The 72,089-nt window shown below is 40.3% G+C and overlaps 1 protein-coding gene, 2 long non-coding RNA genes and 3 pseudogenes across 3 annotated transcripts; 2 read left to right on the forward strand and 4 right to left on the reverse strand.

Moving 5' to 3' along the window:
- Positions 1–1,459: 1,459 nt before the first annotated feature.
- On the reverse strand, positions 1,460–12,685 carry LOC104434790 (annotated as a pseudogene).
- A 4,300-nt stretch (positions 12,686–16,985) lies between these two features.
- Positions 16,986–19,336, reverse strand: LOC104434789 (dynamin-related protein 4C). The gene is made up of 2 exons (XM_010047654.3): positions 18,513–19,336; positions 16,986–18,405 (listed from the first exon to the last, which is right to left on the reverse strand). The coding sequence occupies exons 1-2, from the start codon at positions 19,161–19,163 to the stop codon at positions 17,053–17,055; spliced, it is 2,004 nt and encodes a 667-aa protein (XP_010045956.2). The 5' UTR covers positions 19,164–19,336; the 3' UTR covers positions 16,986–17,052.
- Positions 19,337–26,422: 7,086 nt separating this feature from the next.
- Positions 26,423–28,542, reverse strand: LOC104434785 (annotated as a pseudogene).
- Positions 28,543–30,535: 1,993 nt separating this feature from the next.
- LOC120290941 lies at positions 30,536–32,963 on the reverse strand. The gene is made up of 2 exons (XR_005548748.1): positions 32,259–32,963; positions 30,536–31,042 (listed from the first exon to the last, which is right to left on the reverse strand). It is a non-coding gene; the product is annotated as an uncharacterized LOC120290941 (long non-coding RNA).
- Positions 32,964–39,588: 6,625 nt separating this feature from the next.
- Positions 39,589–43,218, forward strand: LOC120290370. Its single transcript, XR_005548302.1, has 2 exons — positions 39,589–41,928; positions 42,475–43,218. It is a non-coding gene; the product is annotated as an uncharacterized LOC120290370 (long non-coding RNA).
- Positions 43,219–54,827: 11,609 nt separating this feature from the next.
- On the forward strand, positions 54,828–58,358 carry LOC120290585 (annotated as a pseudogene).
- The last annotated feature ends 13,731 nt before the right edge of the window (positions 58,359–72,089 follow it).

Genomic DNA, 72,089 nt, shown 5'->3' on the forward strand with positions numbered 1-72,089 from the left:
TTCTTTTAAATACCATTAGTATTGCAAAACGCAGATCACTCACTTATGCTTTGCTGATGACCTATTCTTATTTTTCATGGAGATGTAGGCTCTGTTCTTTGCCTCATAGATGCCCTTGAAGAATTCATGCTCTCATAGGACAGCCATTTACCTTGACAATTGTCAAATCTTTCTCTCTAGGTTGAACAAGGATAAGAAGCTCTTTATTCTGGACCACACGCCTTTTTCCATAAATACCCTCCCCATCAAATACCTTAGAGTTCCCTTGTTACTAGAAGACTCACTCGCACAGACTACAAAAGTCTCACTGACAAGATCTTTGAGAAAATTGAAAGTTGGGGCATGAAGCATATAAGTTATGCGGGGCGTCTACAACTAACTAAATCAGTCCTTATCTCCATTTGCACTTATTGGATGCAAATGTTCTTACTTCCAACGCAAACCATATACAAGATTGAGAAGAGGATTCAACATTTCTTATGGGCTGGTTATACAGCAAATCAAGGATCGCACGAGGTTGCATAGCAAGTAGTTTATTCACCTAAAAGGGAAAGAGGATTATGATTGCTTGGTTTACACATTTGGAACAAAGTTTTATTAGGTCGCATGCTGTGGAACCTTATTACACATCTTCTTCCTTTTGGAGCATTTGGGTTCACACCACAAAATACATAGGTACCCCAATTATGCAGCTTGACATTAGGAGTAGTATGACTTGGAGTTAGCGGTGTCTCCTCAAATTATGACATGTTCTAACCTCAGTTATTTCTAGTTAGGGTACTATTGTTGTGATATATATGACAAACTTAGACATGGGGGTCCAGTTGTGGAGTGGTACAACCTAATTTGGAGTAGTGGCATTACCAAACACAATTTTTTTGGATGGCTAGTTTGCAGGGAAAGACTACCGACAATAGAGATCGTAGCACGACGGATGACCTCAGGTGTAACTTTTGTAGGGCCGGTCTAGAAAACAAAATTCATCTATTCTTTCGATGTGAATAGATGATTAGAGCAACATGGAATTAGGCAGTCTTTAAGAGGATGGAATGAGAAACTTCAATGGATGATTAGAGCAACAAAGGGTAAAGATTTAGCTGTGAGACTCTTCAAAATATCTTTCCTAGCAATCATATATTGCAGTTGGATGGAGTGCAACCATAGCCAGTTTCAAAACAAATCAATTGACATCTATATTATTTTAGTCAAGGTGCGTAAAAGTGTAAAAGGTAGAGCTTTTACTAAAATATTAAACATTCCATTGGCTACTATGTGGAGACTTCCTACCTCCATCCTTTTGAGTTACTAGCTCTATTGGTAATGCTGGGATGCCCCTAAGCTGTTGTACTTCATATGTTCTATAATACTTGCATTTTAAACCAAAAATAGAAAAAAGAAATAAGAATGCACTCATAAAAATAAAAAATAAAAAGAAAATCCACTATAACAACAACACTAATTAATTATTGTTGCCACCATTAATCGCAATCCGGTCCATGAACTTGGCCACCACCTCCGCAGATTCCCTCAACAACTTGATACTCTTGTTTAGCTTCTCGCGGTTCACGGCCACCTCCGGCAGTGATGCGGCCCCTGCCATTGGGCTCGATCAGCTCGCCCCCAATCTCCTTCTCCATCTCCTTGTTCACCAAGTTGTGCATGCTGAACTGCAGATGCAGCGCCATCCAGTCGACAAACCTCCTCAGCACAATCTTCTAGTACGCAGTCACACTCATCTTCAAATTAAACGCCTCTTGAACCAGCCGCTCATGATTCTGCGGATGGCGCACGTTGACCGTCCCGATTTCCTCGAGGACAATCTCGTTACCATAACTCTGATGGATCGCCACCATGAACTTGCGCTACTGGGCCATCAACTTGTTTCGCTGCAACAAATAATCAGGTTTGCAAGTGTAGGCAGTGAGTTTCTCCATTTCAAGCATCTTCATCATCTTATTTATCGTCTTCCCCTTCATCTTGTTGATCAAATTGGACGTTGCTCTTCTCATCGATAGCTGCAGTTAAGGGCAATTCCCTGTGTGTCGCATCAAGACCCGAATCACAACTCCTTTGATGTAGTCCCAAACACGAACCCTGAAACTCGGCTACTTGCTCAATATTCCCTCTACCTTTTGCTGCAAAATGGTGAGGAAAACGGTGCGAGGGAGGAAGCCCTGCAGTCCAATCCTTGTGACCTCTTCCAAGACCTTCATTTCCTCAAACAAGAAGTTGGTCCTCTGGTCGTCCTCAGTGCAGTTGTGGCGCTCATTGGCGAAGCGGTTGAGCATCTTTACTAGCATGGTCGTGCAGTGCATGTCCTTGTCATCCGGGTACTCATCAAACTCATCTCCCAGCAAGACTTTCCTCAGCTACTCCTTCGCCGACCCCATGATCTGCACAAAGGCCATCATGGGCTCCTCGACTAAGGATAGATTCTTGGGCATCCTCTTAAGCTTAGTGACGTTGGCATCCAGTTTTTCCTTGATCTTCTTGATGATCTCAAATAAGCACTTGGCCATGATGTTGGCTTGAATCTGCTTCATCTTTTGTGCCAAGACAAGCACACTAACGGTGGACTTGTCAATTTTGCACAGCTAAGGGTGCAGAATGAACAGCTTAACCTCTTCGAGCCTCGCATCATGGTAGGACTCGTGACCAATCCTGTTCCTCACACACATAACCAAGCCCTATATCAACATCATCGGCCATCACCTGGAGCTATATCAGCCTTTATGACGATGGCAAGAGTCTCTTGATGGTCTTGTCAACTATCTGCACCATAAAAACAAATTATCGCGTAGACTCATTATAAGGAAACAGATTCCCAAAAAATGATTCGATACTCAATCAAACACCAAAAAACAGATGCGGAAAGCATGCCTAGAAAACATATGTTACACCGATCATAAGGTACATTACAAAGTCGAACATACATTGTCTTTCACAGATTAAACACCGTTGTTGCAGTTTGTAGAGGAATTCTATACTGTTCTTCAAAGGTGCGTATTGTTTCTTTTTTTTTTCTTTTTTTTTTGGGAGAAACTGAGAGAGTGTAGTGTAGAGAAAAACGTATTTTTCTATTCTCAAAAACGCTACTTATTCGATAACCAACTAATCAGATATATTAACTGCCTAGATTTTCCCTTTTGTTTTTATTTTATTTTATTTTACAGTAACTGCACTCCTCCATGGACCCTACACTTACGGGCTGAGTTTTGGCCCAACATGGGCGAACAGGCTTAAATAAGCCCATCAAACATAAAAACCCATCATCTCCCACTCGCACATGGTGGGCCAAACATAATCCTCTTTATCTCTCTGCAACATTCATACCGGTGAATAATCCGTGCGACCAGCATACTTTGAGAGCTTATTGCCATATATCTATTAGGAATATATGTAGCTTATAATGGGTATCACACTTAGAGTAGATTTAGTATGCAGTACCCTAAATCGATCGATCACATTTATATCTTTATTGATCTCTTTTTAACAATGATATAGTGTATTCACAATCATAATTATCCCAAAAACAATCATAATTGGTCGACCAATGAATACAAAACTAGGATGTGATTTTTTAAAATTGATTTTCCTCTTTCATTGAAACTCTCAATTTCAATTCAACTTGCTTTTCTAAAAATGTCCCATTAAATTGAATTAATTCATTATCATTGGCAATATTCTAATATAGCATTAATAGAAATCTTAAGAATAAGTAAGAATCATGAGAGCACTTATTGAGGAACTCTTTTCTTCAAGAGTCTCACACGGTATAAAAGTTGAGATCAAAACTTTTGCCACTTTTATTGGTCGTCTTATGCATACATAGTATAAAATATGTATTACGGTATTAACTCATTTCCCATGGAACGTATGTCTACACCTTCAATACCATACAGATAATAGTTCAGACAAATCTAATGTCTAACTTGAATTCACGTATCTACTCTTTCACAGAATTCATCATAACTCACATCTGGTATCATAAACAAACAAAGTAAAATATGTGGGTTATTTTACTTTCGGACATAGTAAATATTATGTCCTTATTTTAATACTTAGTTAAGATGACGTATATATTTTAAGCTTGAGCTCTTGATTATCACCTAGATAACAAGCTTAAAAACCATCTCATCTCTATTTATTACATAATAAATAAAGACAATTACTTGTATGAATAGGCTAATCTTTTATCAGTCTGACATACTTTCTCAATTTTATAGAATGCACTAAGCATTAAGATGCATAAACGTCAAATAAAAATTCATAGGCATTAATAATGAAAACATAAATTCACTAAATGTCAACACTTTAGGGAAATTATAATATTCAGTACATTAGCTTCTACGTAGTCTTAGAGATTTCATATGGTCACAAAACACATCTCTAGGTATTGGCTTCGTTATAGGATCTACTATCATTTTATGCGTAGATTTGTACTGTAAGTTTACATCTTTTCGTGCAACCATATCTTTGACAAAATTATACTTGGTATCTAGATGTTTGGTCTTGTCATGATATTTTGGATCTTTGGTGTATGCTATTGCTGCTTGGCTATCACAGTTAATTAAAAATGAGTTTGCAGCATTCTCAATAACACCTAAATGATCTAAAAATCTCTTAAGCCAAACACATTATTGTATTGCTGCTAATAATGCCACGAACTCAGCTTCCATCGTGGACAAGACTATACACGTTTATTTCTTGCTGCTCCATGATATGGCACTATTATTCAGGAAAAAAACAAATCAAGAAGTAGATTTCATTTCATCTAATCTCCTTCCCAATCAACATTTGAATAGCCTTCAAGTTGCAAATCATTTCCTTGGCAACTTAGCGTATAATCAACAGTTCCCTTTAGATACCTCAGTATTCTTTTAACGGTTTTCCAATGTGCTTGACCTGAATTGGATTGATATCTACTCACCATTCCAACTGCAAAACATATGTCAGGTCTTGTACATATCATAGCGTACATTAAGTTTCCAACAACATTAGCATAAAAAACATGTTACATTTGTTCCTTCTCTTGTGGAGTCTTTGGACACATTCTATGGCTCAATCCTTCACCTTTTGCAATAAGAGTTTCTATGTATTTACAATCTTGCATACGAAATCGTTTAAGAACCTTATTTATGTATGTTTCTTACGAAAGAGATAATAATCTCTTCGAACGATTTCTTAAAATCTTACTCGAAGAATATATGCAGCCTCACCTATGTCTTTCATCTCAAATTTAGAAGATAACCAACTCTTGACAGTATTAACAAACTCCATATTGCTTCAAACAATCAGTATATCATCAACATATAATGATATGATCACAAATTGATCTTTGGATCTTTTGATATATATACAATAATCCTCATCAATCATTGTAATATCATATGCCATTATGGCATTATGAAAATATATATACCATTGTCTCAATGACTGCTTAAAACCATATATCGATCTCAAAAGTCAACATACTTTTTTTTCATGGCATTTCATAATGAAACTAACAGATTGTTTCATATATATTTATTCATCTAATTCTCCATAAAGAAAAACAGTCTTTACATCCATTTGATGTAATTCAAGATCCATACTAGTTACTATTGCTAGAATTATGCGAATCGAGGTAAATCTCACTATAGGAGAAAATGTTTCCATATAATCGACATTCATGTGGATTATACCCCTTCACCATAAGACGAGCTTTATGTCTTTTTATTGAACAATCAGCTTTACGCTTTATTTTGAGAACCCACTTGTTCCCAATGGTTTTGCGTCCTTTTGGAATATCAACCAATTCCCAAATATGGTTTGATTTCATTGACTCCATCTCTTCTTCCATTGTTTCCATTTTTCCTTACTAGGGTAATTTAGAGCCTTATTTACATTTCTCGGCTCACCTTCATCTTGTGGAACAATCATAAAAGTTTCTCATTCAATGTCAAAATGTCGAGATGAATACTTTTGCGACTTGTTCGCCGTATGGGAGATTGTACACTTTGCACATCATTCCTCATTATACTCCAACTTGGATTAGATAATGACGATAGCGTCTTATCATGTGGTTATAATTGAGAATGACTTGAATTAAATTCATCACTTCTCATGTTATTCCCACTTGGCCGAACTCTACTAAGTTCATTATCTTGATCCAATGTTTCAAACAGGGAGTAATCCTCACCTATTTCGCGATTCTTAGGAAATTCATTCTTTAAGAATGTGACATCTCATGATTCGAATTCAGTTATACTCCCACTTTCCTGCTCACTTATATTCGAGTGCTCAGAGTATCTTATAAAAATACTCTTCTTGCCTCTAGGATCCAATTTCTCATACTTGTGAAAGGGCCCATGAGTATAGGCAGCACAACCCCACGGTTTAAGAAAACTTAAATCCGATTTTCTACCTGTTCATAACTCATATGGAGTGAAAGTAACTAATTTGGAAGGCACACGGTTAAGTATATTGGCAGCAGTTAATAGAACATAATTCTAAAAGGTGATAGATAAGTTAGCATGCGTCATCATGGATCTAACCATTTTTCAGTAAGGTTCTGTTTATTCTTTCTACAACACCATTTTGTTGAGGAGTATAGGGAATATACAGCTGTTTTTCTATTCCATTTTCATCACATAAATTTTTGAATTTATTAGATAAATATTCTCAACATCGATCGGATTTCTTCCTTGAAGAACTTGCTCCCTTACCTTTCCACTTTTTGAACCAATCAGGATGTTTGTACTTGGAGCTCGAAACTCCGTGTGAGCTAACTAGCATAATAAATGTCAATTTTTGGCTTAGCCGCTAGGAGGCGGTCCTCTTCTAGCTCAAGATGGCACACTGCATCCTTAAAGGTTTTGATGTTCTCATTGTGGGTCAGGTGCACCTTCATATATTTCCAACTCCGAAGCAAAGAACGGATCACTATTTGCACTTGTTGCTTATCAATCAGGACATGGCCAGCATCCTTCAGCTCATTAATCATGTTTAACATCTTTCTCAAGTGTCCATGAAGCTTTTTGTAAGAGTCAAACCTTATAGTGAGCTGCCTTAGTTTGGTTACCGATATATGAACAAATCTTGCGGCTAACGCTTCCCACATTTCCTTGGCATTCTCAAAACGTCCGAATTCTCGCATGACATCATTCTCCATGCTACTCAGCAACGTTATGCGAGTAAGGGAGTTCTTTCTCTTCCATGCAGCAAATGCATCTTTATCTCTCTTATGTTGTGCAGTGTTCCCATATTCAGGTTCTTCCATAGTTAGGTTAATAGCTTTTAGTGCCTCTTACTCTTCCAACACGTATTGGATTTTCATATGCCATATTTTATAATTATTGCCGTTCAGCTTCTCACCTTTGTTCAATTCAGCGACTATACTCTTACTGGCTGAAGCCATCGATCTGAACGTATCAGACACATATGCATGAATTATTAATGCCTATCATTTATGCATCCATTTTGCATAGACTTATCATATTATTGAATAATTTCAAATAAGGTTTCAGAATAAAAAAAGTCACCGAGTTTCCAATCATCATCCAAAATCCTAACTTGAAATTATCATTAATATAATCTTCCATGCAAAATAAATTCTTTGAAGTTACAAAAACTTTTATAAACTACCCACAACAGTTAATAATAATAGAAACAAATAATATTAGACATCCACTAATGGTAGAATAAAAATATTTCCACATAATGTAACTAATACATCGGTTGCTACAAACGACATCAACTAGGTAGAACATATTTACATAAGATATTCACAAAACATACTAAATAAACATCGCTAGAAACAACTAACGCTAAGTCAACCTATGAACAGGGAAATTTTTTTTTTTTATTTCTCCAAATTATCATCTTTAAAATCTTTAGGCACATTCGGCAACCACGGAAAGAGACGAATATCCCTTAGAATTTCTCCTTCGTACATCCATCCCCCCGCCAGATTGAAGTCATTCATTGAGTTGCAGTCTTTGTGGCTTCAATCCGATGATGTTCATTTATAAAAGCTATTACAAGCTTCTTCTACTTAGAACCCCTGTTGACCTTGCAAAGGCGATTCAACACTTCTTGCCATTCTGGTGGAAAAATGTTCATGAAGAATCGCACCATCTTAGAATCTGGCATGGGATAACCTTTTCATATGACTTCTTGTATCTTCTTGTTGACCTCGAGAACATGATCAATTAAATCGTCACTCTTCCATCGATAATCAGTCAACTCAGCTATCAACCTTGAAAGCCTTTCTTTTTGTTCCACTGTATTTACGCTAGAAACAGCTAATGCCAAGTCAACCTAACTTGAAATTATCATTAATATAATTTTCTATGCAAAATAAGTTTTTTGAAGCTACAAAAACTTCTATGAACTACCCACAACAGTTAATAATAATATAAGCAAATAATATTGGACATTCATTAATGGTAGAATAAAAATATTTTCACATAATGTAACTACCACATTAGTTGCTACAAACGACATCAACTAGGTAGAAAATATTTACATAAGATATCCACAAAATATACTAAATAAACACCGCTAGAAACAACTAACACCAAGTCAACCTATGAGTAGGGAAAAATATTTTTTATTTTAAAATTTCTCTAAATTATCATCTTTAAAATCTTTAGGCACATTCGGCAACCACAGAAAAACATATGGATATCCCTTAGGATTTCTCCTTCATACATCCATCCCTCTCTGGATTGAAGTCATTCTTTTAGTTGCAGTCTGTGTGACTTCAATCCGATGATGTTCATCTATAAAAAGCTATTACAAGCTACTTATACTTAGAACCTCTGTTGACCTCCCATAGACGATTCAACACTCTTTGCCATTCTAGTGGAAGAGTGTTCATAAAGAATTGTATCATCTCAAAATCTGGCATGGGATAACCCTTCCATATGACTTCTTGTATCTTCTTGTTGACCTCGAGAACACGATCAATTAAATCGCCACTCTCCCATCAATAATCAGTCAACTCAGCTATCAAACCTTTCTTTTTGTTCTACCGTATTTGCGCGAATAGGTGTGCGAGCCTGACGAGGAGGCATTGTTCCTGTAACAGCTGTAGAGTTGACTGATTATCGATGGGAGAGTGGCGATTTAATTGATCATGTTCTCGTGGTCAACAAGAAGATACAAGAAATCATATGGAAGGGTTATCCCATGCCAAATTCTGAAATAATGCGATTCTTCATTAATACTCTTCCACCAGAATAGCAAGAAGTGTTGAATTGCATATGGGAGGTCAACGAAGGTTCTAAATATAAGAAGCTTTGTAATAGCTTTTATAGATGAACATTATCGGATTGAAGCCACAAAGACTGTAACACAATGAATGACTTCAATCCAGCAGGGGATGGATGTACGAAGAAGAAATCTTAAGGGACATCCGTATGTTTTTCCATGGTTGTCAAATGTGCCTAAAGATTTTAAAGATAATAATTTGGAGAAATTTAAAAAAAAAGAAAAAGATTCATTCCCTGTTCATAAGTTGACTTAGCATTAGCTGTTTCTAGCAGTGTTTATTTAGTGTGTTTTGTGGATATCTTAGGTAAATGTTTTTCTACCTAGTTGATGTCGTTTGTAGCAATTGATGTGGTAATTACATTATATGGAAATATTTTTATTCTACCATTAATGGATGTCCAATATTATTTTCTTATATTATTATTAACTGTTATGGGCAGTTCATAGAAGTTTTGTAGCTTCAAAGAACTTATTTTGTATAGAAAATTACATTAATGATAATTTAAAGTTATTAGTTGTTTCTAGCGCAAATATAGCGGAACAAAAAGAAAGGCTTGATAACTGAGTTGACTGATTATCGATGGAAGAGTGACGATTTAATTGATCACGTTCTCGAGGTCAACAAGAAGATACAAGAAGTCATATGGAAAGATTGTCCCATGCCAGATTCTAAGATGGTGCGATTCTTCATTAACACTCTTCCACCAGAATGACAAAGAGTATTGAATCGCCTATGGGAGGAATGACAAGGAGTGTTGAATCGCCTATAGGAGGTCAATAGAGGTTCTAAGTATAAGAAGCTTGTAATAACTTTTATAGATGAACATCATTGGATTGAAGCCACATAGATTGCAACTCAAGGAATGACTTCAATCCGGTGGAGGATGGATGTACGAAGGAGAAATCCTAAAGGATATCCGTCTATTTTTCCGTGGTTGCCGAATGTGCCTAAAGATTTTAAAGATGATAATTTGGAAAAATTTAAATAAAAAAAACGATTGGATCTTTTTTTGGGAGTCTGTTTCCCAACATTGGATCTTTTTGGGAGTCTGTTTCCCAACATCCAAAAAAAAAAAAAACAATCCGATACTCAATCGAACAATGAAAAGCAAATGCGGAAAGCGTGCCCAGAAAACATATGTTACACCGATCATAAGGTACATTACGGAGTTGAACATAGCTTGTCTTTCATAGATTAAACACCGTTGTCGCAGTTTGCAGAGGAATTCTAATACTGTTCTTCAAAGGTGCGTATTGTTTTTTTTTTTTTTTTTTGGAGAAACTAAGAGAGAGTAGCGTAGAGAAAAACGTGTTTTTATATTCTCAAAAATTCTACTTATCCAATAACCAACTGATCAGATATATTAATTGTCCAGATTTTCCCTTTTATTTTTATTTTATTTTACAGTAATTGCACTCGGGCCCTACACTTACAGGCCGGGTTTTGGCCCAACATGGGTGGACGGGCTTAAATAAGCCCATCAAACATAAAAACCCATCACTTGCTTGCTAGAGTTGTATAAATCATTCGAGTTTTTAATTGATATGGCTAGAGTATACTTACTTGTGACATCCTTATGGACTCGCAAGAGGAGAAGTCAACGGTCGGTGACACGACGTTAAGGATTATGCTCTCCTGAGGCCTTATGTACTCCATGATCATTGCGGAGATCTGCTCGTAGGTGGGCACTCTCGTGATTCCAGGCAAGTCGATCATGGTCAAGTCTGGGACGCCATCTTTTTTGAGGACCAGAGTCAGCAGGGCATTCGATATGCCCTTGCCGGAGCCAGATATCTCGTTGGTCGCGGAGACAATGGCGTTGGAGACAGGATCCTCATCGTCCACGTTCATGATATTGCCATTGAACCCTAGGTGGAGCTCAGGACTGTTGGCGGGACGCTGGCATTAGAGCTGCTTGATAAGGGGGACACGCGGTAGGCTGATGCCTGTGAGGGACTCGAGGATGCTCGACTTGCCGGAGGACTGGTTGCCGCCGACGACGTCAATGGTGGGGAGCAGGATGCGCTCCTTCATGACCTTGATGTTTCGGAGCTTGTCAACCGCATCGAGTAGGGAGTGGATCCGGTCATTGTAGGAGGCGGCGAGTGGCGGCCCGTGGGCAACCAACAGGGGTTCGGGTTCATGGCGGAGAAGAGCTCGGTCGTCACTTCTTGTTTGCAGTCTCTCGAAATTTTGTTTTTTTCTTGGAGTTTGATCGGTGAAATATCTTCCACGACAAGTTGCTTAAATTAATATTTTATGGAGGGGTTTGGTTTAGCACCAATGGGCAAATTCACTTGGAAAAAGTGTCACAAAATTGTTGAACCAATTTAGTATTAAATTTTTTTATTACGTCAATTTAATTTTTAAACATTTTGATCTTAATGTTAATTTAGTATTTCTAGTTAATTTTGGCTAGATATTATTGATTTGGACATCAGCTAGCATACATGACAAAACCGGCATTAATATGGACTTTTTAAAATAATTTTTGAAATTTATTTTATTTTATTACTTTTTTTCACTCTTTATTTTTTCCAATCTTATCATGTGCAATTCAATTCAAAGATGTTATCTAAACTAGATATTATCTAAATATGTATTTTAATTTAATTAGGAAGATTCCCTATGTAATTCTATCATGCAATCTCATCTAGGGAATCAATCCTAATCTACATGATATGCAGTGCAATCTTTTGTGAATTTTTGATATTTTAAAACATGGTAATTATCTAAATCGAAGATAAAATCTTACCTAATTCACAAGCACAATCCACAACGATTTTAGATTAAAGATTGAGATAATATAAAAAATAAAATATAAACCTTCAAGGATTAAGTTAAAAATTATCTTTGGGCACCACAATTATACAAAATTGACTTGAAATAATGAAAAAAAGTGATTCAATTTCTTTATGGTACAAATTAGTAATTAAAATCAACCCTTATCTATAAGGCCCTAATTGGAAAATGCCTAAATCTCAATTAATATCAAATTAGGTAACAATCAGTCCAGAAGATGTAAAATATTCAGAAGGAATTGGATAGGAATTGTTACCTAATTTGAACGGGCGTAATCCAAATATTTACCTATTCTTCCCCCGAATATCACAGTAGCTTGACATTGGCCTTGCTGGACCTCGGCGGAACCTGCAAAAGAGAGAGAACGAACAAAAGCCGCAAGGACACCGTCGGACTGGATGGAAAATCTGCAGGAGTCTCGCTGGCTCTGAACTATGGGGGACGGCGGTTCGGGCGACCCTGGGGTGTGCTGGCTCGCGGTATAGCAGCAGCAGCAGATCGTAGATCGTCGGAGGTGCAAGAGTTGCTGCTCGGGTGGTTGATGCTAGGAGAAACCACGGTCTCCTCATCGGACTGGGGTTGAGAATGGTGGGAACCGATCGCGCGGAGCAAGGTCCCGGCCATGGGCTTGTTGTCGTTGTCGGGTAGCCGTTGACATCAGCAGGAATCGTCGGAGTAACACCAGCGGCGGCGGCAAGGCACGGTGGAGGCACGGCCGGACTCTCTCTCTCTCTCTCTCTCTCTCTCTTATATTTCTCTATTTCTCTCTGTGTGTTTTTTTTCTACAGAATCATGCGGATTGCCTTTTGCTGCCATATGACCAAAATTTAAGCAATGTGATAACCTTATTGCTTCAGTTTAATCAAGAAATTAATATTTCTTAATTGAGTGCTCCAATTCATGCGACAATTTTTTTTTTATCATAATAGAAAAGTAGCAAGCCTAGCTTAATCCAAGATCATCCATCTGCCACTATTCCAATTTAACTGCCATTTATAAGCTTATCAAATTACGAATGCAAATGCTCTCAATATACTGCAAATTAATTTTTCTTTTGTTTGGGATCAAGGCCGATCCCTAATTTTATATGCAACTAATTGAATGGATCATCAAATTTTAGGTATCAAAACATTGTTCATGAGAGCTAGACAAATTTAAAAAGTACTTCTATGGTTTTTTATGTCATAACCCGTCATAATTGCAATCGTTTTGTCAGGAGTCAATGACATCTTCCTTTCAATGAATAAGTCATAACGAGTTGTAACTGTCGTGACCTTCCCGAAGGTGAATTACTTAAAGAAGGCTAATGGATTACTAAGTCCGAAGACTTGGCGCGGACCCTCCCAAGTCCTACCAATTGCGACTTGATACTAATGAATTAAACCTTTTAATCATGCAATTATACTCAATTTAGAGTCGTCACTAACCAATTAGGGTTAGTTAAAAACCAAGTAAAGTATAGGAGAATACTTTACTTTTGTGAACCAGAGATTCAATAGGTTTGAGGACATGGTTACACTAGAAAAATCTAACGCCCTTTTGGTACCTTGTCATTTTAATTTCAAAAATATTTTGTAGGCAGTCTTGATTAATTTTAACCTAAGCTACTAACATGCAAATGGCGATCATGTGGGTGCACAATCAATGAAATAACATTCAATCAACTGAAATGATAAATTGTAAGAAATTATAAACTACAACTTGATTAAGATCCACTCTCTAAAGAAAAACTTACAAAAATGCTAATCAAAATGCATGCCCTAAACATGATTTTTAAATGATATGACACCTAATTTTTCTTTTTCTTTTTCTTTTTTAAAAAAATGTTAATTATATGCAATCTTAACCTAAATTTGATATGCATGAGTTTTACTTTAATGACATATGAGATGCAATTCATGTGTCATAATTTAAATCATTACAATATGTGTGCAATCTAATTTACATAACCCTAAATATGCATGTGTTATATGATATGGGACGTATGACGTGGTAATTCTATATGCGTGTTCTTTTTATGATTTTTTTATTAAAGGAAAATTATCCTATGAATCTTAAAAAATTAAAGTGCATTGCTTTAAACATGAAATGTTTATGGACCTAAATACCTAAATCCTATGACATATGATGCATGATATGTGATGAACAAATAACGATAACGCACCAAAATATATATCCTATAGAAAATTTATCAATATAAATCAATGACATATTATCTCAATGATGCAAAGCAATTCATGAATTTGCCATGAAAAGTCGAAATAATAAAAAATCTAACCCGACGTCTCGCGGCTCAATATTTTTTTATTATTATGACTTAATATGACAAATTCCCTAATCAGATAATGATAAAAATAAATCAAAACAAATCAAGTTAGAATAAAAACTATGAAATAGAATATTTGAACTGAATTTAGCCTAAAGGAATTACCTAGTCAAGGGCACGGCTTTTTGTTGCTAAAAACAGCACCTGCACAAAGAGAAAATAGAGAACAGCCCCAAGGAAAAATCACGTCTCGACGTGGGAGTGTAATTTGGCCGAGTGTGAACGATGGGAGAGAAACAGTATCAGATTAGCCACGTCAAACTCACAGCAACATTGGTTCATCCAGTAACAAAAGTGATAAAAACCGGTCAACGAAACCACCGAGTTGACACAAAATTGGACGGTAACTCTGGCAACAGGAACCAGCAAAGGATCTCCGGAAAACAGTGGTGGCGAGCGGCTGAGGTGCAGGCACAGCGGAGGGCAGGTGTCGCGGTCGTCGGAGCTCTGGTGAGAGGTAACAAGCCCGAACCAGCAACGACAAAGCAGCAGCCGTCGCTGGTGCAGGAGCAGCAGAGGGCGGGCGGTTCGGTGAGCGACTGCTACGGGCGTTGCAGGTGAAGCGGGGCTCGGCAGAGGAAAACTCGGCAGCAGGGGGGCGTCGCTCGGGCGTGCAGAGGAATAGCAACGTCGCAGGCAGGGGAGGCGACTTCTGGCGTCGGGCGTAGCAGAGCAGCGGTGGCGGAGACGCGCAGCAGCGGAGCAGATCAGCAGTATGGACTCCGGTGGTGTCGGGCTACCGGTGACCCAATCCGGAGCGGTTGGAGCAGCTCGGGTGGTCGCTCGGGTGAGACTCGGATCGGCACAGCTGCAGCTTCGTCAGGCGAAACAGAGGCAGCGTTCGAGCAGCAGGGACCGGTGGAGCGGGGGCGTCGGGGCTTCTGGCGCTGCAAGTCGGCGTCAGCAAGACTTGGAGATCGCTGGGTTGCGGGCGGAGGTAGGCTCAAGTGCTGCGGCGCGGAGGTGATGAGCAGCAGCGGTGGGGGGAAGCTTTGGAGAAGACGAACAGTAGCTTCTTTTTTTCTTTTTTTCTTTTTTTACCTTTTCTCTCCGTCAATCTCTGTCAATCTCACCCGTCTCTCACGTCATCTCTCTCTACTTTCTGCACCTCTTTTGACTTCGAAGTCTGCAGAAGGAAAACCTAAAAGAATTTCTCTCTCTCACTTCCCTTCCCTTTTGGACTTTTTTGTGTTCTCTTTCTTCGGACGAAGAGAAGTTCCCATCACGTCTCCTCACTTTGTTTCTTTCATTTCACTTTTGCATTCTTTTTTCCTTCGGCGAAGAGGAAGAGCACCCCCCCCTTCTGGTTCCGAAACCTCGCCCTCTTTTATAGAGTAAAGACTCGAAGTTGTTGAAGATATCCCAATATTCATTCAACTTCTTCAACAAAAAAAGTGGCTCCAAAAATCATACGGTTGTTTGAGTTTTTTTTTTTTTAAATTCAAAATGAGAAGATTTGTTCAACAATCAAATGTTTTATTATTCAAAAGAAATATTCAAAATTTCTCACCAGAACCAAATGTTCTATTTTTAAAAACTAAATTTAAATTAGGTGTTAACAGTGCATCTAATTTTGTCATACCACAGCTTTGTTTCAGTTGTAACAGAGTAAATTCAATGTCAACTGTTGGACGAACCAATGTCCACACATAATTTATTGATTTCTATTTTGGTAGTCCACCTCCCTGAAAATATCATGGTTAATGACCGTTTGGGAAATTTGAAATACTCTTGTAGTTGTTCATTTGTTGTAGGTTAATGAATATACTAGTACGAGCTTTTCAACAAACAAGTATTAACAAATCGCAACACATCTCATTTTGGTGTATTATAGTTTATTTTCATCATGAAATAATACATTTGCTCTTAGAAATCAATGGACCATGTCCAAGAATTGGAGGGCTCCCACTTTTTCCACCCAATTAATTTTAACTTATCATGGTTTGTGAGAGTTGCAGAACTTCAAAAATAATCTCGTGATTTTTTAGGTCGCAACACTTTATAATGGCGTTCATTTCATCGTAAGTGAAAAAAAAATACTGCATAATGACTTTAAAATGAACTAATCGCAACAACTCATAACACGTAGAATTTTGTCGTGCTGCAATTTATATAAGTCGTTACATAACAAATTCGGCCTCAAGATTTTGATCAAGCGATGTCCAAAAATCAATCTATTCCTACTTTGGTACCCCCACTTTCTCTCGAATCATCATGGCTCACGACTTTTAGGCAAGTTTGAAATGCTCTCATGGTGCATGGTTGGTGACTGTGTCAGCGGTAGCATTTCAATGCATGAGTCCTAATAGATCGTATGGCATCTCATTTAGTCGTATCACAATTTATTTTAATTTTTCCACAACGACGGACGGAAGAGTTGGGTATCGAATTCTCCGGGGGCCCTCATCGAGGAATGTCGATCAACATCATTTTCCGACAGCGCCATGTAAATTGAATGTGAGTTGGATTGGTCCATCACTCACGTTTCTTCTGATGCCCACATCATGGATAGAACCATTGCAAGCCCATCAAAAACCCATTTGCAGACACACAAAAAACAGTAAAACCATCATATAGAAGCAGGTTCCTAGAACAGCAACATTAACGCACTTATAAAGGCAAAAAAAAAAAAAAAAAAACGAGTCCACCAGAACAACAACATTAACTAATCGCTGTATTCACCATCTGTAGCAATACGGTCCATGACATTGGCCACCACCTTCGCAGACTCCCTCAACATCTTGATGCTCCTGTTCAGCTTATCACGCTTCTTTGCCACCGACGGCGCTTCCTCCAGCATCCTCTCCAAGCCGCCGCTACCATTTGGCCCGATCAGCTGGCCCACAATCTCCTTCTCCATCTCGTTGTTCACCAGGTTCTGCACACTGAACAGCAGATGCAGCGCCATCAAGTCGACGAACCTCCGCAGCACAATTTTCCAGTACACGGTAATCCTCATCTTCAGATCGAAGGCCTCCTGAATCTGCTGCTTGCGATGCCTCAGGTTGCCCACGTCGACCTCCCCAATCCCCTGGAGGACAATGTTGCTAGGCTTCCACACGTCGTTGATCGCGTCCATGAATATGTTCTGCTGGGACATCAAGTTGTTCCACTCCAACATGTACTCAGGGTTGCATGTGTAGTCGGCGAGCTTCTCCATTTCAACAAATTCCATCATCCTATCCATCGTCTTCTCCTTCATCTTGTCGATCAGACTGGACGCTGCTCTTCTTGTCGAGGACTGAAGCTGAGGATAATTCTCGCAGTGTCGCATCAACACCCGAATTACCACTCCCTCAATATATTCCCAAACACGAGCCACAAAACTCGGTGGCTTGCTTGATATCCCCTTCACCTTCCGCTGCAAAAGGGTGAGAAAGGCGGTGCGAGGGAGGAAATTCGGGAGCCACATCCCTTTGGCCTCTTCCAAGACCTCCAATTCCTCCAAAAGGAAGTTGGCCCTCGGGTCATTCTCGGCGCAGTGTTGGAGCTCATGGGAGTATTCGTTCAGCATCTCCACTAGCCTGGCCGTGCAGTGCATCTTCTTCTCTTTTGGGTACTCATCGAACTCCCCTCTCAGCAAGATTTTCCTCAGCGAATCCTTCGTCGACCCAAGGATCCACATGAAGGCGGTCATGGCCTCCGCGACCGAGGACAGATTCTGGGGCAATGTCTTAAGCTCGGCGACATCCGCGTTCAGCTTGTCATTGATCTTCTTGACGATCTCTGGCAAACACTTGGCCATAATGGTGGCTTGAATCTGCGTCAGCTTTTGTGCCAAGACAGGCACACCAACGATGGACTTGTCAATCTTGCACAGCAGAGGGTGGGTGTCGAACAGCTTCGCCTCTGCCAGCCTCGCTTCTTCGTACGTCTCGTCACCAATCCGGTTCCTCACACACACATAGCCAAGCCCTATATTGACATCATCCGCCGTCACCTTCTCGAGCAGGCCCTCCGGAGCTTTATCGGCTTTTGTGATGACGGCCAGAGTCCTCTTGCCAGTCTTGTCCACCATCTGCGACATAAAAACGAATCATAGTATAGACTCATTTCCTTGCGTTAAAATAAACTATTCAGGCGTTCAATTGATATGGGAGCCAAGCGTGTCTAGAGTATACTTACTTGCGACATCCTTATAGACTCGCAAGTGGAGAAGTCAACCGTCGCGGACAAGACATTGAGGATGATGCTCTCCTCGGGTCTTATGTACTCCATTATCATCTCCGAGATCTGCTCGTAGATGTTCTCCGGCTGGCCGTGTACAGGCACTCTCGTGATTCCAGGCAAGTCCACCATGGTCAAGTCCGGGACGCCGTCTTTCTTGACGACCAGAGTCAGCGGGGAGTTCGATATGGCCTTCCCATGGCCCGCAATCTCGTTGGTGGCGTCATTAATGGCCACGGAGATGTTGTCCTCGTCCATGTGGACGACTTTGCCGTTGAACTCGAGGTAGAGCTCGGGGCGTTCGGCGCGAGGGTTGTCTTGGAGCCGCATGATGAGAGGGACGCGGGTGCAGATGCCCTGCCCCCGGGGCAGGTTGATGCCGGCGAGGGACTCGAGGACGCTCGACTTGCCTGAGGACTGGTCGCCGACAACGACAATGGTGGGAAGCTGGATGCCCTCCTTCATGACCATGAGGCTTCGCAGCTTGTCGATCGCATCAAGTAGGGGGCGGATCCGGTCATTGTAGGAGGCGGCGAGTGGCGCCTGGCGGGCGGTGAACAGGGGTTCGGCTTTGAGTACACTGTAGATGGAAGGCTGGTCGTCACCCATTGTTTGCAGTCTTTCAAAATCTTCCTTCTAACTTTGGATGAGCTTGATCGGTGAAATCAAAGATGGGAAGTGATGATCTCGTTCTATGGAGTAGTGAAGTTATGGATTCATTATACGGTGGCTGTGTTCTGTTCTAGCGTAAGTTGGACGGTTGAGAGGCTACTTCTTGGAGGGGCTTGGTGCTGTGGAGGGGACGAAAGCTGGCAACTTATAGTGTGGAGGCGATGCACCAATGGACAAAATTCTCTTCGTACCAAAGTCGCATTGTTGTAAACTTACTTTAGCATATTTAAATAATAAATCATATATTCATCTAACAGTTTAAATTTTTAAAATAGTTAACAGTAATCTCATTAAATTTTCACTTTATATCAAAATTGGAGGTCATGAGTTCAAATTTTATTAGGCTCCATTTGCCTTTCAAATTAAATTTCCACATTTGGTACTAGGTAAAAGATCAAACTAATCGTGAGGAGAGTGTTAAAATATTTAAATCCTTCATCAAATAGCTTAAACTTTTAAAACAAGTGGCAATAATCCCACCAAATTAACTTCAAAAAACTAAACAATCGCTTTTTGGGTTTAAAATTTCTATATTGTACTTATTGAAAATTTGTGTTGTGTGTAGATAGAAAATAAAAAGACCATATAATTACTATTCATGAGGATGCGTCAATATTTTATTAATCTCCATGTAATACGGTATTAGCATCAGTCTCTCATCGCCCGATCGCCTATCCTCATTGTTGATGACAAAATGATTTCATCTGTAATATTATGCAGTTTCATACTTTGAAGGTTGTGTTTGATTTCAAATCTTTTCTTTCAACTTGGAGGGTATCGAAAATAATATATTTTTTTTTTTTTTGACCGGTTGAAATCAGTTACCAATTATTAGGGAGAAAAAAAGAAGATCACCTCAAATTGATTATTGTATTCAGCTTCGGACAGGTTCCTCTCGTCTGCTGCTCGACCGTGGGAGACCGTACACTTCTTTTCTTTGTCTTCGGGAGACCGTACGATTGGACTTTTTCAAAAGCGGGGAATTTCAACTTTTTGGCTTTTGTCGGTGCACCTGTTTCCTCGTACGCTTTTATTCTTTTCTTACTCTTCTTATCTTTTTTTTTTTATTTATTCGACGCTTTGGCACTTTCCGTGGGGTATCCAATTCCAGCACGGCAATAGGGGTGGCCAGCGGGCCATATGCAAAGCACGGTTAGGCTAGACCTGACATTTTTTCTATAATTATATTATATTTTTAATAACACAAAAATTAATGGGAAAGAAAGGAAGAAACCTCAAATGATGGAGGAGGTGGAAAAAATTTACGCGAAAAAAAGGTGTGGAGAAAAAGTAAAAAAACTGATTATTGAGTTGTTTGAAAAGATTAAATAAAAAATTGAAAGAAAAGGACAACTGATTATTGAGTTGTTTGAAAATATTAAATAAAAAATTGAAAGAAAAGGACATTGACCAAGACATTTTTTGCCCCTCATAATGGAGTTGCGTTTCATAGGTTGGAGATAAGGCCCAAGTATCACCTTCCCCAATTTCCACACCAATGCTAATTCTCTCCCCACCTTTTCCAAGCCTTCCAAACATAAGCTTGCTTAATGTAAAAATAAGTCAACACGAAATAAACAGGTCAATTTAGATTGGATCATTTTTTATCTAATCCGATTTACTCATTTGATGAGCTTAAAATATTTGTATTGCACTTATTGAAAATTCATGTTGTGTGTGGATAGAAAATAAAAAACCATATAATTATTTTCATAAGGATGTGTCAATTTTTTCTTAATCTCCATGTAATAATGTATTAGCATTAGTTTCTCACCGGTCGATTGCATGTCCTCGTTGTTGATGACAAAACGATTTCATTTACAATATTATGCAACTCCGTGTTTTGAAGGTTGTGTTAAATTCTCTCAAATCTTTTCCTTCTACTTGGAGGGCATTGAAAATACTCTATTTATTTTCTTTTTGTTTGGTTGAAATTAGTTACCAATTATTATGGAAAAAAAAAAAGAAAAAAAGAAGAAGATCATATCAAATTGATTATTGCATTCAGCCTATTGGACAGGTTCCTCTCCTTTGCTGCTCGATCGTGGGAGACCGTACGTTTCTTTTCTTCGTCGTGGGGGACCACACGATTGGACTTCTTCAACAGCAGGGAATTTCGACTTCTTTGGCTCTTGTCAGTACGCCTTTTCCTCGGATGCTTTTATTCTTTTCTTACTCTTCTATTTTTTTTTTTTTTTTTTATTTGACGCTTTGGCACTTTCGGCTCTTGAAAAAAAAAAAATATATATATATATATATATATACACACACATAACGAAAGGCTTCTAACCCAATGTTGTAGAGTTTTTGAAAAGAAAAAAATTAAGAAAACAATAAATAATTAGAAGCAATGAGGATTTGGGTTGGTTCCATACTTGTTAGATTTCAAAAACGTGGCTTAAATGTGGTAATTAGTCATTTTGAGATTAAGGTCATAATGCATCGTAATTAAATCCATGTCCCGGTACGTACAAGCATAAGCCGCTGATCCCTATTTTAATCGCCCACTTGCTTTGGAATTCCCATGGTTTGGGATAACTAAGGAAATTTTTTAGAAACTCTTAAAAGTTATTTGAGGTCGTAATGCATCATAATCATATTTGTTTCATCGAATGCCAATAAAAAGTTTGTCATAACTTTTCGATAATCATGTCATGTCACAATTTATTTATGTCTCTTGGGGATCATATGTAAGGATTGGTTGACTTGATCCTACTTTGCTCCATCCACTCAATTTGAACCGAGTTTATGAGAGTTTGCTGAAATTTGAAATTTTTTGGTTTTTGCTGTTGTAACTGGAGTCATTGTCTCATCAATCAGTGAGATATATCCTAATAACGTTTTTAAAAATCAGTTGTTACAAGTCATAATACATCTAATTTTTCACGCCATAGTTTATTTTGGTTGTGGCACAATAAATTTGACACAAGTGACTGATATATCAATGGCCAATTCCTGTATTGGTCGACCACTTGCATATTTCTATGATGGTTACGAAAATTTGAGATGCTCACTATATTTAAGATCATAATACCTTATAATTCCATTCATCTTGTCATAAATCAGCGAAAGCTCTCTTGGTATTTTCTCAATGCACGAGCATAAGTCATAATACATCTCACTTTGTCAGACTGTGTTTATTTTTGTCGCGAACACGGATTGAATTCTAGAAATCAGTCAATGATGTCTAAGTATTGATTCATTGGTTCCCACCTTTTTTCCACTCAATTGATTTGATCTTATCATAATTGATGAGGATTGCACAAATTAGAAAATACTCTTGTGATTTTTTAGGTCGTAATACGTTGTAATTGCAATCATTTTATGATAAGTCAAACAAAATCTTTCATAGTGACTTTTCGATAAGCTAGTCATAGCAAGTCATATTACAGTTAATATTATTGTGCCACGGTTCAATTGGGTTATAGCACATTATATCTCAAAGAGATTGATAAATGATATCTAAGCATCGGTCACCAATTCCTATTTTGGTCATCCACTTCTTTATATTATAATCGATCATGACAATTCAGAAAATTTCAAGTGCTCACATGATATTTAAATTCGTAACAGGCCATTATTGAATTTGTCTTGTCATAACTTTAAACGAACAATTTCGTACAATTTTTTTACTGTACTATTCATAATGGTCACGACACATCTTATTAAGTTGTGCCACAATTTATTTTTGTTGTTGACATTTTCTCTGAACAAATCGACGGATCATGTCCAAGTATTGTCGCACTTCATACCAGTTCCACCCAATTGATATGCAATCATCATGGTTAATGAGAATTGGACAAATTTGAAAACTTTTGTGGTCATGACACATCACAATTGCAATCATCTTGTCATGAGTCAATGAAATTTTTCACACTGGCTTTCTAACGAACTAGTCGTAACAAGTTGTGATACAATTAAATTTTTTGCGTCGGCATTTGTTTCATTTTTAGCATAATAAATTCAACCTTGAGAGTACGATGAACCGATGTCTAAGCATCGGTCATCAATTCCTATTTTGGCAGTTTGCTTTTATTTAAATATTGCGGTTCATGACTGTTAGGAAATTTGAAACACGAGCACAATATTTAAGGTAATAACATGTCACAATCGTGTTCATCTTTTGTAGGTCAATGAATATTTTGTAATAGCTCCTCAATAAACAAGTCCTTCCAGGTTGTATCAAATCTTGTTGACATCTGAATTGTCATCTAAAAGATCTCTCGTGCACATTATAAAAATTAGGGATTGTACTCAATAAAGTTTTACCCCTCAACAAAGATATCAATGTCGCATAGTTTTGCGTTCGCACTGCATTTGGGCAACAATATTTTGATTAGCACCGCATTAGATAAATTCCGTTTAAATTGTCCCGCTTGTGAATTGCAGTCAAATTGGCCCAAAATTCAAATTGATCTCAAAATTTAGGCACTAAACTCATACGAATTATCAAGATCATTGTTCATTCCACTTTAAGACTCCTAGCACAAACACTCTGATACCACACTCACGAACCAATTTTATCATCCTCTCTACATCGATCATTCTTCGCTTTGATGCCACGGAACTCCCCTCTTCAGCTGACAAGGGTATGGAAGAATTTGGTCCGTGACACAAGTACAAGGTGCAAACCTGGCAAAGGACGAGAAAGCAGTTGGCCAAATAATTCCACATCCTCCCTTCGCGCTCGTCTCACTTCGCGGACTTTGATGTCAACTATTGAGCCAAGTGAAGCATCTCCTTCTTTTGTTCAATTTTATGCTGTTGGAATTTTGTTCGTTAAAACAAAATAAGTGCCTTTTACTTTGTCCCACATAGAGAAGGTGGGAGCAGGAGGATTAGTTTATTAATGAGGAATTTCCTTTTGTGGTTAAAGGAGTGATTAGGTGGGGCTAGACCCCACCATACCCGCGTGCGGGTGCGCGGATAATTGCGCGATTTTGGCAATTAATTTGCATTAATCCCTTGCTTTTTATTTATTTATTTTTTATTTATTTATTGGTTCAAAGGTTGCCTTTTAATTTGAGAATTTCGGAAATGAAATATAAATGAAAATTTCGAAATTCTATTTAAAATATATATATTCCGAATTTTATTTGTGCCTTTTCAAGACAACCTTTGGAAAATTACTTATTCGGTTTTGATTTATCCGAAGGATTGCAATTGTTCGTTTTCGACTTCTTCCGAAGAGTCGCGTTGGTTTATCAAAGACGTGTTTGTTCGCAATTTTCACGAAGAGTTGCAAGACCGTTTCATATAAATACTTGTCATTTTTCGGAAAGATAAGTGTGGTCATTTTCGAGTCTTCTTTCTGAAAAACTGCAGCCAATTTTCGATTATTTCTTAGAGAGACCCGGAGAAATATTAGAATTCTTTATCTAGTATTCTCATCCGAGACTTTGTTGTATCCTCGGAGGAAATTTGCCGGTGACCATTAGCAACGTAGTGGGGCAAATAAATCCTTAAAGAAAGTGATATCACGCCTCAAAGTCCGAGTTGTTTTTACTCGATCCGATTTCATTGTTCTATCTATTTCGCAGACATATTTTCACAACATATGCAACTTAGGGTAGTACTATGTTCATTTTTGTTATGTCGTTTGAAGTTGTGTCACTGGAAATGATGAAATACCTTTGGAGTGTGGATTGGTAGATACGAGCCGATAGGGATTGCGAATGGTCTTTTGTTTCTTGGACAAGAATGTAAATGGAAAGGTAATGAAAGGTAATATGAGAGTTCCAACACGTGTACCTAGTATTGGAAAGAGTGCGATGAAGATAAAATTGAATATGTGTTCTTGGAGTGGTGGCTGTCCTTTGTTCTAACTACAAATCAAGCATTTATAATTACGACTCCTAAAATTTAGCAATCCTTATTCACAAATGGTTAATCCCCAAAATTGTCATCTCCATAACTTGACTATTATATCTCTCCCACTCCTTCAGCGATCCCATCGCCTCTGCTTCCTTGATGGTTACTTTTTTAACGATCGGCTCCACTACTTGGCAATCATATCGTTTCTTCTTGACAGTTACATCGTGCGTATCTCCTTAATTGATTGAGTTGGTCTCTCATTGTTGACTACTTATTTTAATACAACCATCTTCCCTAATACCTCCATTGACTCAAACCAGATTTTCCTATTGAGCAACCCTTTTTTGTCGACTAACCGCTCCCAATACTTAGCAATTTTGTGCCTCCATCGTCCCTTTAGCTGGCCTCTACCGATTAAGTCTTCGTTGAATACATAGGCTTTTTTTTTTTTTTTTTTTTTTTGCTGTTAACAATAATAAAGAGCAAGCTCTTTGCCGTTCTTTCGCTTCACAGTGGTGTAATCATTAGAATTGGTCTGTCCCGCGCTGTCGTCAAAGTTGACCCACCACCTTTCACACAAATGGACGTAGTGCCCCATCTGTCACCTTCGGTGTTGCCGACCGATGACTATGTAGTGCCCTATATGTTAAAAAAAGTCCTCAACCTATTATATTTCTATCAATTTAGTCATGAATCTATCAATTATGCAAATTGAGTCACAAATATTTTTTCATTTTGTCAATTAAATTCATTCGACCAATTTTAATTGAAAATTGCTGACGTAGACGCCGGCCATCCCATGTGGGACGGATGGCATTGACTTGATCTTTTTTTAAATTTCTTATAAATTTTGGTTTTTCTTTTTTCTTTTTTACTTTTGTTTTTTTTTATTGAGGGTTAGTGAGGGCTGTCGGACTATGTTGGAATTCTAAGTCTTAAGCTCATCTCGTCTCTTTGATCATGAATATCTCTTTGGACTGCTCATCGATATCATCTCCTGAGGTTGGTCCTAAAATACAACCTAGAATGTAAATATTATGTGTACATGATATTTTTGTTTAGAGATTGAGGTTGGTCCTTAATTTTTAATTTTAATTTATTAATTTATTAATTTATTATTATTATTATTATTATTATTATTATTATTATTATTATTATTATTATTATTATTATTATTATTACTACGATGAAACGAGGTAGTTAAGATTTTAGGTGTCATTTTCTCTAAGGTCATTTTCCCTTCCCTGAAAAAAAAAACACCGAGTCATTAAAAGCTAATTGAAGTCCAGTTTGATCCTACACAAAATAACCTATACAAACAGGAACGCACTCATAAAAAGAAAAAGAAAAAGAAAATCCACTAGAACAACAACGCTAACAAATTAATTATTGTTGTCACCATTAGTAGCAATCCGGTCCATGAACTTGGCCACCACGTCTGCAGACTCCCTCAACAGCTTGATGCTCCTGTTCAGCTTCTCGCGCTTTGCCGCCACCTCCGGCACTTCCTCCAGCATCCTATTGATGCGGCCGCCGCCATTTGGCCCGATCAGCTCGCCCCCAATCTCCTTCTCCATCTCCTTTTCACCAAGTTGTGCATGATTAGCCGCAGATGCAGTGCCATCGAGTCGACAAACCTCCTCAGCACAATCTTCCAGTACGCGATCAACCTCATCCTCAGATCGAACGCCTCCTGAACCAGCTGCTTGTGTTCCGTCAGATGGGTCATGTTGACCTCCCCAATTCCCTCGAGGTAAATCTTGGTACCATACCTCCAATATTGGTTGATCCCCTGGTTGATCCCCTCAATAAACTTGCCTTGCTGGGTCATCAACTTGTTCCGCTGCAACAGGTACTCAGGGTTGCAAGTGTACTCAGTGAGCTTCTCCATTTCAACAATCTTCATCATCTCGTTCATCGTCTTCCCCTTCATCTTGTTGATAAGATTGGACACCGCTCTTCTCGTTGACGACTGCAGTTGAGGATAATTCTCTGTGTGTCGCATCAAGATCTGAATCATAACTCCCTCGATGTAGTCCCAAACACGAACCCCAAAACTCGTCTGCTTGCTTAATATGCCATTCAACTTCCGCTGCAAAAGGATGAGAAAAGCGGAGCGAGGGAGGAAGTCTGGGAGCCCGATCCCTTTGGCCTCTTCCAAGACCTGAATTTCCTCCAACAAGAAGTTAGTCCTCAGGTCGTTTTCGATGCAGTTTTGGAGCTCATCGGCCAAGTGGTTGAGCATCCCCACCAGCTTGGTCGTGCAGTGCATGTCCTTGTCATCTGGGTACTCATCGAACTCACCACTCAGCAGGACTTTCCTCAGCGACTCCTTCGCCGACCCCATGATCTGCATAAAGGCCATTATGGCCTCCTCAATCGAGGACAGATTCTTGGGCATCCTTGTAAGCTCGGCGACGCTGGCGTTCAGCTTGTCATTGATGTTCTTGATGATCTTGGGTAAAGACTTGACCATGATGTTGGCTTGAATCTGCATAAGCTTTTGTGCCAAGACAGGCACACCAACGATGGACTTGTCAATCTTGCACAGCTGAGGGTGTACAGCGAACAGCTTCGCCTCTTCCAGACTCGCTTCTTCGTAGGTCTCGTCACCAGCCCTGCTCCTCACGCACACATAACCAAGCCCTATATTGACATCATCGGCCATAAGCTTCTCAAGCAAGCCCTCCGGAACTTTATCAGCATCTGTAACGACGGCCAGAGTTCTCTCCCCGGTCTTGTCCACCATCTGCGACATAAAAACGAATTACCATATGGAGTCATTTCCTAGAGTTAATTTAATTATTTCAGTTATCAATTGATGTGGGAGCAAAGCGTGTCTAGAGCATACTTGCGACATCCTTGTGGACTCGCAAGTGGAGAAGTCCACGGTCGCGGACAAGACATTGAGGATGATGCTCTCCTCAGGCCTTATGTACTCCATGATCATGTCCGAAATCTGCTCATAGATGTTCTTGGGCTGGCTGGGCACGGGCCCTCTTGTGATTTCAGGCAAGTCGACCACGGTCAAGTCCGGGATGCCGTCGTTCTTGATGACCAGATTCAGCAGGGAGTTCGATATGCCCTTCCCATGGCCAGCGATCTCGTCGGTGGCAGCATTAATGGCCTCAGAGAAGTGCCCCTCGTCGGTGTGGACAACTTTGCCGTTGAAGTCGAGGTAGAGCTCAGGGCGATCCGCGTCAGGGCTGTCTTGGAGTCGCATGATGACTGGGACGCGCGTGCAAATGCCCTGCCCCCGCGGCAAGTTGATGCCAGCAAGGGACTCGAGGACGCTTGACTTGCCGGAGTACTGGTCGCCAATGACGACGATGGTGGGGAGCTGGATGCCCTCCTTCATGACCATGAGGTTTCGGAGCCTGTCGATTGCATCGAGCTGGGGCCGTATCTGGTCATTGTAGAAGGCGGTGAGCGGCGGCGCGTGGGCGACGGACAGGGGTTCGGGTTGGGGTCCACAGCGAACATGAGCCAAGTCGTCAGCCATTCTTTGCACTCACTCTCGATATTTTTGTTTTCTTTTTTGGATGAGTTTGATCGGTGAAATAAAAGATGGTTAGTTATGGTTTCATTTTGTATTAGTCAGAGGTGAATAACTTCTACGAGAAGTTGCATATATTAATATTTTATGGAGGGTTTTGGTTTAGCGTTTTGGCTGGGTCCGCCTGTGGGCCCAGCTGACATTAACATGAAAATAAAAATAAAAAGTCAAAAGGTAAAAAAGCGAAAAGAAGAAAAAGCAAGTGGTTGCTTCGTTCGTGGAGTAGAGAACAAGAGGAGAGAGAAAAATAGAGAGTGAACCGAGAGAAAGGGTCTCTCCGAGAGGAAGCCAGGAAGAAAAAAAGAGGCAAAGTTTTGTGGTCTGATTCGAAGGCTAAACATTGTTGGATGGCATAAATTTGAGTATATTGTTCGTGAGACTGAAGGTTATGAATTTATCGGTTTCGGTTTTCTCTAGTATGTGACTAGAGAAAAATATTTTGTGTATCATACTATTCTTAGTGATTAATGGAAGTTTTTCGATAGTTTGTAATTTTTCCCGCATTGGCTTTTTATGTAAAATCTTGGTGTTGTTGTGGCTTTATCTCCTTATCATTTCAGCATTATATTTACTCATTGCAAGTTAATATTGGCTACTTGTTACTGAGGTTAAGTCAATTTTTTTAGAGGAGAAATTAATCTTAAATTGGGTTTAATTCTTAGTGAATTGTTACCTTAGTTCTTCCTAATAAAGTGATATCAGAACTAGCATTGAGATTTTAGTGATTAATGGAGGAAACTAGTAGTACAATGTTTAAGTTAAATGCCTCAAATTACTTTATTTGAAAGCCTTAGATGGAAGACATGTTATATTGCGAAATTTATTTGATCCCTTTGAAAGTGATGAGGCTAAACGAGATAAGAAAGACAAAGAATGGCAGCGAATGAATCAGAAAATGATTAGGTTTATTCAATAGTGGATTGACGATAGTATGTTTCATCATGTTGCCTAAGAGACGAAAGTGGACACTTGTGGAAGAAATTATAAGATCTCTATTAGAAGAGTACTCCACAAAATAAAGCTTTTCTAGTTAAAAAAAAAAATTTGTGAATTTGAGATATAAGGAGGGGAGTAGTATGTCAGAACACTTGAGTGAATTTCAAGATGTTGTAAATTAATTGACAAATTTTGAGATTGACCTTGATGATGAATTGCAATCATGTTTATTACTTGGTACTCCACTTTGGTTGTGATATTAAACAATTCAGCTTCTTATGGTGTGCTTCATATTAGCATGGTTAAAAGAAGCTTGTTCAATGAAGAAATAAGGAGAAAAGGCTTGAATCATGCTTCTAAATCGAAGGCTCTTGTCATAGAAAATAGGATGAGAAGTCAATCAATAAAGTTTCAGTATAATGATAATATGGGCAAGTCAAGAGGAATGTTGAAATCAAGCGTAATGAGAAGTTTGAAGTGTTACAGTTGATGGCAAGATAGGACATTATGCCAAAAAGTGTTGGTCACTAAAGTGAGATAAATTCCATGATAAAAAATGGAAATTGAAATAAAGAAAAAGAAATAGGTTATAGTAGTGGTTGCATCCGATGGTAATATTGTGTTTATATGTGAAGATGGTTATGTAAACCTTACATGCCAAGACTCTAGCCGGGTTGTTGATTTTGCTATTTCATTTCATGTGATCTCATGGCATGACTACTTTGCATCTTATCGCAACAATGATTTTGGTAATGTTAGGATGGGAGATAGTAGCGTTTCTAGATGTTTATTTGGAGACCGATGTGGGATGTTATTTGCTTCTAAAAAATATGAGACATGTTTTGGATATTCAACTTTACTTGATCTCCACAGGTGTCTTAGATGATGATGATTGTCACGCCCCGACTCTCGAGCACGTGCCCATCCCTTGGTGGTCAATAAAATTTGTGATGTCCAGGACGCATCACCAACCCATTCATTTTAATGCACATGCGAAAGCGTATAAACTAATCCCCTGACAATAACATACATGTGATAGAAAAACATGACAACAAATTCACAATCAAACCACTTTCATAAACACCCCCGTTTATATATAGACTAGTCTAAAGACTAAAGTCTACAGAAGACCGGTCCTCAAAACGAAGCTATCCTATGACCAGCTAGCTGGACCCATTTGCCGATCCTTCGGTCTCCACAAGCTCCGAGGGCGTCGGGTCCTCCACAACACCATTAGGAGGGTCAACTACGTTCTCGCCTAAAGTGGCGTTGAGCGCAACGACAGGGATATCAAATCCCTGAATGGGGTCTACCCTATACCCATTGAGTTCATGAAGATACCACGCCCTGAATCGATGAGGTATCTTCTTAGGTAAGCCCTCATCGACCTAAACGGTGGTCACCACTAGCTCATAGGCCCAATGACTTCTAAGGACTGGGACGTCCATACCTTGCTCAGTAATAGCTTGCGGCTGTCCAAAACATTCCAGGGGAACCGCCATCTAAGGACCTGAAAAGGTTGAGCTCACAATGGGGTGAGACAATGTCTTAGCAAGTTCACCCTCTAAACTTTAACTAGAAAGGAAATATGCCTAAAGGCAGTCTATGCACACACAAGACAGATGACTTACCTTGCCTCAGTTCCTTCTTATAAGTTAATAAGATTCATATATTCAACCAATCAATTCAATTCAAGTCAACGATCCATTGATCCACTCAGTCAATCAATTCAATTTGACACAATTGATATGATCTGTATTATCTATCAATTCAATATTATCTATCAATCAGTATTATCTATCAATTAGTACCATCTACAAGTTCAACACCATCTATCAATTCAATTGATACGATAATTGCTCATACAAGCTGAAATAGATGGTCTTAGTTCTCACAAGCTGATATATAGATGGTCATAGCTCTCACAAGCTGATATAGATAGATAGTAACTCACACGGGCTGATATAGATAGATAGTAGCTCGTATAAGCTGATATAGAAATATAGTAGCTCGCACAAGTTGATATATAGATTGTGCTCCCATAAGCTGATAAACGATCATAGCTCACACAAGCTGACATATCAAGCTTATAGGTTGATATAGTATAATACTTTTACAAGCTGACGTGCAAAATGGCTCTTACAAGCTGACGATAAATGCTCTCACAAGTTGACGTGCAATAATGCAATATCTTTCTTTTAGAAAATCCCACTATTTACATAGTCCACAAAGACATTTTCGACGTTAAAAAATGACGTCCAATATTTTCTAATTAAAATACCGAAATTCCACAATTTTGGAATAAATAACCAAAATTACCAATTTCATTCAATTTGCACAATTTAGCTCTCAATTAAATAAACCAAGTACGAAATTCCGGTCATTGGCTATTCCGGTATAATTTCCGAAAAATAATAAATAATTAAGTAAATACTAAAAATAATTAAATAAATGCAATTAAATGCAATTAAATGCTAAAAATAGAAACTTAGGTCGGAAAAGCCTAATTAAATATCGAAACGGGCCTGGAAAATTTTCGAACCAATCTAAATAAATAGTATGACTTATTTAGTCCATAATTAGGCTATTCTAACCACCTAACATGCACAAACGAATATTTAAATTGCTAATCCGTTTTAATTAACCACCTAAACCACACTTAGCCTAAACTAATCAATACCTAAGTATCATTAACTCCCTAAGTAGAGTTTAGTGAGTAAACTCACTAGATTAGCGAGCCGGTGAGTCCACAGCGATGGCAACATGACGATGGTCGAAACTTGGGCTTACAACGACGCCAAAGGGAGCCCGGGAGGGCCCAAAAACCTTGCTAGGCTCACGGCCCAGCTGCTGTCTTCGATCCTGGACTGGGCTGAACGGCTGCCTACGACGTGACTTAGAGGTGGCTGAACGGTGGGGAATGGGCTGGCTTCGATACAGCTGATTGGTGGTGGACGCGGGATGGGCTGGACGTGCATGGGCTGCACGATCTAGCGGAGAAGGTGGGCGAGAAATAGAGGGACAGTGGGCTGACTTCGTGGGCCGCTGCAGGGGAAATGGGGAGAGGTCGAGCGGCATTGATTCGGTGGAGGGAACAGCCGATGGTGGAGCGACAACATGGGAGTGGATCGTGGGTTGCTTCGGTGGAGATGGGGGTTGTTGATGGACTGCTGGAGTCAACACCAGGAGGAGAGTTTTGCTGGGTTGACTGGTGGGGGCAGACGGACGAGTGGCAGCAGGCTGGGGAAATGGAGGGGTTCGGTGGAGACACATGAAGAGAAGGGAGCAATAGATTTGGAGAAGAGGGGCTGAGCTTTAACGGAACATAAATGGAAGAGAAGCAAAAACAGAAGGGGTTGAGGAAGTTGCGTACGAAGGGGAAGAGAGGGAACGGATGAGGGAGAGAGAGGGAGAGATAAGGATGAGCCCCAAAAGTCAAAAGGATAAAAAGAAATGGAAGAAGATGGCAGAGGATGGTCGGATGGAGGGAAAACGTGCGAGAGAGAGGCCGGAGGAGAGGGAAGGGAAAAGTAAAATAAAATATCCCACACTCATCAATTCTTGGTCCCACAAGCTTTCATACAAATCCCTTTGGTCCCCTAAGCCTTTTTGCACATAAAATTTCACAAATAACCAAGTCTTGGACAGCAAAAATGGCAACTCTCACTCTCATCCGAATTTACTTTCATTTTCCGATATATCCGAAATTCAATTTCTTAACAAATCTCTCCAATTTGATATCCAATTTTATTGAGGAAGAAACCCACACAATTTTCACAATTTCCCTTCACCATTTAGCTCACTTTGGAGGCCAAACATCCCCTTGAAAATGTCTAACTAAATTTCATTTCTTTTTCGAATTGTCCGAAATGATTTTCCATAAAAATCTCAGGCTTGCCGAAAATTCTTCGAATGATAAGTTGACGTTCTTAAAATAAATCATGATATGATAGAACTTTCAATTTCTGAAATTTGGTTCAAATTTGCGGTTAATTTCAATTTGACGCGATTTTAGCGTGACCTAATCTATCGGGTAGCTTTTAGAATTTTTTAGTGCAATTAACTCGTGGTCGATTATTTTCAAAACACGTTGTACATCTTCGACATATTGGCGACTCTCGGTTGTCGTGAAAATCAAGAGATTTCAAATACGGGCACATGATACCAAAACGACAAAAAAATCGGTTTGGTGCCGATCGACAATAATTTTACAATTAGATGGTATCACCCACTCACTAATCACATACCTCTGTCGAATCGACCTATCTCCGATCTCTAATCGGTTTTTAATTGTGCCGTAATGATCCTTGCAGATTAGCACGGTCGAGCAGTCGATTTCTGGTCGAATTCTCAAGTCCATTGCGTTTATATTCCTTAACGGCTTTACCTAATAGGCTAGTTATCTCGTGAGTGGCCAACTCAGAGAAAAGAATTATAGGCGCGTTGATGAAAAGCCCAACTTATTCAATCGAAAACAAAGCCTGAAAATCAGGATGTCACAATGATGGTTACTAAAATTCCTTCTACGACAACAAATGGAAATTAACTAAATATTCCATGATAGTGGCTAAGGACGAGAAGACATGCACTCTCTACACCATGCAATCTAAGTTGATCAAGGAAGAGATAAACACAATAGAGGATTCTTCAATTGATCTACAGCATACGAGACTTGGTCATCTTAGCAAGAAGAGAATTGACACTCCTGCTAGAAAGAATTTTCTATCATTGATGAAGAGAAATTTGAAGGATTGTACTCACTATCTAACAGTTAAGCAATATAGATTCTCATTTCATAGTTCATTTCTACATAAAAAATCAAATAAACTTGATTTGGTTCACACTGATGTTTGATGCATGAATTCTATAACCCTTGGTGGTGCATTACGCTTTATAACATTATTTATGACTACTTTAAAAAAGTGTAGGCTATTGTTTTGAAATCTAAAGACTAAGTTCTTGCTACTTTCAGATAATTTCATGTTAACATGGAAAGAGAAACCGAGAAGAAATTGAAATGTGTTTGAATTGACAATGATGGTGATATAGTTGAACATTATTGCAGGGATTATGGTATCAAGTTTGATAAAACTGTTCCGAAAACATCACAACAGAATGGAGTGGTGAAGAGAATGAATCGGACAATTAATGATCGGATTCAGTATATGCTCTCTCAATTGAGGTTGACTAAGTCATTCTAGAGTGAAATGATGAGAACAATAGTGGACTCGATAAATATTTCTCCATCGGTTCTTCTTAAGGGGGATGTTCCATAATAAGTTTAGAGTGGGAAAGATGTTTCATTTAAAAGTGTTCAGTTATTGGGCATTCATGCACATTCCAAGAGATGAAAGGTCGAAACTTGATGATAAGTCCAAGCAGTATATCTTTTTGGGTTATGGATATGAAGAATTTGGCTATAGGTTATGGGATCCAATTACAAAGAAAGTCATTAGAAGCCGAGATATGGTGTTCTTTGAGCATCTAACCATTGAAGACATTGACAAATCAGGGAGGCCAAGGAATGTAGCTCAACATTTTGTTAGTTTTAACCCAAATTCTCCTACCATATTAGGGGCAAATCATGGGAGGAGGAAAGTGCATGACAATCATGAAGATGGTGAATCTTCACATAGTGTTAATTCTTTGACTGAGAGAAGTGAAATAGTTGAGTTAGAACAATCAGTTGAGTAAGAGTAGCCCATTGAGCTAGTTGAGCAAGAATAACTGGTCCTACCTTAACAAATTTGAAAGAGAGCATAGGCCTTCACAAAGATATTAACTGTATGAGAATGTGTTACTCTTTTCTTTTGGATGTAGGAGAGCTAGAAACTTATAAAGAGGATATGAGATGTAATTAAAAGAATGAGTGGCATAAAATCATGCAAGAGGAGTTTGAATCCTTATAGGAGTTTGAATCCTTACATGAGAACCGCACATTTGAATTAAGTTGCCTAAAGTAAAGAGAACACTCACAAATAGGTAAGTGTACAAGTTGAAGATAGAAGAAAGTAGTTTGCAACCACGACACAAGATAAAGCTTGTAGTGAAGGGCTTTTATCAAAATAATGGTATTAACTTTGAAGAGATTTTTTCACCAGTTGTAAAAATGCTTTCTATTCTAGTTATTCTTGGTTGGTTACCGATTTGAATTTAGAAATTGAATGACCTAATGAAAAGACAACTTTTCTTCATGGAGACTTCGAAGAATAAATATATATAGAGCAACTAGATATTAAAATTGAAGGCAAGGATCATCTTGTATGCAAGTTGAGAGAAAGCTTATATGATCTCAAATAAGCATCAAGACATTGGTACATTAAGTTTGAATTATTCATGGAAGATCAATGATATGGTAAGACCAACTCCAATTCTTGTTTCTTTATGAAAAGATTTTCATATCATGATTTTCTTATTCTTTTACTCTATGTGGATGACATGTTGATTGTTGGGTATGATGCTAAGAAACTCAAGAGCTTAAGAAATGAGTTAAGTAAAGCTTTTGCAATGAAGGATCTCGGATCGGCTAAGCAAATTCTTGGCATTAGAATTACTTGTGATAGGAAGAAAAAGAAGCATTGATTATCTCAAGAGAAGTACATTGACAAGGTATTGGAAAGATTCATCACGAGCATATGTAAACTAGTAAATACTCCACTTATAGGCCATTTGAAGTTGAGCAATGAAAAGTGTCCCACAAGTGAGAAAAATAAGAAAGAGATGATGAACATTCCTTATGCATCAGTTGTGAGTAGTTTGATGTGTGCTATGGTTTGTACAATACGTGATATTGCCATGTAGTTGGTGTTATGAGTAGGTTTCTCTAAAATCCAAGTAATGAGTATTAGATTGCTATTGAGGTATCTTAGAGGCAATTCTAGATTTTGCTTGTATTATAGAAATGCGAAGCCTGAGTTGAGTGGCTACTCGAATACGGACTATGCTGGTGATGTTGATTTTCGAAAATCCACATCGAATTACATGATGACTTTTGTAGGCGGAACTATTTCGTGGCAATCAAGTTTGCAAAAATGTGCTACTTTGTATATGACCAAAGCTCAGTATATTGCTATCAACGAAGGAGTAGATGAACTTTTACGAATGCAAAAATTCTTACTGAAGTTGGGCTTGAAGCAAGAGAAATTTGTTATGTATTGTCATAGCATGAGTACTATCTATCTTAGCAAAAATTTGACATTGCATTCAATATCAAAGCATGTTGATGTGAAATGTCATTAGATCCAAGAGAAATTAGAAAAGAAACTTTTCTTATTTGAGAAAGTCCATACCAAAAACAATGGATTTGGTATGATGACCAAAATCTTGCCCATGGTAAAACTTGACCCCTGTAGAAACAAAGTGAGCACGGTGAAACTTCTTGCATGAGGCAGAAAGGGAGAATTATTGATTTTGTCCTCCTTTTTGGGCCCAGTTGACATTAACATAAAAACAAAAAGCTTGAGAGGTCAAAAAGCACAATGAAGAAAAAGCAAGTGCCTACTTTGTTTGTGGAGTAAAGCCCAAGAAGAAAGAGAGAGAAAAATAGAGAGTGCATTGAGAGACAAGTATGTCACCGAGAGGAAGCCAAGAAGAAAAAGAATGGGGGCAAAGCTTTGTGGCCTCGATTCAAAGGCCAAACGTTGGTGGAATTTGCTCAAATTTAAATATGTTGTTTGTAAGACTGATGACTATGAGTTGATCGGTTTCTTTCATTGAGAACCTCCTCTGAATTCTCAAATCACAATTAGGGTTTTCTTACTCCATTTATGATGATCCATCTTTGTATTGTTGAGAAAATATGGTTGCATTATTGATGGTGGAACTTCCCACATGAGGTGGAGGGGAAGATTTGTTGGCTGGGTCCGCCTCTTATGGCCCAATTGAAATTAACATAAAAATAAGAAAAAAATTCAAAAGGTCAAAAAGCAAAAAGAAGAAAAAGAAAGGAGTAGAGCTTGAGAGAAAAATAGAGTGCACCAAGAGAAAAGGATCTTACCAAGAGGAAGCCAAGAAGAAAAAGAAAGAGGGCAAAACTTTGTGGTACAGATTTGAAGGCCAAACGTTAACGGAATTGGCTCAAATTCGAATATGTTGTTCATAAGACTGAGGGCTACAAATTGATCCATTTCATTCGTTGAGGACCTCCTCTAAATTCTTCAATTACAGTTAGGATTTTCTTATATCGTTTATGTTAATCCACCTTTGTGGTGAAGAAATATTGTTGTATTGTTGATGTGAATCTCTAATGTGCGATTAGAGAATAATACTTTATATATCGTACTTTTTTTTTATTAGTGGAAGTTTTTTGGCTTGTTTGTGATTTTTCTCGCATCGTGTTTCCACGTAAAATCTTGGTGTTGTTTGTGGTTTTGTCTCCTTATCATTTCAGCATTATATTTACTTACTACTAGGTTGTATTGGCTGGTTGTTATTGGGGTTAAGTCGATTTTGGTTGGTTTAGTTTTTGAGAGAAATTGATCCTAGATTGGATTTAATTTTTGGTGAATTATTATCTCGGTTCTTCCCAACATAGCGAATGGCCAAAGGTTTTTAATGAACTTACTTTATAAGCACCAAAGGGAAAATTTTCTTTTTGTCCAAAAGATATTTGTACAAAATACAAATCATTATTTGTTTTTTTTTCTCATTTAGGAGATGGAGGGCATGCTCATTTATAGTTTAATAAAAATATAGAATAGCTTTTTACTTTCCTTTTTGTATATATTATTTGAATTTTATAAATTTATGAAAAAATTGCATGCGAATTCACATGCTAAAAATTATATATTGTGAAAATTTCGGATCTTATGAGGTGAAAAAAAAAATTAAAAGTGCATCTATTGCGAGATTTAGTTAAACAAAAAGAAAAAAAAAACTAAAAAGTAGTAGTGCATCTATCACTATACAAACACGCTTCAATATCCTTAATAGAATAATGTCATGGTTCAATATATCTATGGTGGCACACACATGAATTGTATTTGAGAAGTCCATCTTGAATATTTAATAATATGTCACAATTGATGCATATATCATTGGTTTAAATTATTTAATAAATGTGGATTTAATTGAATATCTAAATAGACTATGGTTTGGACTCTTTTGATGATATTATAAATTAACTTAATGTAACAAATACTATGAAAAATTATTGTAAACAATGATATTACCTATTTGTTTTAAATTTAAATTTAGTGTTAATATCAAGAAAAATCCCAAATTGGTGCATTTGTGACAAATTTAGCCTAAATTAATTTTTGACCATAAAAAACCTCAAACTAGTGACCTATGATAAATATATTCTCCGTTAGTTCCGCTAAATTTTATTGTAAAATTGTTAAGTTAGATGACACGTGGTAGTTAATGAGTAAACTCGTTTGAGACTTCATTGGTGTACCGGTTTGTGGCTTTTCATGGTACTAATCCAATTTAATGGAAAGTAAATTTATCATAAATGTATTAGTTTAATGATTTTGATGATCAAAAAATTAGTTTAGGGCAAATTTGATATTAACACTAAATATAAATATAAATATAATAATTATTGTTCATTTTCTTGGCACGATGCAATGTGACATGAAAATCATCATCACAAGCGACCAAGTCATTTCAATTGCCCAACTTCTTTGGATGAAAAATAGAGTAGATGGAGAAAATTTACGTGAAAAAATATGAGATGAAGAAACAATTTTTCTTGAAATTGTTTAGAGGAATGTGAATTGATATCTTTTTTTTTTTTTTGGCAAAAAAAGGATGTTCATTACCAAACCGAAGATAATAGATTACAAAAGGATTTGGAATCCGAACATAAGATCAACCAAAGGGAATTACGGGATTTATAATCCAGTTCGTCGGGAGAGAGCCGGCTCGGTGGGCCTTTGTGACCCAATTGGCCACTTTATTATAATATCTTGGTTCAAAACGGATACTAACTCCTCTGATCTAGCCCAATAGGTTAATACAATCTTGAATGATGGACCTAGAGGCCCATGGCATTTCATTGATAAGCTATTAGTTGATACGAGCGTTGGCAGATCAATGGGAAGTATAGAGGCACTTCATGTTTTCGTGTGTTTGACTTCTATTGGAGCCTCTTCAGTACTTTCCGAACTACCAGGGCTTCAGCGATGAAGGCGGAAGGAGCAAAAACCGGTTTTGCAAACCCATCCGTGAGCACGCCATCTACGTTTCTGCAGAGTATCATGGTCAATCCCTCCATACTCGAGCAGTTCCAAGTGCAATCGACACTCACTTTGTAGCAGATCTGGGTTGGAGAGGGACCTTCGGCTTTTGTAGATCCGTTCTCTTCATCTTGCGTAAGTCTACCGTTTCCATATTTTGCAACTAGCTAAGTCATGTAGATTGCTTCTTCAATCATTAAGCTAGGGTTTGGTCTCTATGCTTGGAAGATCAGGTTGTTTCATGCCTTATAGATTGCCAAACCAGTTCATCAAAGACGGCTTTGGACTGCAGGGTCAGGAACAACGAATCTCTTTATGATAAACAGATCCATTTTGCAAGTTCGTTATTACGGGTAGTTCCTACAAAGGATCGGACTAATGACGTATACAATACTTGAATTCTCGATGTAGATGCTACATAGTTGGTTCTCATCCTTCCTCGACTGCGTTGCACTTTGGGCTCTGCTTTATAGATCTACTAAATGACTTGTTTTCAGATTGAGAAAAGTGTTCCTTACATAGGATAATACACGGTGAGGTGAGAGCGACTTGCCAGCTTATCCTCTTATGGTTTTAGACCGGCCTAACTTCACTTGTCAGCTTCAGTCCCTGTTAAATCGGTTCTATCCGTTGATTTCTGGTTCCACCCTAGGACTATTCCTTCAGTCCGAAAAGCCAAGCCACTGATGCTACTGCTGCTAGATCAGCTGATGGAGTGCAAGGTTACCGGGTCATTCTGTCGGTTTTAAGCCTTCGACAACCGGCAAAGAAGGACCGTTCTGAGCAGCAGTAAGGTTCATAGCAAGCAAGAAAGATGGGGTAGAGGGGCGAAATGGCGGGAAAGCCAAGTTCTTTTTCTAGAGTAAAAGAGCTTTTAGAGCTCATAGGTTTCTACCTGTGACTAACTTAGTGTGCTTTTGGTAGCAGCAGCCATACCAACAATCTATCTTTTGTAAGTAAGCACTCCCATTACGGTGCGAGATCTGCCAAGCTAAGCTCAATCACAACCCACCAGCTCAAACAAAGGCTGGATCGGTTCACTGAACGCGAACCAAATCTAGCAAGTACTCTAGCAATTAGGTACACGAAAGCCCAACTTTAGGGTCAACGAAAGCACAACACTAGGTTGTTCGGCACAACGATCAAAATAACCTCTTATGATAGACTCAACTCAAGTCATGAAAAGGAAAGTGGAAGCTACAGTTGAAAGGGCTTCATCCCAAAAAAGTTCTAGGAACAGAGTTGGAGACTCTCTTCTGAAAGCTTACCTTGACGAAAGCCAAAGGTCCCTCTAGAAGCCATGATCCATGGGACGCGCAAGTCCACTAACAGAAAGAGAACTAGACGACTCAAACTCACCAGCTCACTAACGCAATCTCTGAACAGGAATTTCGTCATAAGTCTTAATTGCTCTGTTGAACGAAGGGAAAAGTTCAAGTATGATTTTACAGCTATATAAGATGGAAAAGTGAGAGGAAGTTAAAACCAACCATCTCTCGGAAGCCGGTAGGATAGAGTATGAAATGGTCGTTCTCGTAGACAGGGCTTTCCAAAAAGCCGTAGATTATGAATAGGCCCCTTTCTCTCAATCGAGTGATTTCACACAACCAGCAGTACCGCATTTCTCTTGTTTTCTAGGTCTAGGAAAGCCAACCGATCCCCTTCAGTTGACCAATGACTATCAAATCCAGATAGAAATAGGCAGAAAAGGTTCACGAATCCCCGCTTTTATGCCGGCTTGAATCAACTTCAGCAATTCATATTGGAGAGTGGTCAAGGAAAGTTCTAGTATTGGCCCGCTCTTTCATCTGAGATTACTAGCTCCAACAGGACCAGGAGAAAGAGAAAGGAAGCCTTCCCATACCATAGATGAGATACCAACTTTTGCAATTCAATCCCTTCTCATTGAAAGAAAAGGGAAAAGTGCACTAGTAGACGACAGGTAGCTAAACCAAAAGAAAAGAAGGCAGAGCTAAGGCCTGTTAGAAGGAAAAAGTTCAAGTATCAAACTGCCTATATATGAGCGGACCCTGCTTATGGACTTTCAGTGCCAAATAACTGCGTTCTAGACACCTCTGTCCTCTTCTTCCAGACTCTGTCTTAGTAGTTCTTGTTTGAATTATTGCTATTTCTTTTTTTTTGCACAAATTAGGGTCTCTTTGCCGAGGAGACTCCTTCGGTGCGTGGATCACAGAGCGAATCTACGTTATACGAGGTGAGAATCTCCATTATCACTACCGCTTTCCCTGTCTAATCTCTTGTTGAAGTCCCACGTGTGAGGTTGTTAGGAGCCAAGGAAATTACTCGAATTTCGTGTTCTAGCTATAGTTCATCAGGAACGCTGCTCCCTTCACTAGATCTACTAACTCTTTTCGCTGATAAGGAGGTTGCTTGCTTAGGCGAATCAATTGTTTCGCAATCTTAGGGTGTACAGATACTGCTCGTTCACTTATTCACAGCATTTTACCGATATTTCTGCCTATACTGATTAGCAGCTCCTTGCCGCCCCCTACGAGTGAAAAGGAGTGAAACGGAACTTAACTCACTTCTTCTATTAAGCATTGTAGCTTGTCAATAGAGCTAGTTAGGTGCTAAGCTACTAGTTCGATTTCCTGAGATAGATGAATTACCGAATAGAGGGCTAAATAACTACTATATTGAGGAAGAAAAAAGTAAAGCAAAAGTAAAGGCGAATGGGGTTCCTGACCAATGAGTAGGAGTGCTCGATAATTTATTCTGGGTGTCCGTCGGCTTCTCTCAGGTGGTTCCCGTTATCCTTTGGATGCAATGTAAGTTCGACAAAAATGGGGTGAATTCGGGAGTCTTGCGAGCATCTGTTACTTTTTTGGTCCAGGGCTGACAATTCCTGAGGGAACAAAACCAGGGTGATAAATGCATATTTCTGAATGGAAGTTAGGGCCTAGCCCCACTTAGCCTTAGCTGCGACGGCAAGCAAGCCGTTGATTCTCTTATAATGAATAAGGAAGGAATAGGGGCCGCATCGATTGAGGAGGAGCAGCCGAGGAAGTCTGGACAGCTGTTTAAAGAAACGGATCCGTCTTACTTCCATTCTTCGGAGCTGTCCCTAACCTAGCAACGGTCATAGCTGATCCAGTGAAATGAGTCCATTTTTTTTTGTTAATGAGCCGATCTTACCAGAGCAAGTTATGAAGTGCTTTGCTTGGGGATGGAATGTGACTGAAGATTGATTGATGAAGGCCTCTCCTATTCAAGAATGAAAGAATAAGGAATTGCTGCAGGTGGAGCAGCGAAGCTTCGTAGACAAGGCGGCTCGCTCAGTGCTTACGAATGAAAAAGTGTTTGTTTGTCGATTAGGTACGGGCTACCTAATTCACTGGAGGGCCTCTGAAAGGGCTTTCTAGTTGATCACTAACCTTGGCATTCCCCTTTCTTGCTCATTTCTGTTATTGACGTATTTTGCAGCGCTGGACCATGGACTCTTGGCCTAATTAGGCCCTTCTTCAAGAGATCACCCACTTATTTCTGATTCAATCTTCTTAGATGTTCGGGCATCTAAACTCTTGATTTAGTGGGGATGCTTTTTTTCATCGAAACCCTTGCGATAAGGTAGCCGAAATGCTTCCCACGTATGATGTTCCCAAAAAGCCAAAAAAGGGTTAAGGGAACAGACCGTCTTTTCAAAACTCTCGCGGACTTCTTTTATTTTCGCCTTAAGATGAGGTTCTACCGTCAAGTAGAAGTGGGCAACTGCTCGGTAATTCTCAGCCTTGGGATTTCGGCCTTGATGCTGGATATCATAACATCGATGGCCTCCTTTTCTTGTCTGAGTTGCCTGATCCTCGAGCTTCTTGACCTCTCATTTGTTTGAGTTTGCCCAAAAATAATTCATGCCGAGCACGAGTGTGAGACTTGGTGAACAAATCTGCAATCTGAAGGTCGGACGAAAGAAAGGGCTGTCTTTTAATCCAAGCACTTCTCGCGAGTGAAGTGCCCTAAATGAGTAAGGCCACTTCGTTTATTATTGGTACGCTCATTAAATACAGGGTTGGTTGCAATTTGAATAGGGCCGTTATTGTCACAATGAAGAGGCCTTGCAGCGGTGAGATGACTCCCCAGATCAGATAGAAGCCTACGTAACCAAACCACTTCACTAGTGGCTGCAGACATAGCCCTGTATTCTGCCTCTGCACTGGATTTGGATACAGTGTCCTGCTTTTTGCTCTTCCAGGAAAAAAGAGAGTCTCAAAGGAAGACAAAAAGTCCAGTGGTGGAGCGGCGATCAATGGGGCAGCCTGCCTTTATAGGAGTAGGGGCTTAAAAACGACGTATATAGTTTTATCTGGCACGACCACTTATAGCACGAAGAAGCTGCCTCCATTTGCCCTTCACTTAGTTGCTTTGGCGCGTAACTCATTTCATTCGAATAGTTTGGAAAAATGATTAAAAAAAGATCTCACTCCTGAGCAAGCATTCGCAATTCGATTCAGTCATGCGAATATAGCGCTTAGCAGCAATTGAATTAAAACGACGATTGAACTCGAAAAGGACATTTGAAACCGAAATACTTTATATCTCATATACCGAGAAAGTCTTTCATTTATCAAAATGGCTCAGTAAATGACAAGAATGGGACCAGGGTGAAAGGAGCTTTAAAGGGGATGCAAAGCTGGGCTGAGTCCAAGGCAAGAAATGCAAAGCTAGACGAACCGAGACAAAGTCAAGCGTACTCAAAGTAAGCATAAGCAAGCACGGTCAACGGGGGTATATGGGAGGAAGCCAGTCTGAAGTAACCCTAATTGCTCCTTCGGATCACTAAAGGCTGTTAAGGACTCACACATACCGCAGTGTATTGTTGTCAACTCACATAGTCGCACCTACCAGCAACAAGACGACTACTCCCTGCACGCCACTAAAGGGCGCTATTTAACGCTTTAGTTCGCCCAATACAAGAATGACAGCCCTTAGACGCTTAAGGCTACAGCCGTGGACTTGTTGGATTATAATGTCTCAGTTGCTGTTTTCTATTTTGGTTTTTTTTTTACTCTGTTTTCTGTTCTATTTTCTGCTCTGTTTTACTCTGTTTTTATTTATTTATTAAAAAACAGCCAAGTTCATTTAGTTATGCATTTAGTGTTTTTGTTATTTTCTAGGAAGTTAATAGTACGTTTGTGTGCAGTTATGTGTTGCACGTACGTGAGCAGTTTTTTTGTTTTGTATTTAGTGGCTGTACTTGACAGTTTCTATACAAACCGACGTACGCAAGTTTGTGCTCTGTTTTCTGTGCTTCTCTTCCTCACTCAAAAATATAGCTTCTGGTTTTCTGTTTCTAGATTATTTTTTTTGATCAGTAATAACAGTGGTATCGGAGCGTGAATGATCTTGAGGGACTGTGAAGTGAAGCAAGTATCGAAGTGTAAAGAAGTTAAAGAGTGATGGAGACAGGGTCGAGTGGTTTCTTTGCGATGGCTTCTCCAGTATTTACTGGAGAGAATTATCAAGCATGGGCTGTTAAGATGACAGCATTTTTGGAGGGTCATGATCTGTGGGAAGCTATGGAGGATGATTATGAGGTTGCTCAACTTCCAGACAATCCGACCTTGAATCAGATAAAGTACCATAAAGAGAGAATCACAAGGAAGGCCAAGGCAAAGTCATGCCTGTACGCTGTTGTTTCACCCACTATCTTCACAAGGATCATGAGATGTGATTCTGCAAAGGCAATATGGGATTTCTTGAAGGATGAATACGAGGGAGATGAGAAGATAAGAGGCATGAAGGTGCTGAATCTCTTGAGGGAGTTTGAGAGACAGCAGATGAAAGATTCGAGTCGTGAAGGAGTACTGATAGGTTGGTTGGGATAGCTGAAAAATCAGAGTTTTAGGGACTAACTTGAAGGATGAAAGGCTTGTTCGTAAGATCCCGGTGTCTTTTCCGGAGAAGTTCGAAGCCACCATAGCGTCTCGGAAAATACAAGAGACTTACCCGATATAAAGCTTGCGAGGAATTGTTAAATGCTCACAGCACGGGAGCACGTAAGACCGATGAGAAGAGAAGAGTTTGTAGAGGGTGCACTGCAAGCTAGAGTGAAGTCAAATGATGGAGGCAAAGGGAAGAAATGGATTCAGTCTAGAGAAAATGCCGGTGACTCCAAGTTTGTAGCAAAAGAAGGAAACTCTGGTGAGTCTAGCAAATGGAAGATGAACAAAAAGCCTTGTCAATACTATGGTGGAACTAATCATCAGTTTTTAGATGTTGGAGAAAGCCGATGCTAGTTGCGAGAAGATGTCACAAGTTGGGTCACATGGAAGCCATCTCGCAAAGAAAAAAATTACTAGCAAGCAGTGAAAAGCCCTGTAGCAGTGAATGAAACTGAGGAAGAGCACTTATTTGTAGCTTCTTTTTCTAAATCTTCTATTGGGAATGATGCATGGTCGGTGGATAGTGGCCGTACCAATCATATGACTGGCAATTCGAAGCTGTTTAGGAGTCTAGACAGGTCGGTCGGGTCCGAGTCGAATTGGCAACGGACAAGATATCGAAGTGCAAGGGAAGGGTATAGTGGCTATTGAAGGAAATCAGAGGTGAAGTCGGTGATGTTCTTTTTGTGCCAAATATTGACCATAATCTGTTAAGTGTTGGTCAATTAGTTGAGAAGGGCTATAAAGTGAAGTTCGAAGGGAATGAATGTCTTATTGATAATGCGAGATAGCAAAGAAGTGCTAAGAATTCCAATGGAGGACAAGAGTTTCATGTTCAAGCCACAAGAGATGCAACAAATGGCTTTAAAGTGCAAAGAAGAAAATGCGAGAGATATGGCATAAAAGACTTGGGCATGTTCACAGAAGAGCATGTCGTTTATGCAGAGAAATAGCTTGGCAGATGACTTGCCAAGTTTGGAGGAGGAATTTCCACAGTGCAAAACTTGTCTTCTTGGCAAGCAAGCCAGATTTCCTTGTAAAGGAGGAGGCTGGAGAGCATGTGAGAAGTTGCAATTGGTCCACACAGATCTATGCGGACCTATGTCTGAGTCTTCTCTCAATGGTAGCAGGTATTTCATTACCTTCACCGATGATATGACTAGGATGAGTTGGATTTATTTTCGCGAGCCAAGTCTGAAGTTGTTGATGTGTTTGTGAAGTTTAAAGCCTTAGTTGAGAATCGAGTGGGAAGAAAATTAAAATGCTCGGTGTCGATAATGGTTCTCGAGTATACCGCTCACAAGTTTAAGTTGAATTGTGAGCAAGCAGGAATTGTGCAGCAGTTCACTGCTCCCTATTCACCTCAACAGAATGGGGTCAGTGAGAGGAAAAATAGAAGTATTATGGAGATGACCAGATGTATGATGCAGGAGAAGATGTTGCCTAAGAAGTTCTGGGCTGAAGCAGCTAATACTGCAGTGTTCTTATTGAACAGATTGCCCACAAAGGCCTTAGAGAGGTCAACACCTTTTGAAGTTTGGTATGGTGTTAAACCTTATGTGAAAAAATTGAAGGTTTTTGGGTGTTTGTGTTATACTCATGTTCCTCAAGTCAAGAGGGACAAGTTAGATAAAAGAGCTGAGCTTGGAATCTTCATTGGGTACAGTCTCCAATCAAAGGCTTACATGATTTTTCACCCTATGATAGGGAAGGTGACTGTAAGTAGAGATGTTGTTTTTCTAGAGGAAGATGAGTGGAATTGGATGGAAGGAAAGAGTGCAGAACAAAGAACGGTTCGAAAAACAACCTGCAACAGATGTAGAGGTTGATGAAGTTATAGATGGATTGGAAGACAAGTATGGATGATTTACCAGTGAAAGGCACAAGATCACTTGCTGAAATCTATGAAAGAAGCAATGTGGCAATGCTTGAACCATCTAACTTTGTGGAAGCTAAGGAGGATCAAAGGTGGATTGCAGCAATGCAGGAGGAGATAGCAATGATCCAGAAAAACCACACATGGGAGCTTGTTGATAGACCATCTGATAAGAATGTAATTGGGGTTAAGTGGGTGTTTAGAACAAAACTTAATCCTGATGGTTCTGTTAATAAACACAAAGCTAGACTGGTGGTGAAAGGCTATGCACAAATATGGGGAGTAGACTATTCTGAAACATTTGCTCCTGTTGCATGACTTGATACAATAAGGCTACTGTTAGCTATTGCAGCAGAGAAGGGGTGGCCTATATTTTAGTTAGATGTCAAGTCTGCATTTCTGAATGGAGAGCTTGATGAGGAAATTTTTGTTGAACAACCTGAAGGCTTTAGTATCAAAGGGCAAGAAGAGAGTGTATACGGAGTTGAAGAAAGCTCTATATGGATGAAGCAGGCTCCAAGAGCTTGGTATGGGAAGATAGATCGATATTTGCAAGATTTTGGCTTTGTGAAAGCTTAAGTGAGTTCACTCTTTATGTCAAGAAGGTGAATCACAGTGTTGTAATTCTGTCACTTTATGTAGATGATCTATTAGTGACGGGGAATGATATGGAATTGATAGAGAAGTTGAAGCAAGATTTATTTGCGTTTTTGAGATGTCGACTTGGGAAAGATGGCTTATTTTTTGGGTTTGGAAGTCAAACAGGCTTCATATGAGATCTTCATCTGTCAGAAAAAATACATGAAGGAAATTCTAAAGAAGTTTCAGATGGAAGATTGTCGAAGTGTAAGCACTCCTATGGTTGCTAAAGAGAAGCTGCAGAAGAATGATGGAACAGATGCAGTAGATGCTTCTATGTATAGAAGTCGATTGGGTGTCTCATGTATCTTACAGAACTGGACCGGATATTCTATTTGCTATGAGTGTTTTATCCAGGTTTATGAGTAGTCCTAGTCAGTTACATTTGATTGCAGCAAAAAAGGTATTAAGATATCTCAAAGGAACATTGTTCTTTGGTGTGAAGTTTAAGAAAGGTCAGAAGTTTAATTTGCAAGGTTTTTCTGATAGTGACTGGCTGGTTCAGTAGATGACATGAAGAGTACGTCTGGATATTGTTTCAGTTTTAGTTCTACTTGTTTCTCTTGGTGTTCCAAAAAGCAAGAAATTGTAGCTCAGTCCACAGCAGAGGCTGAGTTTATAGCAGCTACTGCAGCTGCAAATCAAGCTTTGTGGCTGAAGAAGATAATGAAGGATTTGTGGTTGAATTCCAGTAATTGCATTGAAGTTAATGTGGATAATCAGGCTGCTTTAGCAATATCTCAAAATCCAGTTTTCCATGGCAAAACCAAGCATTTTAAAGTCAAATTTTTCTTTTTGCGTGAGGTGCAACAAAGTGGCGAATTAAATTGGTCTATTGCAGATCTGAAGATCAACTTGCAGATATGTTCACAAAACCACTTCAAGATGGAAGATTTGAAGTATTAAGAAAGAAAATTGGAGTGTGCAGCAGCAACTGATCCAAGGAGGAGTTTGTTGGATTATAATGTCTCAGTTGCTATTTTTGTTTTGTTTTTTTTACTCCGTTTTCTGCTGTTTTCTGTTATGTTTTCTGCTCTGTTTTACTCTGTTTTTTTTAATTATTAAAAAACAGCCAAGTTCATTTAGTTATGCATTTAGTGTTTTTGTTATTTTCTAGGAAGTTAATAGCACGTTTGTGTGCAGTTATGTGTTGCACGTACGTGAGCAGTTTTTTTGTTTTGTATTTAGTGGCTGTACTTGACAGTTTCTATAAAAAACTGACGTACGCAAGTTTGTGCTCTGTTTTCTCTGTGCTTCTCTTCCTCACTCAAAAATATAGCTTCTGGTTTTCTGTTTCTAGATTATTGTTTTTGATCAGTAATAACAGGACTAGGCCCCCGGGAGACCCCTCTATTTGACTAACATACCCCCTTTTGTTTGATCTCCCCCCATACCGGGGGCTTCTTAAAATGGATCCCTGAACTCCACTCCTCACCTCTTCAGAAGCACTGATTTAGTTCCCTACTATATCTGCTTCGTTCGTTCATCGTTCCTTCCCGCCCGGACATGCGTTGAAATAGAAGCTTTCGTTGACTCCGTTCGACAGTAGGTGGGCTTAAGCCGCTCGATCGATGATGGGTCTTGCCCGCACCTTCTCTCGTCGAAATCTGTGATTGAATAGATAGGAAGACCTTGATTCCCCGTCCCTCCCAGTCCCTCTTTTGTCCATTCGCCCCTAAGAAACGAAGTAACTCGACCATCGGGAGAGGAACTCACCGACCGAAAAACAAAACAAGGATGAAGAAAGGAAGGAGCGCCGCTTGCACCGAATCAGTAGTCATAGGCCAGCCAAGGTCGGGTGAGGCATGGAGAGTCGGTCTAAGATAAGAGGAGGTGCTCTACCATAAATATACTACCTCAAAAGGGGACTTTCCGGTGGAGCGGTTCTTTTAGTTCTTTTATGCAAACTAAGCTTGTGGTAGGACCATGTCCCAAAGTCTTGGATGTTCACCTACTAAGCTTCTCAAAAGGTTTCCAATTGGATTACATCTCCTCGCTTTGTCCATCGGTTTGGGGGTGGTAGGCACTAGAGAAGTGTAGTGTTGTTCCCATGATCCTTCATAAGATCTTAAAAAAGTGACCCACAAAACGGGTGTCTCTATCGGAAGTGATAGTTTTAAACACCCCATGCAATCTAACTACTTCTCGAAAGAACAAAGTGGCAACATTAGAGGAATCGGTAATGCACTTACATGGGATGAAGTGGGCCATCTTGGAGAACCGGTCAACTACCACAAATATGAAATCATAGCCACCTCGAGTCTTAGGCAAACCAAGAACAAAGTCCATTGAGATGTCCTCCCATGGAGCATTGGGTATCGGAAGAGGTTGGTAGAGGCCGGTGTTTTGTCTTTGACCCTTAGCCCTTTGGCACACCACACAGCTTTTCACATACTTTCGCATATCCCTTTGTAATGAAGGCTAATAGTATCTTTGACAAACTAGAGCCTCAGTCTTGTCTTGCCCAAAATGGCCACAAAGTCCACCATTATGAAGTTCGGCTAGAATTTGTAGGCGTAGAGATCCCTCGGGCACACATAGTGAGTTACCTCGAAAAAGATAACCATTGAAGAGTGTATAAAGGCTGTTTGGAGTATCTGGGAGTTCCTCTATCACTTTTGATAAGTAGGAATCCGAACCATAGTGCTTAGGTAGTACTTAAAAGCCGGTAACTTCATAAGATAGTGTGGAAAACAAGGTATGTTTGCGGCTAAAAGCATTGGCTACCTTGTTAGCTGCCTCGGACTTGTGTTGAAGGACAAAAGTGAATTCTTGCAAGTAGGAAACCCATTTGGCATGTCGAGCATTCCACTTCCTTTGTTGGTTGAGGTACCGGAGAGCTTCATGATCCGGGCCTTAGAAGGGCATCGAGATCAAGGAGATCGTGAGATCAAAGTGGACGTTCCCGATTTCCATGACCGATTGCATCCTGAGGACTTTCTTGATTGGCTAAGTAGCGTAGAGAAGTTCTTTGATTGGAAAGAACTATCCGAGGTGTGCGAAGATGAAATTCCTGAGCACTGGCCATGCCAACATTTTGTGGGATCAAGTCCAAGCAAGGCGTGAGCGGAAAGGCAAAGGGAAGTACATGGGACAAGATGCGATCGAGGTTTCGGGAGAAATTTCTACCCGCCGATTAGACCCAAAGCTTGTTCCAAAGGTTCCACTTCACTTTAAATTAAAGGATAGTGGGGAGAGAAGCGTACAAGAAAGCCCCTACTCCTAACATGCGGAGTTCTACCAATTGTTTATTTCGCAATGGCTTGAACGAATCCGACGAAGAATCCCTTGCTTGATAGGGCTTGAGGTTAGAAATCCAAGATGAAATCTCGATGCATCGGATGTGGAAAGTGGCCTATCAACTAGCTCTAAAGTCCGCGGAAAAGCTAAATAGAAGGACCGCAAGGAGGCACGGAAGGTGATAACCGAAGTTGATAGGGGATCGACCTCTACCATTGGGCGAGGAAAGAGACCCCTTTTCCCTTCCCTCAAAATAGTTGAAACCCTCTTCTAATCGAAAGTCAAGGCTCTGGGCAACGAGTAGGATGGAGCCCTGACTTGAGCATTGTACAAGTGCTTAAGGCCCCTTCGGGCCATGGCCACAACTATTATAGTTGGCAAGGCTTGTAAGCAAGCTACGAGCGCCTATCGGCGAGAACTAGGCTTGGCTTAGTTAGTAGGGGCCAGCAGGCCGGGCGGACGGGGACCGTCGAAGAAGTGCCTCGACGCGCTGTAGCCACTACTTTTCCTCCTTTTATGCAATTATGAACTCCACGAAACTTTCTCGATTCCAACGCAACTTATCCTTTTGGAGCTGATGTAACAAACTACGGGAGCCTCCCGATGAAGCCAACATAAATCCTATCCAAATAAAAAAAAGAAAAGATTCCTACTAAACGACTCTTAGTCGATACCCAGTATCTCCCTTAGATAGGGGGAGTTTGGGCCATGCATTCGAAGATCTTGGGAAACTCCATTCAAAAAATGGAGTTCCCTTTGGTCCCCTATTGCAACATCCCCGCCTTGGAGGTCAATTTGATCCCGCTTGGTGGTTAAAAAATCCATAAATGCTTCTTCCGAATTGTAAGCCGCATTCTTCTCTAAGGCAGGATGTTGAGCAAGGATACCCTTCAAGATTGAATAGCTTTCATGTTTTCCTTTGCAGATCTGTAGATCGCGATTCTCAAAGTCGAGTAATCGATTATATTCCCCTTGAGAGGAACAATTCTCGAGTAGCACTTTGATTTCGGACCAATAGACCCCTTTGTCCTTATCAAGGAGGAAAATGCTTCCTTGATTTTCCAAGAAAGAAATTCGGTTGTGCATGGACGCCTCGAACCCCTATTGTGGGTAACCGGCCAAGGCTCTTGTAGCACCCGCTCCTCGAAGGAAGTCTTCCCGTCCACGAGGAAGAGTTGGATGATCCCGAATCTCCCGAGGAGGCCATCATCATGGTACCGTATTGTGTCTCGGCAGTCTTGACGGTCCCCACACCGAAAATAACAACTAACAGTTGATTCACGAAAAGACCCACTTTCAAGAGAAAGTAAAGTCTCAGATAAAAAGAAAATATAATTAAGAAAAATAGAATTAATAAATATATAATACAGAAAAGGGGAAAGCCCTACTTTTCTTTCAAATGAAAAGAATAACAATGAAAGAGTAATATCACTAACAAAAGAAATGCTCCAAAAAGTACGAGATGAATACCAGTGGTTATTATAGCGATCTCTTCGGATCCCAGACACCGTCTAAAAAGAACGGTGGATAGGATATTTAGAAAGGTTACTACAGCTGCTAATAACATCTTTCTAGCCTGCATATTCGTGGAACTCCATCTCATTTAGAAAGCTTATCTCTATCTTTCGTAAACTGAACGGGAAGTGGTTTAGGAAAGGACTTTCGAATCGAATGTGCTCACCCGGCGAGAAAGTACCGACCCCGCCAACCAACTATCAAAAAGAAAGAAAGGAACGAAAGGAGAATAGAACTTCGTATTTTGGTAATTCTCTAGGAGTCATGTTTAACCCCTCCATCAAGGTTTTTGGCTCGCAATAAAGCTAGGGTCCCGATCGAGCAACTAGTAGTCTTATCTATCCACCTCTCCGGACACAATATCTTGAGTACCAATAATGGTGACCACATCTGCCGGCATGTGATGTTTGGACATAGAATCGAGTCCTTGTGAATGGGCGAGCCAGGTGCTCTTATTTTACGACGGTAGGGACGATTGCTTCCATTACCGACCATAAAGATACCAAATTCTCCTTTAGGTGCTTCAACTGCAAAGTATAGGTAGAAGGATCTCGGTATGGAAAAACCTTATGTATAAAGTTCGAAATGGTGAATTGAGGTAGAGTAGACCGATGATCCCGTAGTCATTTGACCGGCTATTGAAAGAAAAAGCTTGCATCTGCTCCTCCTATCTATTATTATATAACCAATCCCATCTCTCTCCGGACCTAACGTGGTAGTTTCCCATCATAGGGCTTTCTATCTATAGATTTAGCCATTACCAAGGAGCTAATTCGTTCAGAACTTAGTTGATCGCTTCTATAGATAAGGCGGAGCGTCCTTGGCTCAGCATTATAGCACATAGAGCTTCGGCGCTACTACGGCGCTTCGCTAACTCGAAGCGCCTCGCTATGAGAATCTAGCTTCGCTAACGCTCGGTTAAGTCTTGAACCTTTGCGCGACCGTTCGCTTTCTCGCAGCAAAAGCGCTTCTCTTTGCTTTGCCCCTTAAGTAGAAGGACAAGAAAGAGATTTTTGGTTTTCTTGCTCCCGCTTCCTCTCATCTGCGCTGCGCTTGTCAAGCCAACTTTGCTTTTGGGAGGTGAAACAGCGGTTGAAGTGGACATTTCGAAATGACAGTTTCGAAAATATATATAGATCTATATATACATGGTCACGGTTATCCCGGACTGTGTTATGGAAAAGGTGGCCTACTTGAAAGAATTGGGGGGGCACTCTCGTGTTTCAACCCCACTATACTATGAATAGTTGTGGGGGACTGTATACTTACAGCCTCCACGATAAGCAAGTGAATGGGGTCGGTGCATGGCGAAGGGAAGGGTTCATCAAGCCATTTCTCACCTCAACCCCCTAAATATGAAGAGGGGCACTTTACAAATAGGGGCTAATTGCTTCGCACCTAATTGTGATAGCCCTCTCGATACCTTGAGCTTTGTAACTAGTGGCCGGTTTCCCGTCGCTAGAGCCGTTTCTTTTCCTAGTGCCCGGAGCCCCAACGAAGAAGGTGTTAGTGGTTTATCATTGGGTCAATCTAATCCCTCTTTTTGTGCTACTCCTGCTCCTAGGGCGGGAAGAAGATAAGAAAACGTGAAGCGTTCTCTTGGTTTCCCAACCTGTTGCTTCTAAAGGCTTCCCTCTCTCGGCTGGATGTTGGTCCAGCCTACTACGAGGATCCCGTATCCAGCAACCCAACCTATACTAAGGGCAACCAAAGTCCTTAGTATAGGTTGGAGCTATGAAGGTTACCTTATTATTAAAGAAAGGGGAAAAGGGCCTTTTCCGCTGGTGCGCAGGAGCGCACTTCCGTTTTCCCTTTACTAGTAGGGGGTCCCGTGCTTCCTATGCCGCCGCGTTTCTCGGGCCTTTTCTTTTAGTGCTTCGACCCGAAGCGATAACTTCTAGCTAGTTCAGTGGATAAGATGGCTACGCTCCAGCTCACTCAAGAATGGGACGGCGGTGGTCCACCGGCAAGCTCGTTACGATCTTGGACGCAGTACATTGGAATCCGAAGCACCACCACGAACGCTACCGCGCGTTCGCCGCGGTGCGGTAAGGCACCACCCTGTTGTGCAGCCAACTCCGGCGTGTCAACTTAGTTATCCTCATCAAGCCACTTACTTGATGTCTAGCTTCCCAACTGGTAGATGATTTCTTTTCCCCCAGATCAATGAAGAAGGGAGAAGTCAATTGATTCTTCCGACGAACCGGAAGCGAAGCGCTATGCCGGGGCAGGGGGACAGGAAAAGAAACGGCTCCGAAGAAAGAAATTGGGGTTCCCAATGCTTCTCCATGCCCAACGAGATGCACCAACCTTGGGATGCTTTACTCTTAACCCCACAAGGTTCCGAGACAGAGCTTAACCCGAGTCTCGGTTAAGAACGGCGATAATCTACGTTTCACACAGCGCACGATTCCATGGATAGTTTCATTCGACATCGTGATGGAGGACATAGCTTACGATCATCGGCTTTGATCATGCCACTAGGCATTTGATTAAGACATTGCACAATGATCCGAACACTTTGTCGCATCTCTTCAATACGGATACAGTAACGATCATAGCAATCTCCTATGGTACCTACTGGTACGTCAGGATCCAATTGGTCATGAACATCATAAGGTGCTGCTCTTCGCGAATCCCAACATACCCTTGGTTGGGATGGGTAGGCCCACCACTTCACTTTCACTTAGGCCGGGGCCAAGTCAGTGGGGGGACCCTGTCCGGCTCCTCTCCCCCAAAAAAAAAGAACAAACTGTACGTGAGAGTTTCCCTTCATACAACTCTATTCATTCTCAGATGCCCCGAGAGGCATCCTTTCCATTTGTTGGGTTGGTTCACGCGCGTGCAAATGAGCACTGGCCCCAACAGCAGGAAACTTTGACCAATAGAGTAAGACACTTAGCTACATCTGCATGCAAAAGGAATGTGGTTCTGGTTGAGACTTTCTTTCTGTAAAGGGGCGCGGGACGTTCGCGGAGTCCGTACCTTCCGTACCACCACAAGACTGGTCGTTCTTGGGCGGATCCCACTCCTAAACAGTTAGAATAGGGGGCAGGGGGCCGCCCGATTCGACTGACTTTTGGATAAGAAGAAGGCGAGCTGATCTCGCTTTGATCAAGGAAAAAGCCCGGCCGGCCACCAACTCGGTGCGGAGTCACGTGACCTACGGCTCGGCCTTCGCTTTTTGAGGCTTCTTCTACCCACATCTCTATGTGCCCGCGGCACGTCCATATGGAGAAAGATAGGCTTACCATGTTCCATCAATAGCACCTAACCTATGTCGATTTTGGCGGACTGTGCTCCACCCCGGTGAACTCATGCGGTTCCGACATGCCCAGAGGCCATAGGCAAATCTGTTCACGGTTTGTAGGACCAACATCATTCAAGGTGGGTGGCCCGCCCCTCCTAGAACAGTCATGTTTGGGGGCTTACACACATTCGCTCACTTACGCTGTCCCCCTCAACTCACCCTAGCCCCGGGCCTTTTGCTCTTTTAACGTAAGCTCCAAGGCTTCACACCAAGTCTTCACCGACATAATATGCATGCTTAAGTAGGGTCAGGTGGAACCTTTGTTGCCCGATGGGAACTTCCCCATATTGCTATCAATGTCTTCATGTCGCACGACCTCTTAACATTACACCACCGAATCCCCAATCCTTTGCTTGCCGTGCGGTGACAGTACCAATATCCACTAATCGTTGTTTCCAGATATGGTTGCCGGTTGACATCTCTTATAATTCGTCGATACGAGAAGCAAATTGTTGTGTGGAGGAATCAATATCTCGACATAAGCCAAGAGGCAGATCTTGTGCCACTCCACCCGGTCGTATGAAACCGGCATGCATCCCGGCTCCCGAGACTCTTTCATAGAATTCCAACAATTTCTCCCGCTCCTCAAAAGCCCATAGGAACGGAGTTGATGCTCCCACATCCATAGCATGAGTAGTTAAAGCAAGTGAATGATTTGAAATTCGAGTTATTTAACGGAATAACACTCGTATATATTGAGCTTGTAATGGTACCTCGCAATTCAAAAGTTTCTCTACGGCTGAAGAATGAGCGTGTTCTTGGGCCATCGTAGAAACATAGATAGGGTCGACGACGGAACGAACAACGAAACTTTACGACAGCTTTTTTCGTACACGTTCACTTGCATCACATACACAAGTGCTCTCGAACCGTGCAATAAGGTCACCCATAACACGGCTCTCCCACTTGAGTTACCTTAGCCCCTGGCCATGCTATTTAATGATATTGGAAAAATGGCATCGTAAGGTAAGAATTAGTATTGAAAGCGGGTCGCCTTTCGAAGCGTTCGCCAATAACCAAAGCGTATCGTTCCGCAACCACTTTGGTACTTTGCTTATAGCTTTTGTAGGTTATGCAATAGAAGGGCTCTTGAGAGCGCCCGCTGCGAAATGAATGGATCGAAGGGGGCTGGGTTCTATTTCCGGGCCGGGCGGGAGGTGAAGGCCATAAGAGAAGATTGCCCTCCCGGTAAGGAAGAGAGGAAAATGTGCTGTCATCTATCTCGACCAGTTCCCGAGGCGTTGGAAATCCCGGACCGGCTCGGAGAATCACCAGGCGCTAGCGCGACCTTCGTTTCGCCAACAAAGAAGTCATCCTTGACGATTTCCCATTCCTTACCCGCCGAGCCGCCTCTCTTCACCATTCGAAGTACTACCTCCACCTTCCTTTTCTATAACATACCCAGGCGCCGTCCTTTCCTATTAGTAAGAAAAAATCAATACCAATCAAATCAAAGCCCTATCCTTTTAAAGCTTCATCTGTTATTTTTACGGCCCAGGGGAGTTTACTCGACCCATTCCCCAGTCTCCCGCACTTTGCTCAAGTAAGTGTGCAAGCGACTCCGTATGAGGACCTCCTTCCCTTCTGCTCACTCTCCGTTCACACGGTTCTCAAAGCGAGCAGAAGGGTGGGCGAAGGTACCACGAGCCCTCGTCCCACACATCTATCCGAAGCAAGTGTAGTTCACCGGTTCCACCGAATGCTCCTATCTCTCGGCAAAGATCGTGTGAGTGTGCGGTTATGCTTCGGATGCTTCGCCATATAATAGATCGACCCAGTTCCCCTTCTTTTCGGTGCACTCGCTTTATATCTCCGACACACAAGGAAGGACGCGGTGGGAAGGAAGCAGCCCTAGCCTCTCGTCCGGCCGATCATTCCGTTCCGCCGGCATCTTGCATTCACGCCTCCGTTTGACTGCCGCTTGGGGATGTAGTTGTAGATACGTTAGTCTTAGTGGGTCGTTGGCTCCACCTGTTATCTCCTTTTATGACATGCTGTTGCCATATTCTATATGTCACTTAGTCATCTTTGCCTCGCTGCAGGTCAACACCTCTGAAAGAAACGGAGGACTTCAATCGGTGACTCCGCGATCGCCCTTTAAACGATCAGAATAAGGTAAAGCTTGAAGATAAGTTTTGTACTCTATTAATTTCTCAGTCCCTCTAGTCGGGTGGGCGCCGGCCGGTCTTTCGACCCAGATCCCCTAAAAATCGTACGTGCGGGTCTCCCGCATGTGGCTCACGCCATTCGAGGTGGCCGGCCAAAGCATTCATTTGAAAATCCGGTAGTGAAATTGAGACTGCTCGACCTCGGAAGCTAATTCGTGTGTAGGCAGCGCTGCCCGTCGCCAAATCTTGTTGACTCTATCTATTCATTGAATTGGCTTGTTTTCAACCATTTTTTATATAGGCTCGCTCCCTCTTTTCCAAGAATTCATGCATTTCCCTTTACTCCATAGGGCCTTCTTTCTCGTTGAGGGGTAAAAGCCTTCCATTTCCGTCAAATGACCCGGCCTCCCCGGCTATTCCATTGTCCGGCTCCCTTTCCTCCCTATGCTATGCTCTCCGGCGCAGCCTACCACGCTTTGCGCCGCGGCCTTTTCGCGACGGTCTTTGCAAGTAGTGCCATCCTCCCCGCTAGCTGTATGGGCGGATTGTCCCTCGCCTGCTACGTTTTGTTAGGATATGGATTACGGGAACAAATGTAGTTGAATGGGACAAGCGGGCGGGTTACACGTTCCACTTTGTGCCGAGATGTGAGGTGCGGTGGTGATGATCACCCCGGGGTATGCGCTAGCGCCCTTGACAGGCACTCCAGGACCCGTCAACGCTCAAGAAAACCCCCATTCATCCGATCGGAGGTGTGGATAATGAGGCCACCTTCACAACCTTCTCCCTTCTGTCCCTATGTTGTAGTAAGGTAGGGCAGTTCCCTTTAGTTGCTCAACCGCCATTTAGCCCGGTGCTCATGACGTGCTACGGAACCTTCACCGTGCCGGGGGACCAAGCAGGGCATAGCTAGCGGCATAGGAGCCGACTCGGCGTCAGTGGCTTCGTGCCGCACTGGAGTAATCCAATATGTGGTTCCGCACGTTCCACCACTTCTCCGTTCATTTCCAATACTGATCGTGAAACACCATGAGTAGCAGGATGTTGAGGTCCGAAATTCAAAGTGAAATTTTTGATTTGCCTGTTCCTAGTCGTCATGGGAAAGAAAGGCAGAAATAAGAAAGAGATTATTCCCCGAGAGCTTGTCCGGTACTACCGATTACCTGAAATGCATCTCCTTCGACGAGCCCTTTCCTTTGTGGGGTGTGCAACGTCCTTCCCCTTTTATGGGTCCTCAAACCAGACTAACAATACTATAGTTAGGGTCTCCATCTTTTGACTTCTTCTAAGATGCGACCCTAGGTATGACTGTTCAAGTTCTCTAGGCTATGTTTTAACCTCGTTAGATAGCGGAGTTGTTCCCCTTCGGCTAACTCTTCGGCGTGACTGGCCACATAGTGCGGCGTCTTCCACCGCATCGCATTTGTCGGGGTGGAATCCCCTCTCCGAGCGATTTCCTTCGCTCGTTGGCGGATCTCTTTGATGCGTGTGTCACACCGTTGTTGTGTCTTTCGACAGCCTTTATACTCTTTGGAGGCCCGAAGCTCCCGTTCCCTTCGACTTTCTTCCTCCTCCGAGGATGGTTCAAGGGGCGCGGGTTCCGGATCTGTTTGAGGCGGCAAATTGAGATCAAATTGCGGCCGCTTCGATGAGCTAGTACCACCACTCCCATTTCCTCCGAAGGAAAGAGGAACTCCATCCATGGTTGAAAGTCAAAAATCGATCCATTCCACAAATAGAAACCATAGGGGGCACCAAGTCAAAAAGCAAAAACATATAGCTGAAAAAATCTTTTTCATGTTCTCTTCTCTTTCTTCAATTTCACTTCAAGGCTGGTTCTGAACGCTGCGTAACATCATCTTAAACCACCTTCACGGCACACTTTCTATATCTTTTTTCCTTATCAACTACATGTACATTGACGCATCGAAACTTTCTTTCGAAAGTGAGATCACCACTGGCTTGAAGAAGGAGTGAAAGATCACTCCTAAATGCAACCGTTCTATTATATACGATAGCACTTCGCCATGGATGATACGATAACCTTTCTTGCTCGTTTCTTGATTGAAATTCATTTTGCTTACTTTTTTCTTTTCGAAGTGAAGTAGAAGCACCCATTTTTATTGGTTGAATAAGAGGTGAATCATCCTATTGGTATCTCCGAAATGTTTTGCGCTCACACTCCTTATGGTGAACGGGGCTATTGATTGGATTTAGAAAAGAGAGTAGGTCCTCGCAAGAAATGGGATAATCGATCTTTCTATCTTACGCAAGTTCTGCTTTTTCTTGATTTGTTCTGAGGCTTGCTTCTCTTATTTAAGACATTTTTTGAATAGGTTAGCTGAATAGCCTGTAGCAGAGTTGATTTATGTTATCCCGTTCCCTCTATGCTAACTTAACTCCCGGGAGAAGAAAGATATGATCGAGAGCCAAAGCTTCACGCTGACTTGCCAAGTAGCCAATTCCGTCTTCATCCATAAAAATAAGTAAAAAGACGATGCGGGGCATTCGGCTTAGCTTATATGATGAAAAGTACCAAACCATCTTCGACGCAAGAGATGAAGCGAAGCGGTAGAAGAAGGAAAGACCAGCCACCTTCGGTAGTCATAATCCTCATAACAAAAAGAATGGCCATAATTTCCGTATCTTGGTCGAAGCGTTCGCCGCTGCTATCCTTTCTCTACCATTCACAATTAAGCTAGATGGCGAGCTTTTCTGCTTGGATTCCACTTTTTCTAGGGTGCAATTGCCCACTCATTTTTAAAAGTGGATCCTTATTGTTGGTAACACAACATGAAAAAGTTCACCGGCTCCTTCATTTTCGTTTGCGGTTGGGTATTGGGTGGTATATTAGAAAACCCTTCCTAATCTATCCTAGAACAATTAGTAGGTTTTGGTGCGAAAATGAGGAAAATGACGCACTACTTCTAACGGATGGGAAATCTTATCTTTAAGTTGGTTTCGCACTTCAGTGCTTATAGCTTATATAATCTTGAAATAGCTGTTCGCCTTTACTAGGAGTACAAGAAACCCAACTCACGGCCCCAACCTTGGAAGCTTGTTCACCTCCCAGGATGCGATGAGTCGACATCGATGTGGTCTCTTATAAAGTATTAGCCTTTTTTTTTTTTCCCGGGGTCACTTTGATCCGTTTAGCGACGGCCCTACCACCAGGTAACCGCTTTCGCCGGATCACTAAGTCCTACTTTCGTATCTGCTTGACTTTTTTGTCTCGCAGTTAAGCATCCTTTTACCTTTACGCTTACTACCTATTTAGGATACCTTATTAAAACCTTAGGAGGCGACCGCCCCAGTAAAACTACCCACTAAACACTGTCTTGGTCTCCCACCTAAAAAAAAAAATCCAATATCAAGTTGCAAGTAAAGCTCCACGGGTTCCGTGTAACCGGTACTAAGATTACACCGAGTCTATAGTGGAATCATTATGCCTTTCATGTGGGTCGAGAACTTGCGACAAGGAATTTCGCTACCTTTGGATCGTTCTAGTTACGGCCGCCGTTCACTCGGGCTTCAATTCAGAACGTAACTCAAAATTTTTTCTTTTTAGTGAATCCCTCCTCTTAACCTTGGAGCACTGGGGCAGGCATCGCCCCCTCCTATAGCTTGCACCTTAGCATAGAGCTGTGTTTTTGAGAAACAGTCGTTCGTGCCTCTTCACTGCGACCTAGGTTGCCCTAGGCACCCATTCTTGTGAACTTACAGGGCTAATTTGCCGAGTTCCTGAACTATAGTTTGCTCGCGGGCGTGAGGATCTTCTCATTTACTACGTATGTTTGTTCGCGGTACGGGTACCCTAAATATATCCTTATAAGTTTTTCTTGGAAGCAAGGCATTAAGATACTTCGGTTGCCCTATCCATCATGCTTCAAGGTTACCCTGTGGCGGATTTGCCAACCTACCTTTTGATCCGATCAATTTTGCTTTGTCCAGGGACATATGACGAAGGTGTGTTTTGTAGTTTCGGGGGCTTGGCTGCAAAAGAAACATTCTGGTTCAGGTAGCATTTTCCTCTTATATAAGTTTTTCTTCATAGGCAAAGTGTTGTTGCTCGTACTCCATAGTAAGAATTTGACTTGGGGGTAGGTTTTTAGTTTCCAAATTTCAATCTTTAGTCTCTTAGGTGGCTGGTATGATGTGGAAGGTTGATTTGCAATTTGGAATTTGCCAAAGTCTCGGAGATTGTTGTATCCACATTTTACCATGTACAAGCTTGAGTTGTTTGATGTGCATATAATCTTGTTTGGTCCCGGTGTTAGGCTTAATGGTGTTGCTGATATTTCCTTGACAATTCTTTCCTCGAGAATCTCTTACAGTGATGGGAAATTCCATCCTCCCTCATTATCTTTCATTAATTTAGCTACTGAACTGAGGTTCGTTTTGATTTGCCAGAAGTAGCCATCTATCCTCTCTGATTTTGATCTTGTTACCATCGCCCACCTTCCATTTTATTTTTGGCTCAATTGTGTCTCTCTCAATTAGTAAGCTTTGTCATCCCCAAGAGGGTCGGGGACCTTTGTTTGTTGTCCAGAAGTCTTCTTTGGGAAAATAGATTCCTTTCAATAGTTTGTTCAATATGGCATTCGGGTCTTAAGTGAATCTCCAAGTTTGTTTCCCTAGTATCGCCTTATTAAAGTTGACTAGGTCTCTCAAGCTTAGCCCCCCTTCCTCCAAAAAAATCTTTTCTAGTTTTCAAAATGTCTCATCTTTTCCAATGTATGCCATTTTTAGTAGCATTTTGTTTCCACTATAACGAAGATACTTTCGTTTCAATAGGTCTACATATCAATATGGGAACTCTAAAAATGGTCATGACAATATGAGGTAATGCATGGACTATCATTTTAATCAGGATCTCTTTGCCCACCTTCGACATTAGCTTCTCTTTCCATCCATCCAACTTACTATCAACTATTGTAAGAATCTAGGAGGACATTTGCTTCTCAGTTTGTCCCCAGTACGAAGGAACACCGAGATATTTCCTTGTTTTATCAATGACCGGCACTCTTAATTCCGCCACTAGATTTTGTTTTTAGCCTTGGGGGTAGTTTTTTCCCAAAGAAATTTTTTGACTTGTTGAGATTAATGGTTTGTCCCGATGCAAAGCAGTATTGATGCAAGATATTTGCTAAGTTTTGAGTCTTAGTAATGGTACCATCTAGGAATAATATAGCATCATCCACGAATAAAAGGTGAGATAAAGTGGGGCAATATGGATTCAATTGGATGCCCTTTAAGTTGCCATTTGTTATAGCTTTCAATATCAATGAAGTTAGAACATTAGCCATAATAATGAATAAATAGAAAGACACTAAGGAGATACATTGTTTAACCAATGAAACCCATTTCTTATAGAAGCCCATTTTCAGCATGCAATCATATAGGAAATCCTATTCTACCTTGTCATAATTTTTTATATATCAAGTTTGAGAATTGCTTGAAATTTTCACTTTCTTTTTCTCACTCTAAGCTAATGTAGAACCTCCTAAACAATAAAAATATTATCTTGTATTTGACGCTCTCAACAAAAGCACTTTATTCTGGAGATATAATTTCTGGGAGCTAGGGTTTCAGTCTGTTGGCCATCACCTTTGCAATGATTTTATAATTGAAATTACATAAGCTAATGGGCCTATACTAAGAGATGTTTTCAAGATTTGAGACTTTAGGGATGAGAGTTAGTTATATGGGTTCTATTGATTTCAGGGTCAAAGGTACCTTGATTGAGGAAGTTATTGACCATTTTGAATATGTCTTCATGAATTTCAGTCCAATTGCTTTAATAAAATAATCCATTAAGTCCATCCAATCTCGGAGCCTTTGTAGCACTCATTTGAAAGACTGCAAATTTCACTTCTTCTCTTGTAACATTCCTCGTTAAAGCCTTATTCATCGCATTTGTGATCATTTGTGGGCATTGATCTAAAACAGGTTGATATTCTCTATTTCCCATTGTGGTGTACATAGGTTGATAGAAATCCGTTATATGTGGTCTAAGGATAGAAGGGTCTCTACTCCAATTATGATCCTCAATTTGCCGCATGGAGATCTTGTTGCGTTGTCTTCTCTGTACTGTAGTTGCATGGAAGTATTTCGTATTTTTGTCCCCCTATTTTAAACAATTAATTCTGGATCTCATGCCCTAGTACATTTCTTCTTGTCTCAACAAGATTTTAATTTGCTCAACAATTCTTCGATATTCTCCCTAGTTTAGAGTCCCTACGGCCCTATTTGTCATCTCAATAAGTATTCCCTTGAGCGATTGAATTTGACATGATGCATTTTGAATTTTCCTCTACTCCATCTTTTGAATTCATCAACTACCTTCCTCATTCTGCTAACTATATCCAATGAGTTGTCTTCTTTATTCCTTCAAGCTATTTTAACTACTCTTTTGAATTATGGATTTTCTATCCAAAATGCCTAAAATTTGAAAGTTTTTGTTCTTTTGACCCCACTAACTCTGAAGTTAAGAGATCGGATTATGGTCCAATCCAATTATAGGTAGTGCATATGCCTCTGCATTTAGGAATAGGACTCTCCAATCTAGATTATAAAGAGCTCTATCAAGTCTTTTTTCACAAAGTTTTGCCCTTTCCTGCTTGTTAGTCCATGTGTAAGCACATCCCTTACTCTCTATGTCTATGAATAAGCATGAGTTTACAAGGTCCTCGAAAGTCATCATTCTATACTAGTCTACTTCATGCTTTTTGATCTTTTCCCACTGATATAAGACTTCATTGAAATCTTTGATATATAGCCACGGAAGAATATTTGAGATATAAATGGAGTGCATTGTTTTCCAGAGTTGTAACCTCTTTTGGTAATTTGTAGATGCATGGAAGAATGATATTCTCATAACCACACTACTAATTTGATCTTTACATATAAAATCAAGAAGCTCATCGGTGCTAGATTCTGCTTTCACATTAACATCTTCATCCCACATAAGTGCTAATCCACCCCAAATTCCAATCGGATTACTGATTACTACATTTTTGAACTGAAGCCTATTTTGAACTCTTTCTACGACAATTTCTTTGTTCTTGGTTTCCATGATGAAGACCAAGTTACGCCTTTCTCGAGCCACTAAGGCTTAGAGATGCTGGACTATCAAGGGAGTGTCCAACCTTTGACAATTCCAGCTCAGTAACTTCATATATCCTGGTGGTTTATTAGGACTAGCCACCAAAGGCCGTTCGTTGACCCCTTCCCACAACTGAATAGGGGTATCCAATAGATTCTCTGCATCTAGTAAGTTCCCTAATTGCTCTCGCTTCTCATATGCAAGAAAATGTGTCTGTTTTTTGGACACTGAAGTGTTCCGTCCTATTTTGCCTTTCTTTGATGACCTTTCACTTCTATAGCATTCTGTTAAGGGTAGAGAAAATACTTGAGTTTAGGGGTGAGCAGTTCTAGGTTCCTCATAGGTTCCATCGGGAACCTAGAATCTACCATCGAGTATAGGTTCCTGATTTCTTGGAACCTGGAATCTACCCGTCGGAATGAAGAACCTGGAACCTACCCTGTCACAGGTTCTAGGGTCGGTTCTAGGTTTCAATAGGTTTTTTTTATATTTGTAGTTAAAAAATGGAAATGAACGTAATAATAATAAACTAGCTTATCATTCCTAAAAGAGAATATAAAATGAACAAAACTATCAACATAGAAAAGGGAATTCTTAGATAAAAGTGAGGAAATGGAACAAGAATCTGCATTGAAATGGAACAAAATTCACTATAACATAAATTTTGTTTTGGAACTTTGTATTAGGGAATTTATAACACCATAGAACAAACTAGACCATAAAAACAAGAGCATTAAAATTGCAGATATGAGCATCAAAAGAAAGATGAGTTTTTGGTCCTCAAACATCCATGAAAATTTGTTCCAAAGTTTGATCACCTAAAATAAAAAGAAACATCAATCATATTTGATAACTTAATAATAGCTTTAAATTTGAAATTGAAGTGTCCCATATTGCTTATTTGTAATTGCAACTACAATGTAACTTTTTCTTTGCAACTAAAAGTTCATCATATGCAAGGTAGCTTGGCATTGCAATTCGAGTATGTGCTCCTTGGATATGATGAGAACTAACATTTATAATCAACCCATATATGATACATGAGAACTAAAGCTATCCGATGGAAGTATAATGGGAGATGTTTGGTAAACTAAAATAAGTATTAAATGCCTTACCACATATATTCATTCCACTTTAATTGGTAAACTCTATTTACGGACGATAATCTCCTCATTAAGACAATCAATCGATCATTACTTTTTTTCACCCAATTGATTTGAACTTATATGATAGTTAGTAAGAGTTGGTGAAAGTTGAAAATATTTTGATGGTTCTCAAGATCGTAGGTCTTCGTGGATAAAGTCATTATGCTGTTAGTCAAAGAAATATTTCATAGTGGCCTTTCCAATAATTCATTAGAATAAGTTGTAATACATCTTCTTCTTCTTTTTTCCCTTCGCATCACAGTTTGTTTGGGTTATGGCACAATAAATTTAACCTCAAAATACTAATCAAACAATCTCCAAATATCGGTCGTCAAATCTTATTTTGGTCCACCACTTCCATTCATATTATCATGTTTTGTGGAAGTTGCAAATATATGTAAATACTCTTGTGATATTTGAGATCATAACATCTTATAATTATGTTTATTTTGTCTTAAATCAATAAAAATTCTCATAATATTTTTTCATAGAACAATATATAGTAGGTCATGATACATTTCAAATATGTCATACCACAGTTTATTTTGATAATAAAATAAGGGATTTTGTCTCAAAGATTTGGTTTTTTTTTGTCAAAATAAAATTATATTCATTGTTAAAAAAAAAGATATATGAGAAATACATAAACTTTCATGGCAAAGCAAATTGAGTAGAGCAAATGCCAAAGTACTATAAAATAAAGCCAAATTTAGAAAATAATGATGATCAATAGAGCACCGATAGGATTAAGTACGCACTCGTTCCATAAGAACAGATCTATCAAGTAAAAAATTGGTGGTCAATCATTGGATCTCATATCATCGTCTGTGATGAGTATACATCAGAAATTCCTTCGTGAATAACTATAACATTGCCAAATAGTGGTGCACGTCTATGTTTGGCTTTCTCTACACCAAATAAGTTGAATAAACACATATCTAATTTTTGGAATAGCAAGTCTTTGTAGTTCAATGAAGTGTCAAAGCTCTTAGGATCATTATTGAAACTGGAGGCAAAGGATTTGTACACGAACAAAGCATGGGTGTATTGAATCCTTGAAAACATTATTAAACTCCCAAATCTAAATTGGGAGAGAAGAACCCTTAGGTCTAGAACTAAATTAAGAGAGTTCAAACTCGTAGATAAAAAATTAGACCAGGAGAAGAGAGCTCCCAGATCTAGATCGGGAAAGATGAAAAAATAAAAAAAGAGAAAAGAACAAGAAAAATAAAATAAAATCAACAACAAATGGATGGGAAGGTGAGACTAGATTAGAGATCAGTTGACTGAGTCTAAGTATTGGCTCATCGGTTGCTACTTTTTTCCACCCAATTGATTTGAACTTATTATTGTTCACAAGAGTTGAACAAACTTGAAAATACTGTTACGGTTTTTTAGGTTGTAATCCACCATAAATGGAAATCATTTTATTGTGAGTCAATGAAATCTTTCAATAATGACTTTTCAATGAACTAATCATAGTAAGTCATTGTAGATTTAGTTTTTTTTTTTTGTGCCACAATCCCATCACTACCTTCCCACAGGGAAATGCTAAGGGGTTATTAAGCCCAAAGACTTAATATGGACTCTCCCAAGTCTTACTAATTGCAACTTATTACTCGATTTAATCAATTTAACATATAAATCATTTAACATTCAAATCATCACTAATCAATTATGGTTGATTAGAAACCCAAGTAAAGTATGGGAGAATACTTTAATTAATTAATTATTTTTCGTAAATTAGACCGGGATAGTCGGTGACTGGAATTTTATGCTGATTGAAGTGGTATGATCTGTTTATTTAATTGAGTTCTAATTTTTTTGATTTCGTGTGATTTGTATTTTATGAATTTATTTCTAAGTTTAATTAATTTCAGTAATTAATTAGAAATTAACCGAACGTCGGTTTACAACACCAAAAATATCTTGGTGGACCACATAAAATGGTAGGATTTATGGAAAAGAAATTACTATATTTTGGCTAAGGTCGACTGTGTACCTACACACGAGTATTTTTATTGGGTATGATAAAAATGATGAATTGATTAAATGGTTGGAATAATATACTATATATGCTCAATGACTCGATATGTCATCTTAGAGAAGGAACGATATACTATATAAGCTTGATGACTCGATATGTCATCTTAGAGAAGGAACAATATACTATATATGCTCGATGACTCGATAGGTCATCTTAGAGAAGGAACGATATACTATATATGCTTGATGACTCGATAAGGATAAGGAGTGGCATCACGCTCAGGAAAGGATTTCAACCTTCCCTTTCCTGTCATCTTAGAGAATGAATAGTATACTATTTATTAGCCTTGTGGCTAGCTACTATCTATTTTTTAGCTTAGAGTAAGCTGTTCGCAAGGTGGTCGGACCTTATAAATAGTATTAACTGAAATGACAGGGGAATGGTCTTGTTGATGTGGAATCGACTGAGTCGATTGATCGATGACTTGATCTATTGTGGTGAATTGATTTGTTGATTGATTCAATGAAGTGCATATTGAATTGACTTGCAGGAAGGAACAGAGGCCAAGGTAAGTCCTCCGACTCATGATTGTGCTTAGGCATCCCTTAGGGCGTATTTACTTCCTAATCGAGTCTTAAGGGGTTGAACTTGTTGAGATGTAGTCTCACCCCGTTGTGGGATAACAATTCATGTCAATAAATGGCAGCTCATTAGTTTTTGGGATGGCCTAAGAAGATTACAGAGCAGACCTCTTACTTTCCATTGCATGGGAGCCCTAGGGACTGGACCTATGAGCTGGTTAGGTCTATAGTCTGGGTCGATGCGGGTCTCACCCACAAGGTGCCCCATTGATACAGATCATGGTACCGCCAGGCTCAGGATGGCTAGAGAGAGGGTCGCATACCGGAGTCCGAGATACCTCTGTATGTTCTGGAGGTCGCTTTTGGAAAGGGCATCGCAGATCCTCCTCAAGGTTTGGTCGTAGACCTGGATTTTGAAGACCTCGAAAGTCCGATGTAGTCTACTGAAGGCTCTAGTTGGAGTGTGGATAACGATGGAGAAGAGGACAAGGACCCTTAGTTTTCTGAGACCCCCAACCCTGTTCTGTAGAACTTATATAGACATGTATATATATATATATATATATATATATATATATGTATCGGTTGTATGGTTTATAACTGGTTGTGATATGTATATATAAGTGTGATGTTGGTTTTCAAAATATGGCCCTACTTTCCTATCCCATTGTTTTATTGTCTGGGGAATTTATATATGCTTCCACATGCGTATTAGAATTAATGGGTCGGCGATGCGTCTTGAGACGTCGCTATTTAATCGACCAAGCAGGGATTTGCGCGTTCTCGAGGATTGGGGCGTGACATCCCCATTTAGTGGTATCAGAGCATGGTTTAGGATTGGAGTGATAAGGTGTGATGGTCTATGGGATAATAGTAGGAAAGGCCTTTAAATTTATGTTGGTGCATGTTTGTAATAGCTGATTGATAAAATTATGTGTTTGTGTTAATCGCTTAGCTTCTAATTTGGTGTGGAATTGGAAACAAATTTCTTTAACAAACCTTCAGCATAAGTGATCAGGAGCAAAGAACTCCTAGTAAGAGAACTATCAAGGCCGTAACTCGAGGTAGGACACCGATGAGGGTCGGTACCCAAGGAGGCCGAGGTAAAGTGCCAGCACAGGCTAACGCTAATGGAGTAGCACCACCTCCTGTTGGTGCTGGGGTTATAGCCTTTGGTGATTCGGAATCAACTAGAATCACGCAAGCCCTGGATGCCATGAGAGAAATGATGGGGCAGCAGGCCCAGAGTCAAGCTGCCGCCTTTACCGCTGCTGTTGAAGCCACCGCCATTGTCGCCGCCAATGCTGCTGTTGCTGCTGTAGCCACTGCCACACCTGTTGCCGCACCTGTCACTGCACCTACCGATGTTCCAGTTAGGAACATAGTCGGGGATAGGGAGAGTGATCCACAAGCTAGTGGAGCAATTTTTGAAGCTGAACTCGTCGAGGTTCATGGGTACTGGAGATCCAGAGACCGCATCTCTTTGGATACAAGACCTAGATAAGGCATTTGCACTTCTAAGGTGCAATGAGGAAGAAAAAGTAACCTTGGCATTCTATCAACTGTAGGGTAATGCCAATTTTGGTGGAGAGCCGCTAGAGAGATGGTGTTTCCAGAAGGAGTGGTCCTGTTGTGAGATGCCTTCCTCCAGGCGTTCAATGAACAGTACTTCTCAAGGAGCGCCAGAGAATAGAAAATGGAAGAGTTTCAACGTCTCCGTCAGGGGACAATGACTGTTGATCAATATGAGGTTAGATTCGCGGAGCTGTCTCAATATGCTTTGAGATTGATAGAGGATCTTGAAGAGAAGGCTCAAAGGTTCAAGAATGGCCTTCGATGAGAGTTGAAATAGCCGCTGGTGCCATTCGATCTGATTGATTATCAAGAAATTTACTGTCAAGCACAACTGCTCGAAAGAAGCCTGAACGAGCAAGTCACCTCATTTGGATCGAGGTTTGCTTCACACTGAGAAAGGATCCGTCATGGGAAGAGGCCTATGATCGGAGGAAGATTTCAGGTTTCGCCCAACAGGAAAGGTGGAGTTGGCAAATTAGTACTAAGTAGGAATGATATGTGTTGCTTTTATGGAAGACAACATGGGTCGAACCCGTGCCCTCGCAGAATGGTTGCTTGTTTCGAATGTCGCCAACAGGGTCACATAACTAGAGATTGTCCTAGGAGACCAAGAGGACAACCGGAGTTACCGCTGCTGCCACCTATGGGTCAGATCAGAGGGTATGCACCTCAGAACGTGCCACAAGGATGACAGCTCAGAACCCCAGTTCAAGGAACAATGTATGCCATCACATAAGGTTAGGCAGAGGCTGTGCCTGACGTGGTCACATATATGGTTTCATTGAACAACCATCCTACTTACGCTTTATTCGACTCACGAGCGACTCACTCTTTTGTTGCCGAACAATATGTTAAGTTGCTAGGATTAAGTCTTATATTGTTGGAGTTGGCAATTTGCATATCTACACCATTAAAGGATAAAGTGATAGCTACTTTAGGTTGTTCTGATTGCAAGTTAGCAATTGGTGAGCGAGATGAGAAAATAGACTTGTTAGTCCTAGTCATGTATGACTTTGATTTAATAATTGGCATGGACTGGCTCACCAAGTAACGAGCTAAAAATGATTGCTATTGTAAGGCGATTCAGTTTAACCCGTTCTTCGAGTTTATCGGGAATCGAGGAGAACCCTCGATTACCTTGATCTCGTCACTTGAAGCAACCCGTCTGTTAGACAAGGATTATCAAGGTTGCCTAGCAACTGTCGTAGATATGACTGTTAAGGAGCTGAAGATGGAAGACATTGCTATGGTACAAGAATTTCCAGATGTTGTTCCAAAGAAATTGCCAAGTTTACCGCTAGAGAGGGAGATTGAGTTCGTGATCTAACTAGCACTTGGGACAGAGCCAATCTCTAAGACTCCTTACTGGATGGCGTTATATGAGTTGAGGGAACT

This window comes from Eucalyptus grandis, chromosome 2 (genome assembly GCF_016545825.1).
Source record: "Eucalyptus grandis isolate ANBG69807.140 chromosome 2, ASM1654582v1, whole genome shotgun sequence".
NCBI classification, from domain to species: domain Eukaryota; kingdom Viridiplantae; phylum Streptophyta; class Magnoliopsida; order Myrtales; family Myrtaceae; genus Eucalyptus; species Eucalyptus grandis.

What these genes read in the sequence shown, in the direction of transcription:
- LOC104434789 (XM_010047654.3), bottom strand. Translation starts at nt 19,163, where the DNA reads ATGGGTGACGACCAGCCTTCCATCTACAGTGTACTCAAAGCCGAACCC. An exon ending in AGTCTATAAGGATGTCGCAA is followed by an intron (nt 18,406 to 18,512) that starts GTAAGTATACTC and finishes TTTATGTCGCAG; the next exon opens with ATGGTGGACAAGACTGGCAA.